The 66,989-nt window shown below is 32.6% G+C and overlaps 1 protein-coding gene and 1 long non-coding RNA gene across 2 annotated transcripts; one reads left to right on the top strand and one right to left on the bottom strand.

Annotated features, from left to right (window-relative positions):
* The first annotated feature begins 7,031 nt into the window (after positions 1–7,031).
* Positions 7,032–35,186, top strand: MRPL39 (mitochondrial ribosomal protein L39). Its single transcript, XM_074300573.1, has 10 exons — positions 7,032–7,169; positions 7,698–7,904; positions 9,941–10,080; positions 13,287–13,386; positions 15,288–15,355; positions 18,933–19,045; positions 23,800–23,865; positions 29,063–29,216; positions 32,978–33,025; positions 35,090–35,186. Exons 1-10 carry the CDS (start codon positions 7,115–7,117, stop codon positions 35,135–35,137), a joined length of 999 nt encoding a protein of 332 aa, XP_074156674.1. The 5' UTR covers positions 7,032–7,114; the 3' UTR covers positions 35,138–35,186.
* A 7,864-nt stretch (positions 35,187–43,050) lies between these two features.
* Positions 43,051–53,179, bottom strand: LOC141561238 (uncharacterized). The gene is made up of 3 exons (XR_012487998.1): positions 53,093–53,179; positions 44,241–44,301; positions 43,051–43,157 (listed from the first exon to the last, which is right to left on the bottom strand). It is a non-coding gene; the product is annotated as an uncharacterized LOC141561238 (long non-coding RNA).
* Between the last annotated feature and the right edge of the window lie 13,810 nt (positions 53,180–66,989).

Here is a 66,989-nt window from a genome sequence, read left to right as displayed (position 1 = left end):
TCAGTTTTTCCCTTTTATTTGTTAATGCATGGCAAAAAAATTAATTAGTTGTTTTAAAAAATTGTGGCTGGGTCAAATAACTGGAAAGATGGAAGATTAGACATATTCTCCAGTTCTCATGACCTATCAAAAATAAAAATTATGCATAAGAGATAAAACAATTTCATCTATCTCCAAGTCTAAGTAATTAAAAACTTAAAAAAGTTATAAACAAATGATTTAATAACAGGAAAAGCTATTCTCCAATTGCCAATGTAATCATTCATCCCAGCAACAATATTCTAGTGGGGGTTCACAAGCCTATCCAAGATTTATGAGCTTTAGAGAGAACCATCTTGCCTTCCAGTTCCATGGAAATTCAAAAACCAGAAGCTTGCTCTGCCCAAGACAACAGCATTGTACATATATTAACAAAGAAGAAAAAGAGAGAACTAATGCATTGGATATTATTTTTTTAAATTAGAAGGCAAACACATATATAAATCTGAAATAAGTATAAAAGAGGAAACATAGATTAGAGGTAAAATAGATTTTTAACTGGAAACAAAAATTGTTGAAATGATCGATAAAATTGAGATCCAGTCCTTTGAAAAAACTAGTAAAATTTATAAATTATTAGTCACCTGATTAAAACAAATTAAAAAAACAAAACAAAAGAAAATGAAGTAGTGAAGTCACAATAAAATCAGAAGAAGCATTATTACTAATATTATCAGAACTACTATGCACAATTACATGCTAACAAAACTGAGAACACAAAGGAAATTTAGTTAAATTAAAAATAGAAGAAAACTTCAAAAATATAAAATATTCAAAATAATAGAAAAGCAAATAGAATTCTAACATGTGAACTCTGGAGTGGGTGGGGGATGGGGAATGGAAATAGCATTAAAGGACCAACAACAACAACAAAATCTGGTCTTGAAGATTTCAGAGAAGAAATCTAATAAATTAAAGAAAAACTATTAGTGGGAATGATCTATTTATAATTTTGTAAATATCAATCAATACCATGTAGATGGGCAATTTTATTGTCATATAACTGCACAAAATAACTCTTGATTACCTTAATTTCATCTTCATTGGTTGTGCAATCCTTTTAATTTTTTTAAAAAACTGGTAATTTGGTTTTCTTTTCTTTTTGAAGTCAAATTAACCACGTCCTTTCCCCCCTCCCCCATAAAAAAGCCACCTCTCATTTTATTTATTACTTTGTTGGATTTTTTAACTTTCAATTTTATTAATTATCTTCTTTGATTTTTAGGATTTCTATTTTGGTATTTAGGGATTTTTCATTTGTTCTACATATACTTATATTTACATGCCCAATTCATTGATTTGCTTTTCCTCCTCTTTATTGATAGATATGTGTTTATGGAGATTTAAATTTTCCCTAACTATTGCTTTGTCTGTATCCCACAAATTTTGGTATGTTATCTCATTACTGTCATTATCTTTAGTAAACTTATTGATTGTTTTTGTGATTTGTTCTTTGGTCTCTTCATTCTTTAGGATTGGATTTTATAGTGTCCAATTAATTTTTAATTTATGTTGTCAAGGATATTTATTGAATGGAATTTTAATACATTATGATCTGAAAATTGTACATTTAGTATTTCTGCTTTGCTGCATTTGTGAAGTTTTTAATGTCCTAATGATTTGGGTCTAGTGATAGAGAATTGAGGTGTGAGAATCCCCTCTGTCGGCATACAAGTCCAACATGAAAGAATTCAAGAAGCCAAAAAATCTGATTGGCAAAAGGGATTTTTATTGGCACTAAGAAGCCAGCTTTGTTAGGAAGACAGACTCCTCAATGGCAAGGTCCTGTCAGAGAAATAACAAAAGGTTATCACTGAGAAGAGGATATCTTCACACTGGTCAGCTGTGCCAAGAAGAAAAGTCCCTTGCAAAGCATAATCCTATTTCAGACTTCTGCAAAAATTTGGGGTTCAGAGTTGTCTTTTTATTAGAAGTTTGGGGCTAGGACTTCCATTGAACGAGATTCCTTTAATGTTGTCAATGTCTCCATGTTAGGATTCTTACAAGGTGCTAAGTCACTGGAATGAATAGAGATAATAATTACCTAATTTAGCATGGTTCAGTATGATTGATCTGATCTTACAAGGAGATGTTATGGGCCAGAACTTGAAACAAGGTACTGAGTGGAATTGAGGAGACAATGGTTAAATCTAATTTAGCATTGATTTAATCCTACAACAAATAATGGTTTCCTAGTGATGTAATGATTGGTGTGTACTCAGTGGGCAGCATATAAGCAAGAAGCTCTCAGGGCTAAAGATGACTTTGGGAGATTCAGAGTCAAGATTCATTCCAACTTCCACCTGTGTGCTGGCTGTAGACATTGAGAGGATGACAGGCTGAAGCTGGCTGGAGATTTGGAGGCAACTCTTGGAACCAAGGAGAGAGATAGGCCTCTATTAAAGCTAACTGGGCCCAGGAAAAGATTCAGGACTTTGAAGGACACAATAAAGGATCTGGACTTTAACTCCTGGCTGCATTTGTGATTATTGAACTGAACTGAAACTAAGGCTGCCTCCCGAAGCTCCACAAGAAATCTGCTCCTGGAGAATGATTACAATTTAGAGAAGAGAACATTATACCACCAGACCTGCATTTTCAGCTGAAAAGAGAGTACTTATCTTGGAGTTTCAAGACACTCAATATGAATATCAGGCTCAGGTCTCCAACTGAATAAAATGAATTTCCTGAAGAGGATTGGGCTACCCCCAAAGATCAATCAATGGAGGGTGATTTGACCAAGATCTCCAATTGAATGAAGCCACTTAACTTGGAAAAGGCTTGTCTGGGAAAGTAGCTTTTTCCCAGACTTTTTGGAGTCTGAGACTCTGAATCTAGTTTCAGGGTTCACTCCTGTCACTAATATATTATCTTTTTTGGGGGGTAAAGGGGAGTACAGCCAAGAATAGGTATGCTCTTTTCTTTTTCCATTCAATATTCCCCAAAAATGTATTTAAATTTTCTAAAAATTCTATATATCTCATTTTCTTTCTTGTTTATTTTGTGGTTAGATTTATCTAGGAATGGGAGGAATAAAATGAGGTCCTCCACTAGTATGATTTTACTGCTCATTTCTTCTGTAGCTCATTTAACTTTTCCTCAAAGTTTTATTGGCTTTTTAAAGTTGTCTTTGTCAATAAAACTGACAACTTAGATGGCATAAAAATAGAATAAGCTCAGATAATAGAACAAGAAATAGGAAATTAAAATTCTACTCTAAGTTGTGAAAATTGAAGAAGTTATAAATGAACTTCCAAGGAAAGAAACTCTAATATTAGGTGGATTTACAATGAATTCCATCAAATATTTTAAAAAGAGTTACTTCTCCATAAACTATTCATAAAAATAGGGAAAGAAGAGATGTTATCAAATTTCTTCTTTGATACAAATATCAACTTTATGCTAATATTATGGAGAATCAAAACAAAAAGAATATATTGACCAATATCCCAATTGAACATTAGTGCAAAAATTTTAAATAAACCATTAGCAAATAGGTTATAGTGATATATCATAAAGATTATACACAAGAACCAATTTGGGCTTTTACTAAGTCAGAATTGATTTAATATTGGGGAGACTATGAAAATAGATCATATTAATTATAAGAACAACAAAAAGCTTATGATTAAACTAATCAATGCAGATAATTTTTTTTACAAATATAACACCCATTTTGTTAAAAATAATGCAAAACACAGGAATAAAGTATCTTAACTTAATAGGGCATTATGTATATATGCCAATGTATATATGTAAAATCGACAGCTTCCATTATATGTAATGAGGACAAACTAGATTCCTTTTCTATTCAGATCAGGAATGAAACAGGGTTATCTATTATCACCACTTCTATTTGAAATGCTGACTATCACAATAAAGAAAATAAGAATAGCAAAGATGCAACAAAATCATTGCTTTTTCCAAATGATAAGATGTTATACATGGAAGACTCTAAAAACTGAAAAATTAATAACAATAACTTCAGCAAATTTGTAGAGCATAAAATAAACTAATAAATCATCATCATTATAAATTATGAGAATTTTTGTATATTACTTATAAAATGTATCAGGAAGAGATAGAAAGAGGATTTACATTTACATTAATTAGAGACAGAATTAAATACTGAATAGCTTACCTACCAAGATGCACAAAGGACCCATATGAATACCAGAAAACACTGTTTACACAAATAAAGATAGAAGAATAATTGAGGAAATGTTCATTGTTTATTGGCAGAATGATTGAACAAGATAAAAATGATAATACTACCTAAATTAATTTATTTTATCAGTGTCATACCAATCCAACTACCAAAAATTACTTTATAGAGTTGAAAAAATAACAAAATTCATTTGGAGGAACAAAAGGTCAACAATATTATGAGAATGAATGAAAAAAGTGAGAAGGAAGGGAGCCTAGTCCTATCAGATCTTAAAACTTTGGTACAAAATGGTAATCATCAAAATGATTAAGAAATAGAAATTTACCAGTGGAACAGATTAGGGACACAATATATGGAAGGAAACACACACAGTAGCTTAAAGGTTGATAAACCTAAAGATCTACCTAATGGGGCAAGAATTCACTATTAGATAGGATTAGATAAAAAATTGTAAAACAGTTTTCCAGGAAATCAGTGTAGAACAATTCTTTAATCTGTATACCAAGATAAGCTCCCAATACGTATATGATTTTGGCATGAAAGGTAACATAATAAACACATTAGAGGAATGAGGAAGAAGATACTTTTCAGATTTATGGATAGATGAACAATTCCTGATCAAAGAGGGGATACAGAAAATAAAATCGACAATTTTGATGAAATAAAATCAAAACCTAATTTTTTCCCCACTTACAAAACCAATTCGTCTAAAATTAGAAGGAAAGCAGGTAAATGGGAACAACTGTATCAAGTTCTTCTTATATGGAGCTCATTTCCAATATATACAGAACTGATTTAAAATTATAAAAATTAGAACCATTTCTCAATTGCTAAAGGACCAATTAATATCAATAGAGAGTTTGCAAGAGAAGAAATTATCTATATCCCATGAAAAAAAATGCTACAAAAGACTAATTAGAAAAATGTAAATCAAGTAACTCTAAGGTTCTATCTCTCACTCATTAAGCTGGCAAAGTTGACCAAAAAATTATTACAAATGTTGGAGGGGCTGGAAAAACAGGCATAGTGATGCACTGTAGATTGAACTGTGAGTTATTACACACATTTTTGGAAGGATCTTGGAAGTATGATTAAAAATGACTAACCTATGAATGCTTTTGGACCCAGAGATAAGACTACCTGGTCTATATTTTGAAGACATCAGTGAAAAGGTTACGGACAAATATATTTATAACAAGGAAATTAAGGGGTACACATAATTTGAGAAGTAACAGAATGAATTTTGTTATATAAATGTAAAGACATATTAAAGTGTTACTAATACTATAGTTTAAAAAAAGTAGAAGAAGAAGGAGAAGGAGGAGAAGGAAGAGGAGGAGGAAGAGGAAGACGAGGAGGAGGAGAAGGAGGAGGAGGAGGAAAAGAAGAAGAAGAAAAAGAAGAAGAAGAAGAAGAAGAAGAAGAAGAATGAGAAGAAGAAGAAGAAGAAGAAGAAGAAGAAGAAGAAGAAGAAGAAGAAGAAGAAGAAGAAGAAGAAGAAGAAGAAGAAGAAGAAGAAGAAGAAAAAGAAGAAGAAGGAGGAGGAGGAGGAGGAGGAGGAGGAGGAGGAGGAGGAGGAGGAGGAGGAGGAGGAAGAGGAGGAGGAGGAGGAGGAGGAGGAGGAGGGAGGAGGAGGAAGAGGAGAAGGAGGAGGAAGAGGAGAAGGAGGAGGAAGAGGAGAAGGAGGAGGAAAAGAAGAAGAGGAAGAAGAAGGAGGAGGAGGAGGAGGAGGAGGAGGAGGAGGAGAAAAGAAGAAGAAAGATATTGTTTCAAAGAAACCTGGGAAGATTTGTATTAATTGATCAAGAATGAACTCAATAGTACCAGAAGGACAATTTATAATATTTCTATGGTCAACAAATATAATACAGTTGGATGTATCCAATAAAGGAATTTATTTTGTTTGGAAATGCTTTTTTAAAAATCTTAATTAATATTTTATTTTGCCCAATTATTTATAAAAACAATTTTAACATTCTTTTAAAATATTTTATTTTTCCAAATATATGCAAAGATGATTTTCAACATTCACCTCTGCAAAATCTTGTATTCCAAATTCTGTTTCCTCTACTCACCCCTCCTTAGACAGCAAACAATCAATAGGCTAAACACATGCAGTTCTTCTAAACACATTTCCTACTGAAAAATTTATAATTTTCGAACTGTCTCCCGCATACATGTAACTTTTGGAAATTCAGCATCTCCCACTTGGATAGAACAAAGCTTCTAAAGTGGGGGCTTTAAGGTTAAAGCCTTATATATATTATATCTAACTTATTATATGTTATATATATCATTATATATTATATACTCATATAATATATATAATGTGTTATATATATTACATATTTGTACATATCATTATATATTACATATTATTATATTAGTTATATATAACTGAATGTAGGTGACGGGGAAAACTTGACAACAATAAGAGATATCAAACTGGTACAGTGGCAAGAATCAATTCTTTACGTAAATCAGTATGCAAATTTACTTTCATCTTATAAAGAGTAAAATTATATGTATATTAAATATTTGTTTTAAAATAAAATTTTTTATGGTTTTTGGTTTGTGATGGTATAAGTACACAATTTTATATACCCACATATCTAGGGTCACGTAAAAATTTCCACAGGTGAAAAGGGGTATCAGTGGAAAAAGTTTAAGAATCCCTGGGATAGAGGGGCTAAGCCCTATTTCTCAGAGTAATTCCAACGCTAAGGGAAATTGACGCCAGAAATCTGGGCGTGGTCTGAGAACGCAAAAGGGAGACGCATGCCCCCTGCTGGCCAAGAAGCGCCAAGCACCGAGGGCCAGAAGCTGGCCGGAACCTAAGTGAGCAGCGCGTGTTTCTGGGGAGGAGTTTGGTGGAGCGGAAGTACACACAAGCCATTTATTTTCTTGATGGCTATGGCGAGTCGCGCGCTGAGGCGCCTGCGTTCACCATGGAGCGGTATGAGTAAGTATCTTCTGCTGATATTTCGGAGTGGAGACAATGAAGGAGATAGAAGGAGACAGGGTTTCTGGCCTACGGGTGGGAGCTGTTGCTTGTGAAAGAGCCTTTGGAAGCTCCATGCATGGGGGTGAGGCTCTCGGGAGCCAGGGGGTCACTTGAACCCGGTCAAGGCGAGGAGACCAGGGGCATCCACGGATATTACTTGGAGTCTGATTTAAAGTTTAGATAATTGTTTATTGAATTGCCTTAAATTTGTAACGTGAGAGCGCTTACCTCAGATGACCTTGGAGGCGTCACCTAAAATCTGACTTTGTTTCCTCTTCCGGAAAATAGGGTCACTAATCCCCTCACGCTCTCCGAAGTTTAGGGAAAATGTGCTTTGTTAATTCTCATTTTAGCGTTCTCTGCAGAATGTACTTGAAGTACCTTGTAGCGTGGCCACTTTGTGGGGATGGTTCTCAAAATCTTGTCGGATGCCCGTCTCCTCTTGCAGAGTAAGTTTTTTTAACTTTGCGTTCTAATTGTTGCCAGAGTTTATAGCCACTGCGCCTTCTTTTCAACTATCCACTACGGAAATAGCCAAGATGCGGAATGAGCTCTTTAACCAAGAGAAAGAGAGACAGCTGTCCCTACATCCTCGGACGGAGAAGATTGAAGTTAAACATGTTGGAAAAACGGACCCCGGTACTATTTTTGTGATGAATAAAAATTTTTCAACGCCTTATAATTGTGCCATGCGTAAGTAAACCTTTTTCTTTCTTTCTTTTTTTTTTCCTGAGGCTGGGGTTAAGTGACTCGCCCAGGGTCACACAGCTAGGAAGTGTTAAGTGTTTGAGACCAGAATTGAACTCGGGTCCTCCTGAATTCAGGGCTGGTGCTCGATCCACTGCGCCACCTAGCTGCCTCAAGTAAACTTTTTTTCAATGAGTAATCTCAGTTGCTCTGTTTATAGGAATTGTACCAGGCATTTCCCTCAACCTTGCTGAAGTTTTTTCTTGTCAGTTTATTAAGGGTTTGATATTCTTCTAATTAATTACCCAACTACAAGAGTATTTTCTGTGTGGAAACAAAGCTCTCTTAGGAAATCAAGTAGCCCAAATAAGCTGACAACTTGACTTCATTGCTTCTGAGGAAGAGCAAAAACTTTACTCTTTTTTTCTGGTCATACTCATGTTTTAGAAACAAAACCAACTTTTAAACAAAAATTTAACGGAGCTTTTCATTTTACTCCCTGAAATTGAACCCTTCCATCTAAAAAGAGAACTGGTTAAGAGAAAACATCTGTTAGTACAAGCATATATAACATCCTGTCCATGTAGTCCACATACGATATTTTAATTAAATTTTATATTTTTTATGAGAAAAATTTGTCAATGAACAGATTTCCTACCCTCTAATTTGAAAAAATAAGGAGAAAAAAATTTTTTTGGTTACATTTGCACAGTAAAGAAAAACATTCTCAAATTTGCTATGTTCAAAAATAAGTTGCAAGCTGCACCCTGTATTCTATCAGGAGGTGCATGCTTTATCCTACAATTAGGATTGGTCATTGTGTTCCTCAAAGAGTTCATAAGGTTTTCAAAATTGTTTTTATATTATTATTCTAGTATAAATTGTTCTCCTTATTCTGTGCACTTCATTCTGCATCAATTTGTACAAGTTTCCCTAGGTTTCACTGAAATTGACCTTTTTATCATTTCTTATGGCACAGTAGTCTATTAATCTTGATGACAATAGTAAGTGGAAATTGAACAATCATGGATTTTATTTTTATTTTTACAGGCAGAGGTAATGAAATATTTAAATATCTAAAACAGAAAAATAGAGCTTAATTTACATTGATTACCTAGTCTTATGGCTATTTTTTCCCCCTTTTCAGAAAACCTAGAGCTCCATTGATAAGATTAATATTTAATAATCTAGTTATCAGTTTATAAGGGAATATATTCTCATATTCTTCTATTGCCTTAATGTTTGAAGCAGTAACATTTATACTTCTATTGCCTTAATATTTGTAGCAGTAGCATTTATACTGTATAATGCTACCAACTAGTATCAACATAGCTCTTGTTTTATTTTTCTAATAGTGGTAATAGACTTGATCCCATCCAGGTTCTATTACCAAGTCTCTTGTGACAAGCTTCTTTCGTGTAAGAAATATGATTGTGAATTTTCTATCTATAAAGACTTGTGTTCTTCCTAACTTTATATGTAGATCTAGCCCTTGGAAAACTTTTAGATAATTTCTTGCTGAATATAGCCAATCATATTATTAATTTAGTTATTTAGGAAGAGAACAGATATTTTCTTTCTTGGCCCAATGCTGTCCTTAGTTTGTCTTTTGTGGATTATTTAGACTACACAAAGTGGGCATGATATCGTAAATGTCCTGTTTAGTTTTGTGTAAGACAAAGAATACTTTAGACCAGTGGTCCTCAAACTTTTTAAGTAGGGGGCCAGTTCACTGTCCCTCAGATTGTGGGAGGGCTGGACTATAATAAAAGCAAAAACTCACACTCTGTCTCCGCCCCTCAGCCCATTTTCCATAACCTGGCGGGCCACATAAATGTCCTTAGTGGGCCACATCTGGCCCGAGGGCTGTAGTTTGAGAACCCCTGCTTTAGATATATTGATTTTAGTAATGAACTGTTATATTTTGGAATATACTAACTTTTAAAAAGATCACTACTATGTCTATTGATGTTACATTTAAAAATGAAATATTTTCTGTAATTTTGATTGGACTTAGGTCTATTGTATATTTAACTCTTTAGATTTAAGTGAATGGTATTGCAAGAAATCCATTTTGGCTCTTGTGGATGGCCAGCCCTGGGACATGAATAAGCCTCTGACCAAGTCATGTGAAATTAAGTTTCTTACTTTTAAAGATGAAGATCCTGAGGAAGTGAATAAGGTAATATTATTTATGAATTAAGTATTTTTTTTTTTTCATTAAGCCTAGTTTAATTTGACTAATAAAAGTAATTCAGCAAGCATTTAATTAGTATCTTACTATATGCAGGTTATTTTGTGTATAAAGATGAAAAATTATGGAATTTGTACTAAAGTAGTTTTTAGTCTTAACTGTGGGGATGTGGCATCTACATAGATTTCTGGGCAATATGAGTTGGTATATGAAAAGGACAAAGGATCAATCTTAGGAAAATTTGAGAAGAAAGAATACATTCAGGTGAAGGGCGTCAGGAGAATTTGTGGATGTGGCACCTGAATTTAATATTTAAAAAATTATTTGGAAAAACAAAGATGAAGGAGTATATTCTAGAAAAAGAAAATGAATTATATTAGTGTTTGGAGAGAGAAAATTGAATTGGAGAGAACAGGTAGTCTATTTGCCATAGAACATAGATTTGTGAAGGGGATTAATGTAGAATAAGTCTGGATAGAGGTGGTTGTAGTCAGTTGTTGAGGACCTTAACTACACTTAGTAAATATTTATTGATTTGTTCACTTGAGTAGATTAAGGAGAAAATGTTATTCTATCCTATAGGCAATAGAAAACCTTTTCAATTTTTTGAGTATAGATGTCACATGGTCAGACTTATTTACTATATGTGGCACCCCATCTTTGACTCAGTATGTCTGTATTCCCTATATCTGAAATACTTTGCCTTTTCACCTCCACCTCTGGGAATCCTTAGCTTTCTTTAGGATATACCTGAAGTTGGAGTTGTGAAAGAATCCAGCCATTCTGGAGAGCAATCTGGAATTATGCCCAAAAAGTTATCAAACTGTGCATATCCTTTGACCCAGCAGCGCTACTACTGGGATTATATCCCAAAGAAATACTAAAGAGCGGAAAGAGACATATATGTGCCAAAATGTTTGTGGCAGCTCTTTTTGTTGTAGCTAGAAACTGGAAGATGAATGGATGTCCATCAGTTGGAGAATGGTTGGGTAAATTGTGGTATATGAAGGTTATGGAATATTATTGCTCGGTAAGAAATGACCAGCAGGAGGAATATAGAGAGGCCTGGAGAGACTTAAATCAACTGATGCTGAGTGAAATGAGCAGAACCAGAAGATCACTGTACACTTCAACAACAATACTGTATGGGGATGTATTCTGATGGAAGTGGAAATCCTCAACATAAAGAAGATCCAACTCACTTCCAGTTGATCAATGATGGACAGGGGTAGCTGCACCCAGAGAAGAAACACTGGGAGGGGAATGAAAATTGTTAGCACTAATATCTGTCTGCCCAGGTTGCATGTACCTTCGGATTCTAATGTTTATTGTGCAACAAGAAAATGATATTCGCACACATGTATTGTACCTAGACTATATTGTAACACATGTAAAATGTATGGTATTGCCTGTCGTCGGGGGGGAGGGAATAGAGGGAGGGGGGGTAAATTGGAAAAATGAATACAAGGGATAATATTATAAAATATATATATATATATATATATATATATAATTTAAAAAAAAAAAAGGATATACCTGAAGTGCTATCTCATAGACAAGGTTGGTTTGGTTTCTTAATCACCCTTATTCCATTTGTTAATACTTTTTGCCTTTTAAAATTACTTTGTAGCATTATATTTTTGTTTTATTTATATATCTTGGTACTAGTTGTTGCTTTTGCTTCCTTCTACATACTGAACTGTTATAAGTTATTTTCTATTCACTTATTGAATCTATTAGCATTTTACTCAAGGGAAGGAAAGCCATAAGTATTTTTATATAGAATTTGATTCCTCATTTGAGCGAATAATCTCACTTGGCATGTAAAGTGTTAATGTCTCTTGCTTTTAATTTCACCATTAAAACCAGTCAGGGAGATCTCCCCTTCTAATAAATGGCTTTATGATAAGTTTCAATCTGGGATCATACTGCTGTAGTATACTTGACATCTTAGAGAAGGCACTCCGTATCCCCTTTGTTAGCCAGCTTTGAGGAAATTGAGAAACACTGTACTCCCATACTCTAATTTTCTTCAGCCAGTTCTTACACTCAGAGATTTCAAGGCATAGATCTAGAAATAGAAATAATACATAATACCTTGCTCCTAAAAGTCACCATTTGGAACCACTGAAAATGAAGGAATACAAATCAAGAGGTGAGATTTTTCCTGTACATAAAGAGAAAACTAGGAAGCTATGTTCAGAGTTCCAAAGTCTTTTAAAAATTTATCTTAACATTATTGTATAAATTGTTATGATTCTGGCCAATTTACTTTGCATCATCATTTCATAAAAATGGAAGCTATTTCTGGAGCTAATGTAATACCTAGTCTTAGGAAATGGTCATACCATTGTCTCAATTTATGTGTAGGTTTGAAGTCCTTACAGTATCCCATCCCATATCCAGTTAACTATAAAGAACATCCTTTTAAAATTTCTAAGAATCTTCATTCCAATTGATATAGTGATTCTAATTTATGTATTTTTTATACTATAGTTGTATAACTGTATTTTTCCTGATTTAATTTAGATGAGACAGTAATTTGAGGAAGCTATTATTACCTGGTAGAAGCTGGCAGATATTTGAGAGATTTTTCCTAAATGAATACTGACCTGGATTTTAAGTGTACAAATTCTTTGACATTGTACAATTCTTCAGTCTTTATATCCTCTCATAGCCTTGCACTTTCCAAGCTTCCCAGTCTTTTTATACTTTTGCGCTCTCGCTCTCTCTCTCTCTCTCTCTCTCTCTCTCTCTCTCTCTCTCTCTCTCTCTCTCTCTCTCTCTTTTTTTGTATTCTGTGTTTCAGCGATGCTTGCTTTCTTGCTGTTCCTTGAATAAGATACTCCATTTTTCAATTGTAAATTTTCTGTGATTGTTTTCCATACTCGGATTTCTCCCTTTTTTTTTGTTTACCCCTTACCTTCAAGAAGCCTTTCCTAATCTCCCTTAATGCTTAATATAGCCCTCTGTTCATTACCTCCAATTTAGCCATAAATTATTTACATAATTGTTTGCATGTTGTCTCTGCTATTGTGCTGTGAACTCTTTGAGAAGAGACTATTTTTTGCCTTTATATCCCTATTTTTTAATACTGTGCCTGGAATACAGTAGATGCTTAATATAAAGACTTGTTGGCTTGATTTGACATTGGACTATTTTATTGTAATATATTTACATTTATTTTATTCTAGGCCTATTGGCGTTCTTGTGCCATGATGATGGGGTGTGTGATAGAAAGGGCATTCAAAGATGATTACACAGTTACTTTAGTCAGAGTTCCAAAAATTCCAGGTAATGTAAACATTCTAATAACTAAATTAGAGTTGAGAAAATTTATGTAATATTGGATGCCTGTTTCCAGAGGTGTGGAGTGTTCAGTTTTTGTGCATGACAGTATTGTATAATAGTGGAAAGAGTTCTGGATAGGGAATCATAGGCCTTAGGCAGAGATCTCACCTTTTACAATAGCTGTGTTACCATGGGCAGATCACTTATCTTCTCAGAGCTTTAGTTTTCTTTTCTTTAAATTGGGATTATGTTAGTAGTTCTTGCTTCACAGAATGGTTGGGAAGATCATCTAGATAAAGTAGGTAAAGTGTTTTTACAAACATTTCTTCTATTAATAAATTTGTGAATAAATTCATCCATATAGGGTATAAAATAAAGAAATCTTCTAAGGTCAGTAATTAAATAATTAATAAAAGAGTAGGTGGAAGATAATGTTTGAAGAGACTGAAATTCATAAGATTTAAAATGGTTTGAAACTGAAAACAGTAGACTTTTTAAATTTTTTTTTTTTTAATTTTCAGGTCCTTATTTTTTCCCTCCCATCTCTCCCTTCCATTGAGAAAAAAAGAAAAACAAAACTTCTGTTACAGACATATGTAGTCAAGCAAAACAGTCCTGCATTGGCCAAGAAGAGTAGATTTATGATATTTTAGTTGGCCATAGGAATGGAGGAAATGAGATCATATGAAGGCATGTAGGGAAGTACAGGGTGTATTTATTGTATTTCTCTACCTATAACTGCCTGAAACTTAAGAGTGTCAGTTTTTCTGTGGAGTCTCAGTGGGAGAACACATTTCCTTTATCTGAAGCTTTGACTAAGTTACTTGGTGGCAAAGATATTTATTCCCCAGAATTTTTGTAAATTAGGATTAGATTTCAAAGTTCTAATGGTCATTGTTTTAAACCATTTCACTACATTAATTACATAAAACTATTTATAATATTGTTTTATATGAGATTATTTTGACACATGACTGATAGCCCTTATTAGTAATATTTTCCTGAGAAGAATCAACCCATTTCTCCCCTCTTTTTTGTTTGCACTTACTATTTTATATATCTAGGAGATAACTATATTAGAAAATCCCCTCATTAATGCAGCTACTTAATTTTAGTTTTATTTTCTTCAAGAATTGCTTAGCACAGTGAGAATTAAGGATTTTAACTTAAGGTCACACTGCAAGAACCTCAGTTCTTTCTGACCTTAAGGTTGTGTGTGTATGTGTGTTTGTGTAATAGATGTAAATGATAATACTACTACTCCAGCACATTATTTATTTTACATGAAAAAAAATCCCATTAAGTGATGCATTTGTAAGTCCTTGCCTTTTTAGATAAAATCAACTTTTGAGTAAAGGGTCATTTCACAATTCCATAGTACTGTAACTTTCTGAATATGTATATGGCATTACTTCAGTTTGTTATTTCAGCTGTGTAGATACTCTCCTTGTTGGTACAGATAATAACTATTATTTGAGAGTTTGGCTAAAAAGTTATTACCTTATGACCAGTTTGGAATTGAGCCTCTTCAGTCCTTAATGTTAGACTGACAGTGCATCACAAAATCGGTGCTTTAATAACCTTTCCAAATCCATAGGATGTTTCAGAGCTTACCTGCTTGTAAGAACTCAAGATCACCTCCACATTATGATGAGTCTTTGAAGCACTATTTTAGGAGTATAAACAAATGTATTGATTTGCAGGGTATAAAAAGGAAATTAATGCGAGATGATTTGGTACATAGTGCTTTCTTTTAAATCAAGAGGGCTGTTGAAATCAAACAACTAAGGTGATAGTGGTGTTTCTTTTGACTTTTAGATTTGGGAGTGATTGCAAATTATATTTTGAGGACTGAAATATGCATCTGATTCAGATATTAACATTAATTTTTCTTGGATTTGTAGTGATTGCTGGAGCCTTCTGCTATGATGTCCTTTTGGATGAAAGACTTGATGAATGGATTCCAACATCTGTAAGTGCCTTTTACTTTGGGAAGAATCGTCTGTGGAGCCATTTTGTTTCCTAGAATGACTTTTTAGAAATTAGTATTGGGGGTGTTGATAGTGTTTTTAGTAAATGTATTCTGAAAAGTCAAGGTATATTTTAAATAAGTGTAGGTGTGGAGAATTTTTAATAGTAAATGTGTAAGAGGGATTGCTGTTCTTCTATGATTAATTCACTTTTCCTTTCTTGATTAATTTCTGTATCACAGAAATGACATTATTGAACTAAAGGACTCTCCCTCTCCTAATTTTATCTTATGATTCTATAATCTTACTTTTTTAGTGACTCTTTACCACAGGAGACTTGTTTCTTTTCCTTAAGTGATCTTTAGCACTAATCTTATCCTAAGTGAAAATAAACTAGTCAGAGGAGTTCCCTTTTAGAGACTAAGTTGGAATTGGAGGACCTGGTCTATTACCAGATTTGCCTATTATCCCAAGCCACTTTCCAGTCTCATAATTGGACACTCATATTATACCCAAGATTTTAGTAATAAGCTGGAAAGGACTTGAGCTACAACTTTTTTAGGTAATCTGAAAGAGAGCTTCTGAAGGAGACATATCCTTAGCCAGTCTAGAATTCACATCAAAAAGTTCAATAGGGTAAAAGAAACAGATTATGAAAGTGGCCAAGGGGTCAGCTTTAAGAAGAGGAGCAAGTATTCATTTTGAAAATTAAAATTTGACCAGTTTTTAAAATATCAGAGTAACTGTCTTTTTTGACTTATAAAATTAAAATTATTTAAAGCTGTATTTTGCAACCATTTTTTATTAATATCTTTTGTATTTTGTAATCACCATAGTTTCTCAGTATTCCTACTTCTTCCTTCTCTAAGAGAGCAATCCCATATAGCAAGTATTATTTTTAAAAGAGGAAAAATGAATACAACTGAGTAATAAAATTAATAATAAAATAAAAAGTCTTAAAATGTATATAGCATATAATATTTGTAGACCTTTCATGTCTGCAGAGTGATAGAAGGTAGGATAGAAGTGTCTATTCATCTCTCTTCTTTTGGGCTATATTTGTTCTTTATAATTTTGTGTCATTCACTTTTGCTATGTTTTTGTGGTTTGTCTGTGTGTGTGTGTGTGTATATATATATATATATATATATATATATACACAAACATGCAAATATTAAAGTATATATTTATATATACATGTATATACATATGCATACATGCTTCTCTGTAGTCCTTACGTGTATCATTTATCATTATTTTACTGTACTATTCTGTTACATCTGTATATCACAGTTTGACATTTCTCAATCAAATGAGCCTCTACTTTGTTTGCAATTCTTTGCTATCATATGAAGTTCTATAAATATTTTGATGTATGTGAGAATTTCCTTCAGTAGCCTTTTTGAGGTATAATGGAATCCTTGGGTCAAAGGGTTTTGGACATTTTAATCACTTTCATTTCATGTACAGAAAAAAAAGTGAACATAGCATGTATTGATTTACATTCAGAATCCTTAGATCTTTTTCTGGATGAGATGGCATTTTCTTTTATTGGGATTGCTTCTGATCATTGAACCGCTGAGAAGAACCAAGCCTTTTATAGTTGATCATCACACATTCTTGGCTCTTAATGTGTACAGTTTCTGCTTGTTTGATTCAATAGCAGTTCATGTACTTTCAGTTTTTCAACAATTTTTATCAAATAGTAAAGCTTTTGCCAAATAATTTTTATTTAACTGGGTTGTTGAGTTCCATTGTTTTTTATTTTTCCTTGGCTTATTTGTTCCAATTATTTACCTTTATGATGTAAAAAGTTAGAGAATCCACCCCAAATATTCAAAGGGACTATTTGTGTCCAACCTTTGACAGAACATTCTGAGGTCATATTGGTTTGATCAGCCACAGTTGGACACACTAACTTGACTCTAATATAGTGATGTCATTTTGATCCTCTTTGAGAATGAAGGATAGTAAAAATATTTTTAATCAATACCACATCTTTGTCCTTTCCTCTTTTCACAATTTTTCTTGACATCTACCTGTTTTTATTTTTCCAAAATAAATTTGTTAGGATTTTATTTCATTCTGTTGAATATGTTTTTTTAAAAAAGAGTTAATATTTTATTTTCCCCCAGTTATATGCAAAATAATTTTTACTTTTTTTTTTTTTTTTTTTTTTTTTTTACATTTTGAGTTAAAAATTCATTTCCACCTCCCATTGAGAGGCAAGTGATATGATAAAGAAGATGCTTGTGCACTCATGCAAAACATTTCTGTTTGTCATGTTGGGGGGGTAAAAAACTCCCAAGAAAAATGAAAACAAAGAAAAAGTATCTTTTAACCTGCATTCAAACTCTTATCAGTTCCTTCTCTAGAGATGGAAAACATTGTATCATGAATCCTTCGGGAATGTCTTGGATCATTCATTGTATTGCTGAGAATAGTTAAATCATTCACAGTTGATCATCATACATTGGTACTGATACTGTGTACAGTGTTCTTGTTCTCTTCATTTCATTTTTCATAATTTCATGTAAGAATGCAGGTTTTTCTGATAGCATCCTACTCATCATTTATTAAATGGTAATAGTATTGTCACAATCATATGCACTAACTTGTTCAGTCATTCTTCAAGTGATGGGCATCCCTTTAATTTCCATTTTTTGCCACCATCTGCTATAAATATTTTTGTATAAGTAGATCCTTTTCCTTTTCTGTTTCCATTTTTTAATCTCTTTGGGATACAGACCTAGTCGTGATAGTGCTGAACAAGTTGGTGTATATGATTGTGACAGAATACTATTGTAATTTAAGAAAACTCTTCTTAGATTTTGCATATTTTTGAAAATAAAACATTTTGATGGAAAAAGTTATTTGGTAAAAGTATATTAAACATGATAGTGTTCTTTCCTTTCCCCTTTATTATTGAATTAAAATATACAAAAAGTTAGTACATGTTTTCATCAGTGGCATGCTCCTTGAAATTTTTACCATTCACTTCCATTTTATAAAATCAACAGAAATGCATTTTTAAAATGGGATTTTTTCAGTAATTTGTGCTGGAACTGAATGGAATTGTATTTTTATCAAATCTTTCTAAATGACCTAAATCCTATGAATAACATTGGAAGAATGATTAAGAGCAGAAATTTTATCTTGTGATTTAGAAGCATTCACTTCTCAAATAGAATAATTACAAATCATTTCCCACTGAGATGAGTTCCTTAAGGATTAGTATGTAATTATTTTGTTACATTTGTATATAAGATCAAATTATATTTATCTGCTTTATAACTATTCTATAATTCTAAGTTTCCAGTATTACAATGGTTTTCTCATCAACTAGTCCAAATAATTTTAATTTTTTACTATGTAAGATTTGTATAGATTAGAAATATAGTACCCCCATAATTTATATAGATATAGGGCATAATATGTTAGAAAAATCAAAAGAGATTTCATGCTAATGATTTTGGACATCTATGTTGAAAGAATATACAGAGATTTTAACTAGGTGCTAATGATTTTGAAATTTTGAGTTGTGAAATATTACTGAATGTTTATGCTTTAATTTTGAAGGAACACCTGCGTTCTTTCACGAAGGATGTTCGTGCCTTAATTAATAGAGATCTTCCATTTGAAACTTTGGATGTTGATGCAAATTGTGCATTAAAAATATTTCAACATAACAAGTAAGTGCTACTTTTTGAAAATTCCAAAATAATCTTAAATGACCCAGGATTATTCTTTAAAACCCTTTTTAAAATATCTGCATGAAAAAGAACTTTTAACCTAAGTACCCTTAAACTTTTTCACTCTTTGTTTTACTTCAGTGAGATAAGCTAGATTTTTTATTTTTCTATTTAATTTTTTGGCACGATCTCTTTCAGAAACTCTGTTCTCTTCTTTTAAATTCTTCCAAGACTCATCTCTCACCCTGTTCCAAAATATAAGAGCAAAAGATAAGGAATGTAAATCACAATTAGTATTACATTCCATATTCCACCTCTGTGCTTTTGATGAGGCTCTTGACAAGTCACAGCAGTACCTGCAATGCAAGCTGTTCTTAACGCCACTTCTTAGGATGTTTAGTCTTTTTCACAACTCAGCTCAAATGCCATATCTTACATGAGTAAGATAACCTTCTAGCTATCAATGTCTTTCCCCTTTTCCCCACTCAAAAATTCTTTCTGTTTACTTTGTATATATTTATTTTTGTATAATTATATATTTACATAGTTTTCTCCTGCTAGAATTGAAGCTCCCTGAGAGCATCAAAACTTTACTTTTCTTTTTGTATGATCAGCATTGCTAGCACAATGCCTGGTACCTAGTATATGTTTTAAATGCTTGTTAATTGATAACATAAAATTTGTTTCTGTGAAAAATTCAATACTTCTCTGTTTATACTTTTGAATTGTAGCCAAATTAGACTTGTGATGTCCTTTGGAATAAATTTAGATGAAGGTAGCTAGGAGAGCAGTACTGGAAACTGTTGTGGTGGGCTGGGGCTTACTCATGTAGTCCCTTAGTAATTCCAACACTGGTGTTGGAATTAAATGAAATACTTACGGAAGCCATTACATAGAAAATATATTATCAGTTCAGATTTACATAGTCTTCCTCCCTATACTATGGACGTGCATCTGGTCAGCATGACAGTAGCTTATTTTGCCTTTAAATGTCCACTAAGTATGAATGTAGGTATTTATGTCTTTAGTGAATAGGAAGCTATGTAAGTGTAGTCTGAGCCCACCAGGGAATTGTAACAATGATAGTTTGAATCTTACTCCTGTGGGCTGATCAAGTCTTAGGAAGGGATTCCTTTTTAGGGGAAAAAAATGAGCTTAATCTAAGTGTCTGAAGACAACAAATAAAACCATGGCTTCCCCACATCAGAAGAATCTTTGCTCATATTTCAGTGATCTGTTCTATTTAGTAGATGATGATTACTACGATATGCAGAATTAACACCAGGAATATCAAGACTGCACAAATGATGGTGCCTGTGGCACATTAATAGTTCTTTAATCATGAGTTAGAGTCATCTCTAGGAAGTAAGAGGTCATTACCTTCTTGCATGCAGCCAGTTCCCAGTCTCGTTGATTTGCCCCATACCACCAAACATCGGTGTTCCCTGGCCTACTAGTCAGAGCATCTTCTTCCCTGAGTGCCTTTTGGGGAAAGAATATCAAGTTTTTCAATAGAGGATTCTGGTTAAGGAACTGTTCATTGTGTCACAGAAGCTGGATAAGGACTTCCCTCACCTTCATCTAAGTACTCAGGATTACAAATAAATAACTGTATCTGGAAGAAAAGGAATCCTTTAGCTAACGTGTTGGTAATCTTGATGATAATAGTTTTACCTTTCATATGCAATCCTTTCCTGGCTTCTAGAAAGTGGGACACTTGAACTTGGTGGTCAGGGTGGTGATAATAAAGCTATTGACTAAAGGGGTTAGTCTTTTCCTGTGAGAAAAGTTAAGAGGGCTGATTTGCCAGTTGGGCACAAGGTTAGGGCCTCAAGGGTTAATTGAGTGATCTGATCGGTAAAAGAAACTCAATTGGACAGTAGTAGCTCTCTTCCTTAGAGGAATCATGGGTCCAATAAATCTTAGATTCTGTCCTTTCTCAGATATGAAATAATTTTTGGTTCTTGGTAAAATACTTAGTTCTCAAAGTTATCTTTTCCCTACGTATAAAATGGGAAATGCAGTATTCATACTGCCTCACTTAATTCTTCTAAGGTAAGCACTTTGTAAACAAAAAATATATAAAGAAATATGTTATTCTTCCTCTACTCATACTTGGCCAGCCTGGATAAGAAGTGACAACTTGGAAATATAGAGATGAGATTTTGGTGGATGGGAGTTCTTATGGCATCTGGACTTTGTTGTGTAGTGAAAATCAGCAAGAGTAGGGAGTTAATAGCAGCTTCTTTGAACAATATTTAAAATGGGGGGGGTGGGAAAGATGTGTTCTAGAGGTTTTAGTTTTTAGGGAAAATGTAGGAAAGTATAGTCAAATGATAGAAACTTTTAAATGGATTGGCTTCTTTGTAGGCTCCTTTGGTGAGAATTTGTACTATTGGAGAATGAAGATGATTTGAGAGGTGATGATGTTGATGAGTGGAGAAATTGTTTCAATCAATTGTCTCAGTCTCAATATAATTGACTCAGTCTTTACTTCAGTTTCATCATCAATAGTATGAGGGAGTTTTATTAGGTTATTTCAGTTCCTTTCCAATTCTAAATATGTGATCTTGTAATTATGCCATTTTTTTTTTTTTACCTTGTACATACATTAACATTGTCATCACTGTATTGAGAGTGCCATTTTTTTTACCTTGTACATTAACATTGTCATCTCTAGATTGAGATACAAGTTTTTCATTAACATATTAAGATACATATGTCTTTGTGCTCATCACTATGTAAAGCCAATTTTTATCTACCAATAGGGAATTCACTTACTGAAGAGAAATTCTCTTAACACAATGACAGAAGGAGGGAACAAGCATTTATTAAATGCCCACTATGTGCCAGGTACTGTGCTAAGTACTTTACAAGTATTATCTTATTTGATCCTTACAACAGTCTTAGGAATTAGCTGCTATTATCATCCCAATTTTACAGTTAAGGAAGGAAACCAAGACAATCAGAGCTTAAGTGATTTACCTAGGGTCACACATCTATTAAGTTCTGAGGTCACATTACACTTCAGATCTTTCAGAATTCAGACCCAATGCAACACTTAATTGCTACTACCAAGCTTTTTCTGTTATGGCTAGAAAAACTCCAATCTTAATTTATTTTTCAGCTGTAGTAATTAGGTTTATATGTGGTACGTAATAGCATCTGTTACTTTTTTCTTTTTAGCAGGTTTTGTTTTGTCTTTTTTATTTATTGTTCTCAATTGTATTTTATTTAATTTTGTAATTCTCAGTTGTATTTTATTTATTTTTGTAATTCATATCAAATTTTTTTTTTGAAGCAGATAGGCTGTATGACTTTAAATAAAGTAAAATGTCAAGTATCATTGTATTATCTTAGCCTATGCTATTCTTTATAATCAACTGGGCTGTTCCCTAGCTTGAAGATTGAAAGTTGATTCTAATATATGAAAAACAGAGATGATTAGAGTAATTATTTCAACTTCATCTTTGCAGAGAAAATTTTAAAATTTTTTTCATTTAAATTTTTTAAGCTGACACAAAAGCATTCTATAAGAAAAGGCAGCAAATACTTGGAAACGTAGTTATTCTATAAACAATATGAAAAAGTATTAAATAATTAGCTAAATGTTGAATTACACATGAATTATTGGTAATATATTTAAAAGATTATATGTATAATCTTTTATTTATTATAATTATATTAATTATATATTATTATATAATATACATATTAATTAATATAATTATAATAAAGAAAATATTGCATATTATATATAATTAATATAATTATAATAAATACAAGATTATATATATAAATAAAAGTTAAAAGGCTATTTGATGCATACTTTTATGAATTTTTAAAAGTAGCTGTAACTTGGTAACCTTTTATTGTTTGATGAAGTTCAGTATCAGGCTATAGTATGCTTATGTGAATATCTAGGTGAATTTTTGCTTAATGCCATTAGTTTATTATATAGGATCCAGAAATGAACTGGAATATATGTGGAATATGTTCCTCCATTTGTTTGGGGAAATTCCCAGAAGATTAAAATAATTCCACAACCATATCAGGAAAATCAAACTCAATTTTCAGGGCTTTCTTAGATTAAATCCAAAACTCTATGGGCTATTGTTCAAATTGACACAATCACCTTGGAATCATTCTGTGATTCTATCTTTCCCAAATTTAAAAATCAAATTGGGACTTTGTCTACTCTAGACCATAACCTAGCGTAAACTCATTTTTTGGTGCAGGCATCATTTACTTATATAAATATCTGATTACATTTTGGTGCTTCACATTATAGTAAAGACTCAAACAGGTTTTTTAAATCAGTTTTAGACATAATTATTAATAGTTATATTTTCACTCTGTTTACTTTCCTTTTCCTGAGAGTTGATCTTTTTGACTGATGATTTGCTATAGTTGTTGAGTCCAAGTTATTAAGAACTAATAGATATTGGTATTCCCACAATATAAATTGATCTTAGTAATGGTCAGGATGTTTCTGCAATTGGAGGTTTACTTTTCCATATTGTATATTTGTTATTTTTTGAATTAAATGCAGTAAACATTAATTAATTAAATGTAATTCAATTAAACATAAACCAAGTGCCCTGAGAGAGGTACAGATTGCTGTGAAGTAACTGGAGTAGGAATTGCACATATCTAGTTATGGGGACAATTTGTAAATTTTTTTTGTGTTATCACTAATGTGAGTGAAAAAATAACATCTCTACAATTTTTTTCTCCCTTTCATTTTTGTTAAGGTATAAAATGGAATTTATAGAAGAGAAAGCATCAGAGAATCCTGAAAGAATAGTAAAATTACACAGGTAACTAAAGTTAAAGTGATCTTTAGGAAAACAAGTTTATTGAATAAACAGCTGAAATAATTAACTATTTTCCTTTTATATTCTTACTACTTTGCTTATGAAGGGGGTACTTCATATGTTGAAAGATTTTCATTGCTTTTTGAATCTGTGTAACTTCATTCTTCACTCAGATGTTTCTTTTTACTTCTCAGTTTCATTAGTGATTTAGAGCACTTTTTTCCCCCCCATATGACTGGATAGTTCTAATTTCTTGTGAAAACTGCTTGTTCATATCCCTTGATTATTTATAAGTTGGGGAATGGCTCTTATTTTTGTAAATTTGATCAGTTCCCTATATATTTGGGAGATGAAGTCTTTGTAAGAAAAACTTGTAAAAATTTTTGATATTACTTCATTTTCTTTTGGCAAAATTTAGTTTCTCCAATTAATCTATTTTGATTAGGTTTGTTTTTGTTTTTATGACATTATGATTGCAGTCTCTTGCATTTTTTACTTCAGCTGAACCATATTAGATTCTGCTTCAGCCCCTTATTATAACCCTGTCTGTGTTGGATATTGTTGGATTCTAGTTTTTTATGAGTGAACTCATCTCATTCATATTCACTGTGAGTGCTGTGTATTTCTCTCCACACCATTTTCTTCTGTTTATCTTCTCTTTCTTTTTATCCTGTCCCTCTTCAAAAGGCTTTTTTGCTTCTGACTGTTACTACCCTTAATCTGTTTTTCCCCCCTTATTCCCCTCCCCTTTTTTCCTTTTGGTTAAGATAGATTATACACAGTTAAATGATTAGATAGCTATATAGGTAGGTAGATGTAGATAAAAATATGTCTATCAGTATTTATTCATTTTCTTCCCTCTTTCAATTAATTCCAATGAGAGTAAGATTCAAGCATTACCCTTCGTGTCTTCCCTTCTTTTCTCTCCATTATAAAAGTTCTTTACATAACTCTTATGTGAGATTTTCCTCATTCTTCTTCTATCTAACCTCTTCTCCCAGGGCATCCTTCTTTCTCACTCCATTTTTTTAGATCATCTCAGCATTGTCAACTCAAACATGAATGTCCTCGACATTTGATGTTCAGTCATTTTAGTTGTGTCTGAGTCTCTGTAACCTTAGTTGGGGTTTTCTTGACAGAGATATTAGAATGATTTGCCATTTCCTGCTGTAGCTCATTTTACAGATAAGAACCTAAGGCAAACTGAGCTATAAAGTTTTGAAGCCAGATTTGAATGCAGGAAGAGAACTCTTCCAACTTCAGGCCTAGTACTCTATCCATTGTGTCTCCTATCTGTCCTCTATATGTAGATTCCTAACTGCCCTAATAAAGTTCTTAAGAGTTATGAGTCATCTTCCCATATAGAAATGAAAACAGTTTAATTTTATTGAGATCCTTTTAAAAGGCCAGTATTTCATTAAATGTCTTTTCCCCTTGAAAAATTATACTCAGTTTTGCTTGTTAGCTTTTTTGACTTCTGGTATATTGTATCCTATGCTCTCTGCTCCTTTAATGTAGAAATTGCTAACTATTGTGTGATCCTGACTGTGATAGATATATGTGAATTGTTTCTTTCTGCTTGCTTGACGTGGTAACTCTCAATTTGGCTATAAAATCCTGGGAAATTTTCATTTCTTTTAGGAAATGATTGGTGGATTCTTTCAGTTTCTGTTTTATACTTAGGATCTAAGATAGTGGATCATTTTTTCTTGATAATTTCTTGAAATGTGATGTCTAGACTCTTTTTACCTGCCCATTAGTTATTTAGATGAGTTGCTTTTCCAATGAAATATTTCACATTTTCTTCTATTTTTTCTTTTTGACTTTGTTTTGTTTCTTGTCTAATGGATAATGTCTAGTAGCCCAATTTTGATTTTTAAGGGATGAATTTTTTCAGTAAGCTTTTGTACCTCTTTTTTCCTAGATAGCTAATTTTCCTTTTTAAGGAGGTCTAGTCATTGAGTTTTGTACATCCTTTTCTATTTGTCCATTTCTGCTTTTTAAGGAGTTCTTCAGTAAATTTGTATGTCTATTATATAATAGGCCAATTCTGTTTTTTAAGGTGTTATTTTCATTATTTTTTCCCTCTGTTTTACCAAGCTGTTAATTCTCTTTTCATAATTTTTGTGCATCTAATTTCATTTCCCAATTTTTCTTCTATTTTTTTCTCTTTCTTTAACTTTTCCAGAAATCCTTGCTGCTTTAAGTCCAATGGCATTTTCCTTTGAGATTTTGCTTATAGATGTTTTCATTGTGCTGCTTTCTTTTAAATTTATGTCTAAGTCTTCCCTGCCACGATAGTAGCTTTTTATGGTCAAGTTATTATTATTATTATTATTTTTTGGTTCATATTTCTAGCTTATTTCTTGATTTTGAACTTTATGTTAAAGTTAAATTCTATCCACCTGGGGGTAAAAGGAGGCCTTGTCCCAAGCTTCAGGCTTCTTTATGCTGCTGTCTTCAGTGCTAATTTTAAGGTTCTGTAAATGTTTGGTGCTTCCAAAATTGTGTGATCCGGGAAGATGTGTAGTCATTACTCTACATCTGGTCTTTATCCAGGAAGGGCTCCTGTTCTCTCTTAATAACAAAAATATAATAAGTGTTAGTGCTTCTTTTTTGACTCTGAAACTGAGACCAGGTTCCTTGTTCTTCTGTGTGCACTAGTGCTCTTCTCTTTCATGAAACTGTGACCAGAGCCCCCTGTTCTCTTACTAACTGCAAATACTCCTCTGTCCTGAAACTCTGACCCAGATCTTCATATGGATAAGAGATTTGCGAGTCAGCTTTAACTATCTAGTATCGGGAAATGGTTCCCTATAATCCGGTCTCTGAGCTAAGAATTCCTCAAGATGCTGCTCTTGTGACATCTCTAAGGCCCACTGCTGTATTTGCTCTAAGCTAGCCCCACCTATAGTGTCCCAGACCTTTCCTACTGACCTACTTGGTTGTCTTAAGCTGGAAAAATGTTTTACCTGACATTTTGTTGATTCCCTCTCCAAAATTTGATTTGAGACATTATTTTAAATTTAGTTGGAAAATTTGCTGGGGTGCTGATTCTACACTGCTTTCTTGGCTCTGCCCTTCACACATATTCTTAAAGGCGTTTTTCATCCTGTTTAATTTTGGGTTGAATGCACTATTCCATTCTTACTTCATTATATATTTAAAATATTGAAATTAGCGGACCAACTTTATGGGTCATCCATTCTGTTACATATTATACTTTTGAAGTAGATCTTCTCCTTTCACTTTGTCTGTCATACTGTTCCTTACCCAAGGTATTTCATTTTTCAGTTTTGTGCATTTTCTTAAGTGTCTTCCTAAGAATCCATCATTTTTTCCTTTCTTTAAAACTTTTAAGGAAAACATATGTAAGCCATTTGTTTTCCTTTATAGACCACCCTCAGTACAGATTTTTTTTTTCCAATTTTTTTTTTTTTTTGGAGGCTGGGGTTAAGTGACTTGCCCAGGGTCACACATCTAGGAAGTGTTAAGTGTCTGAGACCATATTTGAACTCTGGTCCTCCTGAATTCAGGGCTGGTGCTCTATCCACTGCGACACCTAGCTGCCCCCCACCCTCAGTACAGATTGACACATATAGGCAGTAGTATCTTTATGTTGCTTCCCTTCTCTGTTTTACCTTTTCTTGCTCTGTGCAATTTCATCTTCATTGCTGGAGTTCTCTCTCTACTCATCTCTATCTGATTTTCTTTAAGTCTCAACTAAGATTCAGTTTCTTTTTTTTTTTTTACTTGCTACTTTTGCTGTACAACAGAAATCCTTCACCACTTTGAAAAAGCAGCTCAACAAACTAGGGAATATGTTGTTTTCATTCATTTGTTCATTCATCAAGGAGTTATTAACCTATTTTATATAGAGTGCTAAATTTAGTACTAGAGGAGATACAGAGTTTATATAAAAAGAAGTTCCTATCAACCATCATATACTATAGAATACATGAAAATCACCCTAACAATTTACCTATCTTCTTTTTTTTTTTTTTTTAAATATCTTTTTATTTATAAGATATATGTGTGGGTAATTTTACAGCGCTGATAATTGCCAAGCCTTTTGTTCCAACCCCCCCTCCCCCAGATGGCAGGTTGACCAATACATGTTACATATGTTAAAGTATAAATTAAATAAAATATATGTATACATGTCCATACAATTATTTTGCTGTACAAAAAGAATCAGACTTTAAAATAGTGTACAATTAGCCTGTGAAGGAAATAAAAAATGCAGGCAGACAAAAATAGGGGTATTGGGGATTCTATGTAGTGGTTCATAGTCATTTCCCAGATTTCTTTCACTGGGCAGAACTGGTTCAGTTCATTACTGCTCTATTGGAACTGATTTGGTTCATCTCCTTGTTGAATTTGGCCACGTCCCTCAGAATTGATCATCATATAGTATTGTTGTTGAAGTCTATAGTCTCCTGGTCCTGCTCATTTCACTCAGCATAAGATTCAGTTTCTACAGGAACTATTTCTTAGTCCTCCTTAATGTTAATATCTTCCCTCTGTGATTATTTCCAGTTGATCCTGCGTATACCTTCTGTGTACATAGTTTTCATATTATCTTTTCCCCCCATTCTTAAATTGTGAGCTCCTTGAGGAGCTCAGTCCATATCCTGATTTTTGCCTTTTTTTGTATCCTCAAACACTGCTTAACGCAGTGCCTGGCCCATGATAGGTACTTAATAAATGCTGTCTCTGAGCTAAGAACTCCTCAAGATGCTGCTCTTGTGGCATCTCTTAAGGCCCATTGCTGCTGCCCCCGCCACTATATTTGCTCCAAGCTAGCCCCACCTATAGTGTCTCAGATCTTTCCTACTGACCTACTTGCTTGTCTTAAGTGTCTTCCTAAGAATCCATCATTTTTTCCTTTCTTTAAAACTTTTAAGGAAAACATATGTAAGTCATTTGTTTTCCTTTATAGACAACCCTCAGTACAGATTGACACATATAGGCAGTAGTATCTTTATGCTGCTTCCCTTCTCTGTTTTACCTTTTCTTGCTCTGTACAGTTTAAGTGTCTTGGGTTTTCCAGTGGATGTATAGTTCTGGCTCCCACTGAATAGGGATGGATATATGATTGTGGAAAAGAGGCAATAGAATTTTCTGTTAAGTTTTTAAAAATTAATATCAAAAAGTCATTTATAATGTCCTTGATTTTGTTTTTTGTTTTCTTAATAAGATTTGATGACTTTGTGGATGTTAGTGAGGGTCCACTCATTTCAAGGACAAGCATTTGTTTCCAGTATGAAGTTTCAGCAGTTCATAATCTTCAAGATGCCCAGCTAAATCATCTACGAAGATTCCAGGGCCTTTCTTTACCAGTTCACTTAAAAGTAAGTATTTAAAATACAACTTCATTTATAATTAGTTAAGATTACTTTCTGAACTTAATTCTTATTTAATTGAATGGAAATAAAAATTCAGTTTCATTGTATTGTGTAGCCTTAAAGTACTTATAAAGTAACAAGTTTGCTTCCAAGCCTAAATGTTAATGTAAATAAAATTGACCTTTGCCTACTGGCATTTAAAAAAAAAATTATTTTTATTTTTATTGTTTCATATATTGCTATAGTTTGTATTTCCTTTTTCGTCTTCCCAGAGAGTCGTCCCATATGACAAATAGTATCATCTTAGAGAGAAAAAAAAAATTCATATAACTGATTGATAAATTTGAAAAAATCCAAAAAGATGTGTAAATATGTAACACATGGAAATCCCCCACCTCCATAAAGTGGTAGGTTGCAGGAGTAGATGTCCAATTATGTATATGTCTATGTTTCTTCATTCAAATCTAACCTAATCTTTATAATTTTGCTGCACATTAATTTGTTTTTATAATTTAAAAATATTTTAATCCTGTTCAACAAAGTAGATCAATGTTTTCTTTTTATTCTATTCCTCTCCTGCCTCCCTTTTATGTACCTTCTTATCCTATAATTCAGTCCCACCCCTCCCCCCCCAAAAAAAGAATAAAAAGAAAACATTGATTTACTTTGTTGAACAGGTCAGTTTCTGTCCATAATACCTTTTGCCTGCTCTTACTTCTCTTTACTCTTAATTCTACCAGATCTTCCTTTACCCCATTTCCTTGTGTACATTGGAAAATTCTCTTAGTGGTCTCACTCTGTGCTGTTGTTGTCTTTGCCTGCTGCACTTATTTCCTGATTTCTGTTATTTCAGGTGTTTGAGAAACATAATCTCTTCATTTCTTGTTTTCTTTCTAAGAATGTTTTAAACTCTTTATTATTGAAGTCCATTTATTGCTTGGATGGCTCAGATAAAATTTCTAGGCTGGATACACATCCTGAGTATCCTACACTTCATTGTTCTTCTTTTGCAACATATTTCATTCCCCTCACCTTTTTTTAGTGGGTTCAGAATAGTCCTTTCCTTTGTATTTCAAGGTTTTTCTTCTAATGGCTTTGAAGACCTTGTTAAATTGAAAGAAATTGTTAAATTTATTTTCTTTATGCCTTAGAATTTATAGCTTTAAGTTTTTGCTGTTATTTTTTTCTCCCAGAAACCAATCTGAATTCTTTTGATGGGAATTTCATTTTCTATGCAGTTCTATTATTTCCTTCCTTAGCATGTTAAAGTTTTTGTCTTATAATGTTCTTCTGGGAGATGTATGATCCTTAAATTGTTGCTACACATCTTGTCTTTGAGACCAGCATGTTTTTTTTCTGTCATCTTAAGTGGTTTTTTTTTTTTTTTTTTTTTTTTTTTTTAATGTTATTGTTTTCTCCTGTTTTTCTTGTGTTCCTTCATGTCTGTATACTTACATTTCACTCTGTTCTCTCTTTTTGTTTCTTTGGTGAAACTTGCTATTGCAAATTTCAGCTTTTTAATTCTGTTCATGATTTTTCCTATGCAGGATATAAATAATGTTCTTATAATTCTTATTTCTCTTTTAAACTACTGTGTGTGTGTGTGTGTGTGTGTGTGTGTGTGTGTGTGTGTGTGTGTGTGTGTGTGTGAGAGAGAGAGAGAGAGAGAGAGAGAGAGAGAGAGTGTGTATGTATGTGTATAAACTCTGTATGCTTTTTCATTCAAGATCTTCTCACAATTACTTTCTAACTTACTTTCCAAAATTCCTTTCTAACTTCACCTTCCTATCATCCAGTTTTTAAACTTGATGTTCAGGGAAATAGTTACTCAAGTAATTGGTTATTTTGGGGTGCTTTATAAATACATTCACTTTTTGCAGTGAAAATAAAATTCAAATAAAAGTAAACAAAAGTAAGACTACTATGCTGAATTAATTCTGGTTGGTTAGAGTAATAGGTGTTGAGGGTTGGCAGAAGGGGAGCTTACTCTTGTGGACAGTAGAAACTAGTTTGTATATACATATGAAAATGATGGTTCTCTTAAGTTTTTTCTTTTCTTGAGCCCTGAATACTCACCCTCTTCTTGGTGGTAGGCCCACACATAGCAGGGGGAAGATCTAGACATTTGTTATCAATATGGCATAGATGGGGGTGGAGCCCCTATACCTATGCTTACTGATAGAATTCATTCTCCTTTGTGATTAGGTCCAGCGGTACAGTAGTGCAGGAGTACTAGTGATGTTCTTTTGTACTCTTGTTTCAAGTCTCCCTTCTCCTTCTCTTCCCAGGTGAAGCAGTTCACAGAACTGAGCAAGATAGTACAGACTATCTGAAGCCCATCTCAATCACTGATTAGGGTTGGGATATAAAGTTCATACCTTTTTCCTATCTTTGATCTCAGGCTGTATTGTGCTATTCTGTTTTCTTCTTTGTCTTTGGGAAGTAGAGTGTGGTACAGTAGAAAAAATGTTAGATTTGGAATCAGAGTCCTTGTTTTGAGATTTGGCACTGCCACTTACTATGAAGTATGACTTTGGATGAGAACCATTTTACTTTTCTAAAGATTAAAAGGTTAGGCATTATTTTCTTTTTTTATTTTATGTTTAAGATTTATGCTATAACATTTTTAGTAGATTATTTTTATTTGAATAGAATTCAAGCTAAGAAAATTAGATATATAAACTGCTTAATGAAAGCTGGAAAGAACCTGATAATTTTGAGGCAAAAATGGGGAGATAAGCTTTAGCCTACTCTAGTCTCAGCCTCCCTTCTGAATTCATGCCTATAATGGAGTCTCTCCATCCTTCAAATAAGATATTATTTCATGTATGAGTACTTTAGTGATTTCTTTCTTTCTTCCCAGTTCCAGCTGAAAGGAATCTTTTACATATCATAATAATACTTGTACAATTTAATATTCAATTGTGAGCATCTGGTGAGGAAATATATATAAAATACTTAGTAAATGTTTAAGTAGTAAATAAATATTATTGTTATTGTTATTCTTCAATTTAACAAGATCTTTGAGAGTGCTTGTGGTCCATAGCTTAACCTTGTGGCTGATCTCATGCGCCTCTTCATTCTTAGGCAGGCTTCCTCAGACATCAGATCATCCTACTTGGTATATCCTATCAAAGTTTCTTTTCTATTGGCATAGTTTTTGAAAAATTAGGTTCCCCTTTTCAGGCTTTGATGAGGATTTAATTGGCCTTTTTGGAGGATTATTGTTATGTTATTTGTTATATATTATGCTCATATTATGTCATATATTATGCATTATATATATATATATATATATATATATATATATATATAATCATAGTATTAGGGAAATAGAGCTAGAAGGAATCTTAGCCATTGATCTTAGTCATTGAATACATCTCCCTCATTTCTCAGAAGAGAAAACCTAAGTCTCAAGTTAAATGGCTTGCCCAGAATCATATTCTAAGTGTCTGAATGACAGTTTTGAACTCAGGTCTTCCTGATTTCAAATCCATCACTCTGCTATGTCATACCATCTTTTAGAGAAGAAGGTCTGAGTTTAAGTTCTGACTTAGACCCTGGACAAGGCACTTAACTTTTCTGAATCTCAGTTTTCTCATTTGTAAAACATGGATAATAAAGTCTACCTCACAGGGTTATAGTAAGGTTCAAATGAAACACATGTAAAGTTCTTTGGAAACTTTGAAGTGCATTATAAATGCTATTATTATCATCTTCATTTTTATTCTTATGATTAAAATTCATTGAATATTTTTCTTTTCTAGGCACATCATACTATATGGCACAAGCTATTGCAAAGGTCTCAGAAAATAGTAAGTAATAAATAGTATATGTTGCAATTAACTAGATGTCTTCCAGAATAGAAATTGGTTAAAATTTTAAAGGCACATCAGTGAAAATGCTGATGATTGTCCTGATATCTAAAAATGTTGTATTTTATTGCATATTCAGGAGCTTTCTGGCAGAAGACAAGTTTGGGGAGTCTTTATTATTTTATTTTGGTAGTGTTTATTATTTCATGGACAAGATAGAGAATTTAAGAAAATACTTCTGGTTAAAAGAGATACTTTTGGTTAAACTATTTCATAATTTGTGATGTTTTTCATGGTTTTCTTTGTAAACTTAAGCAATGAATATTCAAGGTATTAAATTTTTTTAGATACTTCCACAACTGGGAAAATAAGACACTGATGTGTTGTATATAGTATATGTGTATATATAGTCTAAGCAATCTAATTTGGGCTAATATCCATAAATTGCTTGCAGTCATTAAATTCATTAATAAGGGTACATTATAGTGTCAACTGTAATCATTTGTGTACATTGAAATATTCTTAGTTTATCACATTTTGCGTTTTATTACATTTTGCACATATGTATTAATTATACATTTTTAGTTCTAAGGGACGACTGACACTAATACTTTCAATTTTCTCACCATGACAAAATATTTTTTAAAAAGTAAATAGTATTTAATTTTTTTCAGATTACATGTAAGGATAATTTTTAGCTTTTTTTTTTTTTTTTTTTCAGATTTTTAGTACCAAATTTTTCCTCCCTCCCTTTCATTTCCTCTTCTTACTTTGTTAAGTAACTTGATATAGATTATACATGTGCAATCATGTTAAACATGCTTCCACATTAATCATGTTGTAAAAGAAGAAATAGAATAAAAAGGAAAAATGGCAAAAGTTTGTACATGAGAAAACTATGGACTTAGACCTCCATACTTTGGCCTTACTGTGTTTTTCCTACTAGATCTTCCTGATGCTTCCGAAAGGTCTTTTACTTTAAATCCCATATCAATACCACTTTGGTTTCCACCTTCATAACTTTTATTCATGCTTTTTCTTTCTTGAGTTCCCTTTCCCTTCCTCTTTGCATATTCATTAAAATCCCTCACTTTGGTGTTTGATTATATTTTTAATTCAATTGCTTTTAGAGACTATGTATTTTATTCCTCTTATTTACCTTGTACTTGACACATAGAAGATAAATACATAGTAGTTAAATGCAGTATATAAATATATATTTGAGATTTTTGTTGTTTTTAAAATATGCTATTTGTGGTTTTTTTGTTTGTTGGTTTTTTTGGCAAAAATAGTGGAGTAGTTTATCATTTCCTTTTTCAGTTCATTTTATAGATGAGGAATAGGGTTAAGTGACTTGCCCAGCATTACATAGCTAGAAAGTACCTGAGGCCAGATTTAAATTCAGTAGAATGAATTTTCCTGACCTTAAGCCTGGCACTTTATCCTACTACACCATTTAGTTGCCTTAACACTTAATGAAATTACTAATAGGTATTCCCAGTTTTGGAAAATTAGCCCAAATTCATTATTATCCATAACATTTATACTTGCTAATATGTAATAATAATATAAGATAATTATTCTCTTGCATCCATGGAAAGGATGGCTTGCTTACTATTATGCTTTTTAAACATGTATCAGTGGTAATTTTAGATGAAGAAAATAAAAGGAATAAATCAAGAAAAATATTTCTGATTATTAAGTTATAGAACTTTATATATATATGTATACATATACATATATATACACACATATGGAGATAGATACAGAGAGAATAGAGTAGAAGGTTAAATAAAGAATGGCTGTGAATCTAGTAAATAAAGAGTAGAAATCATTGTTTTGTAATATTTTACAGACCTTAGCCTTTTTACCTTAGTAATTGATATCTTAAATATACTTGACAAATGACTAAATTTTATTAGGATCAGTACTGACCACTTTGCTTATTTTTGTAAAGCAACGATTGACTTGCTATTTATTTCAAGTAAATATAGTGTATTTTGAAAATGATTTAGATTATAAACCTGTAAGCTTCTGTAAAGTAATTGCCTTAATATTTTACAGGTAACAGAAGATGAAAATAAAGAAACAATAGGAAATGCAGCTGTTTGAGCATACCTGGATTTTAAAAATATGGAAAATAAATTAAAATTTAAAAATATTTTTATATTTGTTTGTATGTGTTTACAAAGATGCTTAAACTGAATTGTATAGTGGAGAGAGCTGAATTTGGTGTCAGACCCTGCTACTTAAAGTCTATAGCCTTGACTACGTGACTTATATGAAGCTCAATTTTCTCATTTGTATAGTCAATGGGTTGCACTTTTCTTTGGTGCTCTTAAATTGGGCCCATGAACTTGTTCCTGAAAAAATATTTTAATAACTCTTTCAATTAATTGAAACCTCAAGCATAAACATTATTATGAGAAAGGATCAAGAGCCTTCACACACTGACAGATATGTTTCTGATACAAAAGGTTAAGACTGCATTAAATGACTTTTAGGGTCTTTTTTGATTCTAAATCTGTGATTCTGTTGCAGAAAGCTTTATGTTTCAGCTATCAAAAAAATAAATGAATATTCTTTCTTTGAGAAATATATTTTATTAATTGATTTATTAAACATATGCAAATAATGAAATAATATGAATAAAATTTTATAAATACATTTTATTAATATTTAAATTAAGTAAGTTGAGCAGTTTTTATCAGCTGAGTTAAAACCAGATCAAATCAGGGTTCTGATGTTATAGTTAAATAATTATTTAAATGTGGGTTAATTTTTTTCTGCTACTTTTTATATTCCTTCCTAGATTAGAATTTACTCTTAAAGATGTTGTCATTTTCATTAACTTTTTAATGTTTTTTCTTTGTATTAGTCATATTGTGAAAAATGTCTTGTTTTTCAAATGTATATTTTCTAAGTTGAATTAAGAATTTTTTGAAAAAAAGTGGAATAGCTTAATTCATAATAGTGATGATGGTTAGTTAATGAAAAGTTGAACTATATGGCATCTATAACATATTCAATTCATTTGGAAGTTCATCTTAAAATTCGATTTCATTTTATGGATGTATAGGTTTCATCAATGTAGGTATCCCCTTCACACATGACAATTCCTGAGAGTTTTTATGGTAAAAAACAATTCATCAAGCTTCAAAGCATCAGAGTTGTTGTTTCTTGAAGAAGATAAAGTTGAATTCTGTTGCTGGGCCCATATTCAGTCTTAAATAATTAGTATTAAATTTAATCTTAGATTTTGAAGGTAAAGTTTTACTAATTAACTTTTTAACATGCTTGTTTTTCGTCTAAAAACATCTAAATAAATTTACTTTTAGTGGATTTTAGTGATTGATGACTTAGTCATGAGATGATAATGAACAAAGTAATTAGCTGACAAGGAGTCCTGATTTTTTAATATCAGTGGAACAGCTGCATATATATGTTGTATAAATACACATATTCACATACATGCAAACACATACACACATGCATATATATATATATATATATATATATATATATATATATATATATATATATATACACATATACATCATACAGAAGAGACAGAGAGAGAGCGCTAGCTAACTGTTAACAATATAAGAGTAGGAAGAGAACTGAGAGGCCATCTGTTACAAACCAGACAAACAAGTTGTCCAGTCCCTAGAAAACCTCCAATGAGGGAAGTACCTATATCCTTTTGGGGCTGTCTATTCTGCTTTTGAATAATTCTAATTGTTAGGAAGTTTTTTGTAAAGAGCCAGAACTCTGGAGAAGTATATTTGAAAGAAGTATACTTGAAACAAGGTGTTAACTAAGAGGAATTGATGAGACAATGGTTATCTAATTTACATATATACTTAGTACTTATCATGGGGATATAATGGTTCTCATAAGTTCACACATGCATGGTGTGCTGTAATGATGTAATTGTAATCGAATATATAAAGGCTAAGAAGGACTGGAAGGGAGACATTCCATCTCCCACCATCCTGGTGGCTCTCCTGCCTCCTGCTTTTCTCCACTGAGAACAAAGCCCATCTGAAGGTCCCCCAGAAAACTAACCAGGCCCCAGATAATAAAGACTTCGGATTTTATTCCTGACTATTCTTGTGATTATTCTGCTGAAACCAAGGCCCATTCAGAGGACTTCCAGAAAGCTAGGTGGAACATTTTTTTTCTTATATCAAATATAAATATGCCCCTTGCAACTTCCAACTTATTGATCTAGGGTTTGCCCTCCAGGACAAGGAGAATTAAATTTAATCTATGCCCTTAAAATAATTGAAGAAGTCTAACATGGCTTCCTTAGGTTGTCTTCAGGGTAATAAACATCTTCAGTTACTTACAGTTATGTTTATTTTCTAGTTCTCTCACTTTCTTGATCATTCTTCTTGTCCCTATCTTCTTAAGAATGTGACATATTATTGCAGATGGAACCTAATCATAAAGTTTTTTGTGTTGTCTTTTTAGCCTTCTGCACTCCCATATAACATTGCTTATTCATATTGAGTTCGCAGGTTCACTAACCCCATCACAAAGCTTTTTTTGGAACATCAAATAAACAAAATACCCCAAACTGCTGTGTAAGTAGGCAGTTGTGAACTTATTTAGCTTATCTTTCCCCTATTATATTTCACCCTACTTAAATCTTGTAAATTAATTTATTATTGACTGTCTTTTGGGATCTGAGCTCTGTCATTTGAGCTTTGTGGTATTTTCAAATTGATGAAAATATCTGACTTCACCAAGGTTGTTGCTAAACATATTCATCACAAGATGCCTATCTCCAAGTTTGCTGTAATATGGTCATTCTTTAATTCCAGTCATTGTACCAATTCCATTTTTACCTATTATCTCTTAGCTCACTAAGCTTAGCCAATTAGGCCACAGTTATAGAAGTCTTTATTATGCTGATAATACGCAGTTTTATTACCATGCTTAATAGGGGAAAAAAGGAAATAAGTTAATCTACATGAGCTGTTCTTGATCAAGCTGTAGTGGCTTTTAATAAGCCTTGTTTCCTTTCTGTGCTTACAAATTATTTTCTTAATATATTCTAAAAATTTTCCAGAAATAGGTTTTTATAGATTTATTATATATTTAATATTATTATATATAATATATAAATACATATTACATGTAATATATATAAATATATTACATATATATCATATGTATATACATACATAACACACACATATATTTTAGACCCCACTATCAATAATGACAAATTGCTGTTGTAAAATACTGAGACTCAAGATATAAACATGAGATGCTTCTGTCTGACTTTTATCTTGCTGAATTCCAGGAACTTTGATTCAATTTGCTTTATGCTAGGCTCTTTCAGCACATTTAGGGGATAAGGTTTTATTTAGCCAACAGAAGCAGACAAGAGAAGATAGTTAACCCACACAGTTTCTCCTTGCCCTCCGAAGTGTTGGCGTTTTTTTTTTAGTAGCCAGAGGCAGACATTCATTCCTCCTCCTGCCCCACACATACACAAGATATAATTGCTAAAGATAAAATCTAGTTATGTAATGAGGTCTACATTCTTTCATCTTACTATTTATTACTTTTCAGGATCTTCCAAATTTCCTGGAGGCCCTGTAGTTGACTCATAGGTTATTGTCTTTTTAGAATTGATATTCTTTACATTTTAGTCTATGGTATTTAGGATAGGAAAATACTTTTGGTAACCTCTACATGAAATTTAGGGGCAGCTATGTGTCTCAGTGGACACAGAGCTGAACCTGAAGTCAGGAAGTCTCATCTTCCTGAGTGCAAATCTGGCCTCAGTTGCTTACCCATTGGTGTGCTCCTAGGCAAGTCAATTAACTCTGCTTCAGTTCCTCATCCTTAAAATTGAACTGGAGAAGAAAATAGTGAGCCACTCCAGTGTCTTTGCCAAGAAAACCGCAAATGAGATCTTGGAATCAGACACAACTAAAGTGAACAAGAAAATTTGAAATTTAGCTTTTTTTTTCAATGAGGAAAAAGCAGCATTCTGAGGAGGGGTCCATAAGTTTCATGAAATTATCAAAGGGGGCTTTGACAAAAATGGAGTTAAGAGGAAGAAAAAGCATCTATGGGAGCTGATGAGATAGCTAAATCAAATAGTACAGAAAAAGAAGGGATGAAAGCCCAAGACAGGGCCTTTGCAAACTAGAGAGCATGATTTGAATGAGGATCCAGCAAAGTCTGAGACAGAGAAAGAGATGTTAAAAAGGTAGGAAGAGAACAGGAGAAAGTGGTCTAAAAATAGATTATCATGGAAGAGAGAGTGATAAAAGTGTCAAAGGCTAAAGAGTTAAAGAGAACAAGGACTGGGAAAAAGGCAACTAAGATCATTAGTGACTTTCGAGAGAGCAGTTAAGGTGGGAATAGTACTTATAGTAAAGATTGAGCCAATATAATAATAATGCTACTTAGATGAATTTTTTCAATGCCATACCAAACTACCAAAGAAAGATATCAAATCAGGAACAAATAGATTATAAGCACAATATACAAACGAAAATGGAAATAGTTGTGTTGGTAAAGTAGATCTTAGCTACTGGAGTAAATTCAACAACAATAAAAATCATAACGCAACAAATCTGAAGGCATTTTCACAGAAATTAAGTATAGACTAACGTCAAATCATTAAACACAATTAACTTCAAATGATTTAGGTATAAAGAGTGATTTTATAAACAAATTAGAAGATCAAGGAGTAACTACATTTCAGACTTAGGAAGATTTGTCAGCTCTATGTCAAAAAGAAAAAAAAAAAAAGACTACATATTGAGAAAAGGGACAGTATGTGCCAAGGTAAGTCAAATCACTACCACCATGTGGACTACTATCTTCTATCTTCTGATAGAAATAGCTCAGGACCTTGAGCCTAAAAGCTTTGGGAATTGTAGTGTGCTCCAAATCATCAGACCTAATTCTACAACTCACCTCCTACAAGAAGGAGATATTGTAGAGAGGCACCTTACTAGGAATATGTTAAAGTCAATTTATGCCAGTTCCTGGAATATCCAGGCATTCCTGATGAAAAGACCAAAGCTGAGTAAAAAATTTGACATACAAGAATAGGAGTCTAAGAGGGATAAAAAGGTAAACATATGCAAGCAATAAATAATAGAAGCAATTGATAATTTCATTAAATATGATTATGACAATGATAAAACAGTAAAATTTGTGGGTAGCAGCCACAGTAGTACTTAGGAGAAATTTCATATCTCTAAACTTTTTTTTTTTTTTTTTAAATAAGAGAAAGCTGATGAATGCATTGGACATGCAACTAAAAAAAATCTTAGAAAACAAACAAATTAAAACCCTCCAATTAAACATCAAATTAAAAATCCTGCAACACTAAGGAAAGATGAACAAAATTGAAAATAAAAATCTCATTGAATTAGTAAAACTAGAAACTAGAATTTTTTTTCTCTTCAAAGATAAGTTATTAGCTAATTTGATTTTTTAAAAAATCAAATTACTAGTATAAAAAAACAAAAAAGATGAATTTCCAACTAATGAAGTTGAAATAAGAGAAAATTTTAGGAGCTATTTTTAAAAATTGTATACGCCAACAAAACTGACAATCTAAACAAAGTAGATGAATGAAAATAATATTCATAAAAAATATGAATTTCCCCAATTAACAGAACAGAAAATAGGGTGCAAAAATATCCCTGGTTTAGAAAAGGCAATGAACTCCTAAAGAGCAAACCTTGGTAATAGAATGATTTATAAATGAGTTCTAATAAACATTTTAGAAAACAATTTCAAAATAAATTGTTGGAAAAAATTAGAAAAGGAGTCCATTAATTTTCTTCTCTGATACAAATATGGTCTTGATACCAAAATCAGAGAGTCAAAACAGAAAGAAAACCATAGAACAATATCCCTAATGAAAATTGATGCAAAAATTTTATTTTATTTTATTTTTAATAGCTTTTTATTTACAACATATATGCATGGGTAATTTTTCATCATTGACAATTGCAAAATCTTCTGTTCCAATTTTTCCCATCCTTCCCCCCACCCCTTCCCCCTGATGGCAGATTGACCAATACATGTTAAATATGTTAAAGTATAAGTTGAATACAATATATTTATACATGTCCATATGTTTATTTTGCTGTACAAAAAGAATCGGACTTTGAAATAGTGTACAATTAGCCTATGAAGGAAATCAGAAATGCAGGTGGACAAAAATAGAGGGATTGGGAATTCTATGTAGTGGTTCATAGTCATCTCCCAGTATTCTTTCACTGGGTGTAGCTGGTTCAGTTCTTCACTGCTCTATTGGAGATGCAAAAATTTTAAATGAAATAAATATTAGCAAGATGACTATAGCAACATATATACCATAGGCATACAGGACTACTTCAATATTAGAAAAAATATAAACATAATTGACCATATTAGTAACAAGAACAACAAAAACTATGTTACTATATCAAGAGACTCGGAAAAAGCTTTTGATGAAATTGAACATTTATTTCTATTAAAAACATTAGAAAATAATAGTAATTTTGTGTGTGTATGTGTGTATACATTTGAAGTCAATATAAAGGTTTCCTGAGTAAAATAATATAAATAAGAAAACATATACATAAACAAATAAGCAAGAAAGTTGTTAAAATGTTTGACAAGGTATTTATCTTGTTCTAGTAACAGTTATTAAAACATGTCTCTAAGTATGACAAGTCATTACTTTTTCATTACTCATGTTTTAGTTTATTTTAGCTTAATAGAAAACAAAGAGAAATCTCTTCAACAAAGCAAATCATGTATGCATAGGGATTTACAGGTTGTTTTTTTTTTTTTTTCCTTTGCTGCAGATAAGAGGGGGGAAGCTATGATTTTCTTTTGTACTAACACATTAAGAAAAAAAAAGGCATCTCTTAACCTGTGAATAACATGTATGATAGTATTTATTCCTCAAAGTTAATGTAGCTCAAGTATATATTTTAGTAACTATTGCTGTTCGAGTTCTTATTGAGGAAGAATAATTTCAAATTTCCAAATGAAAAGTAGCCCGCTTTCTAACAGTTAACAGTATGTAGAGACCTCTCATAACCAGTTTTTAGTGATCTGGAAGGGTATTGTTAATCACTCTCCTAGGTGGTTATCTTAAGTAACTAAATATTAAATATGAAAAAGAAAGGAAAGAAATCCTTTTTTTTTTTTTAAAGACATTTTCAAAGAAAGGTCAGGTGCAGCAAAAGTATTATGGTGAGACCAGATCTATTGTCCTATGACTAGAAGATGTTTAATCTGGAAAACTTTTCTTTGCTCATTACTTTAATTCATTACCTAATGCTTTTATTAATTACCTATAAATTTGTTTTTGTGCCTTTAAAGGTAAATCTTATTTATACTGAAATAATTATACTAAATATTTAACTTTAGCATTATTCACCCTTCTAAATCTGTTGAATAATTGAAAGTTGTTGCTTTGCATTTTAAAAAATAAAATAGAAAGTTAGGAAATTAAAGGGGAAAATAAAATTTTGACCTTTTAAAAAATGCTGATGGAAAAATCATAAAACATAGTTAGAACCAGGTATTTATCCATTCTTGACCTGAAGGCAATTAGGGCTTCTAATTCGTTAAGTGAAAATTAAATTACTAAAATGTTTTACAGTGTTTTAATCATATACTAGCTAAATTGTGATAGTATCCACTAAAATTGTTATGCTATTATATTGTTACAAAAAAACCTCCCAAGAAAATAGATTTAGAAACATTGATTTGTATTATATTTTTCTTGCTAATGAAAATATAATGTTTTGACTTTAAAAATAACAATTTTGTAATTTCAGACTGGTGTATCTCAATGAACAAGCTATGGTTAAAAATACAAATAAAAATACATTAGTTATGTTTTTCCAGTAGGGTGACTCACATTCTTCTATCATCCTTCCACAGCAGGAACTTGTTTCATGTGAATGCTGATAATGGGCCATATACTGTTAATGCTAACATGTAGGAGTCAGTCAGAAGTAAAAGAGAAAAACCCCTATCACGATTAGCATTAACAACATATAAACCTGTAGCTACTTTTCAGTATTCAGAGCATAAAGAATGAGATTCAAATCACAAGTTTTTTCTTTCTTGATATTTGTGTTTCCTGCAAAATAGAAAACAAAAAGATTATATATAAATATGTGACTATGCAGATGGAAGAATTTAATTTAATGAAGGTCTTAATGCAAATTTTTATTTTTAAGAAAGGAACATATTTTCTAGTTAACGGGTTGCTTAAAAGCTAGGTAAATTATAATGTAAAAGATAGTTTGAACATTTTTATAATCTGGAGTTGTCTATAGACTAATATAATACTTTAAATTTATTTGATCATTTATGGTATTTAGTGATTTATATAGATTTATTTTGTTGAAAGTCATTAGTGAAGTACTCTAAATAGCAAAATTGTAAGAATGTTTGCATTGGTGTTCTTTCTTTCTTTCTTTCTTTCTTTCTTTCTTTCTTTCTTTCTTTCTTTCTTTCTTTCTCTCTCTCTCTCTCTCTCTCTCTCTCTCTCTCTCTCTCTCTCTCTCTCTCTCTCCCTCCCTCCCTCCCTCCCTCCCTCCCTCCCTCTTTCTTTCTTTCTTTCTTTCTTTCTTTCTTTCTTTCTTTCTTTCTTTCTTTCTTTCTTTCTTTCTTTCTTTCTTTCTTTCTTTCTTTCTTTCTTTCTTTCTTTCTTTCTTTCTTTCTTTCTTTCTTTCTTTCTTTCTTTCTTTCTTTCTTTCCTATAACTATTATCTCTATATACACATGTACACATACATACATATGTACATACACATACACATATATTTTTCTTTAGTCCAGTTTAGTAATTGGCAAATTAAATTTTTTTTTTAAGCTAAAAACTTTGAATTAATACATTTTGCAAAAGTAAAATTCTGGTCAGATTTCATTTCTATAGTAAATTTAATTTACTTTCACTCTCACACTTCCCTGGAAATACTATTTTGTAAATGGGGGTACTTATCGAACCTTTTTGAGAGCATCCATTCTTCTTCAATGATGTTCATCTACATAAAGAAAATCTAAATATGGTATAGGTGCTTATTAAGTTTTTTTTTTTAATTTATTGAATTGAATCTTGTCTCATAGTTTCTTTTGTTTTATAAACTACTGTCTTTCTGAAGGAATTCTTTTTTAAAAGATAAAGTTTGATACTTCCTGTAAAGGAGTCAGATGATACCCTTTTATGCTGAGTGCATGGCTCTCACAAGCTTCAGGTTTCGGTAATGCTTTAGCAGAACCTAGAAGTTAAAATGTCATCTTAGTATGTGACTCATTTAGCAAAAAGAGGGAAATTTTCTTTCTTTCATTTCATAATGAAACTAGCTATGTGATTCAGTACTAAATAGAATTTATTGGGGGAATTTTTATACTTTATATATTTTGACAGGGCAGAAACTATCTTGGTTTGGAAATTTCCAAACGAAGAGAAATATATCATTTTCAATGGTACTTTTTAGTCTTTGGGCTATCTGAGATGCATTTATTAAAGTGCTTAGAATAAAAAAAAAAAAGTAGTTTAAATGATTAACTCATTTTCTCAAAATTTTATTACATATATGTGTGTGTGTATATATATATATATGGGAAGGCTGTTTACATTTTTGTATGTTTATATTTGACATTTGTAAACTCAATTATTTTTATTAGTATTCATTACTTTTTAGTTCAAATACTAACACTCTTTTAGAACCAAAAATTTTCATGAGTGCCTTTTGCTAATGTTTATTCAACTGCTTCTCAGATATCTCAAAGTGTATGTGTAGTAGACACCTGAAAATCCAGAAGTACAAAACTCAACTCATTTTTTCCTCTAAATCCTCTCCAGCTCCTACCTTCTCTATTACTGTAGAGAACAACAAAATTCTTCTAGTCCCTCAGTCTCACAATTTAAAGTCATTCTAAATTCTCTCCCCTCCCTTGCCTCTTAATATCCAAGCCTTTGCCAAGCATCTCTTTTATATAATTTTTTTTTCTCTGATGCTATAACTGCTCAAGTGTAGTTCCTTATAGCTTCATAGCTAGATTATTGCAATAACCACTGGTGAGTCTGTCTGCTTCCTCTCTCCCCACCCCTATCCATACTCCATTTAGCCAAAAAGTGATTTTCCTAAAACATAGATCTGATCATGTTATCCTCTCACCCCTCTTTCTCCAGTTACTCCAGGAGTAAATATGAAATGTTCTGTTTGACATTCAAAGCTTTTTATAACATAGTTCCTTTCTCTTTTTCTTCCGTACCACATTTACAGTCATGTCACACCTAATTCTTAATATACATTCTTCAATCCAATGACAACAACTTCCTGGCTATTTCGCGAATAAGAAAATCTTTCAGCTCTGAATCTTTTCTTTGTTTCCCATGCCGGGAATGCTCTCCTTTCTCTGCTCTTGACTACTTTGACTTCCCTGGCTTCCTTTCTATCCTAACTAAAATCCTACTTTCTGCAAGAAGCCGTCCCTATTCTCTTTTAATTTTAGTGCTTTCCATCCATTATCTCCTGTTTATCCTGTATTTAGTTTGTTATATATTTATTTGCATGTTGTCTCTCCCATTAGTTTGTAAGGTCCTTGAGGACAGGGACTACCTTTTACCTCTTTTTGTATCCCCAAGACTTAATCAGTGCCTATTCATTGATTGACTATGTAAGGATTTATTGACTATGTCAGAAAATTTTCTTAGACATCTTGAATTCTTAAAACAGTAGGAAATTAATAATTTTTTCAAATTTTTTCTATAGCACAAAATTAGGAAAAAGCTAGTCTTCATGATAAATGATAAACATTTATGCCTAAATTGTGGAAAATGCTAATTAATTTCCAGGATAGTATTTTTAAACTATATTAAAATCCTAACCTTTAACTTGTGATTTGTTGCTGGTCCTGAATTTCAAAAAAGTGATGGCATTGAAACACAAGCTTGAGTATAGATGAAGTGATGTGTGTATTTTTTGTCCAAAAGCCAACCAAGTTAAGTTCAGAAACTTATAACCAAATTGCACTCAGTGTGATGAATTTTTTGGTCACAGCTCATCAGAATTCAATTATTAAATTGATCAATATGTCATGTCCCAATATCTGATCAGTTTTGCATCACTAATTGCCTATTGGATATTTCAAAGTAGATTTCTCTGAATTTCAGACTTCTATTTCAAACATAACATGGCCAAAACAGAACTCATATTTTCCACCAAACTTTCCTGTTTTCTAAGCTTTCCTATTTCTGTGGAAGGCACCACATCATTGACATCATTCTTAACTCCTCCATCTCTCTCATCCCACACATGCAAACAGTTGCTAGAGCTTACTGTTTCTACAGTCTCTTGTATCTCCCTCATTTCTATTCAGAAGTACGCCTCCTGGTTCAGATCACCCTCATCTTTTAATTCAGTTATTTCAAGACTCAAGTTTTATACCTGCTTTATGTCTCTTTTTATTATAATTCATTTCCCACATAAATGCCAAATTGATTTTCCTTAAGCATATCTGACCATGTGATTCTCTGATTCAATCAATGCTCATGATCCCCTATTTCCATTAGACTAAAATACAAAATCCTCTGTTTAGCTTTTAAAGTTCTTTGTAACCTTGCCCAAATCTGTCTTTCCTGTTTTGTTACACATGACCTCCTCTCTTCCACTATGTGTTCCAGGCAAACTAACTTTCTCACTTCCTTTGTCTCTGTGCTTTGTACTGATTATCTCTCATGTGTGCAATGTATTTTCTTCTCATTTCTCTTGCACAGAATATCCCTTTCCTGTAAATAATAGCTCAAGTTTTTATGTGAAGCTTTTCTTTATTCTTTCCTATCTCATCTGCTACTGTCCTCCTTCCTTATTTATTTTGGATTTATTTACTTTAATTATTATTTTTATACTTAAACTACATCAAGTATATACTTTCTTCTCCCATTAGAATGCAGGCTTCTAAAGAAGGCTTCTTTAGACTAGGGATTGTTTCATTCTTTATATTTTCAATATCTTGTATAGTGCCTGGCATATAATGCTTTTTTTTTTTTTTCCCTGAGGCTGTGGTTAAGTGACTTGCCCAGGGTCACACAGCTAGGAAGTGTTAAGTGTCTGAGACCAGATTTGAACTCTGGTCCTCCTGAATTCAAGGCTGGTGCTCTATCCACTGCGCCACCTAGCTGCCCTCTGGCATATAATGCTTACTAAGTCTTGATTATAGAAGAATTGTCTTAAGTGCTTAAGTGCTATATCAGTGGTGGTGATAGTAATTGCAAGGATATAATTACTTAATGTGAACTAGTGAAGAAGTATTTTAAAGTAGATCAAGTGGAATTTTGTATGTTTAAAAGTCATTACTATTATCTACATATTATATGTGCTCACTTTTTATTTAGTGTTTTTTTATAGTATATGCAAAAGACTACTTATGAGAAAGTAACAAAGATATTCATAGACAACATGGGCAGAAGAAATGATAAAATGCCAATTGTGTAGTAGTACATTACTGGACATTTAAGAAATGATGGAAATGGAAGCAATGAACAAATAATATCACCATGCAGCAATAGAAGATGGAATGTCTATTTCTTGAGTTGAGGAAGTCATACCTGATGAAGCTAAAAGAGGTAATATTATAGAGAAGCAATTGGAGGCCTTGCAAACAAGAGCTTTTGATTTTATCTTATAATCTCATGACCTAACATAGCGCCTTATATATTGCAGGCACTTAATACTTGTTTGTATTGAATTATCAAATGAAATAAATATACCTAGAACAAACAAAACAACTAGAAAAATGTAATAATATAAAGTTTCTAACATGTCCAGTCCTTTGAAAACTTTTGTAGGTCTATAATGTGAAATACTATTTATTAAAATGTCAAATTGTATCTTCCCTCTGTTACATTTGTGTAACAGCTAATCTAGTTTCTCAATAAAAATAAATTATTCTATTGAGTAATGGGTCATTGAATACATATTCAATTTTTTTATCCTCTTATTTCCATCATTAAATTGAAATGTGGTATAATGGATAGAAGTTATACATAAGGCCTAAAATCAGGGAGCGTTTGGCCTTTAAAGTATACTTGTGGAGCTGTGGGCAAATAGCTGAGCTTCTCAGGCATCTCTTTTAAGAGTAAAATTGCAAATGAATTACTGATCTGCTTATTGCTTATTTCCCAGGATTGTTACTATATACTTCTTTTAATGTGATGATTTGGCTGCTTGTAGTTTTCCACTCTTTTACATCTCTCTGATGTATATAGAACTTGCTCATTCTATATTTGAAAACTGAAGAAATTATAAAAAGTAAAATTGTCTTAAAAAGTTTCCTTTCCTCCCTTCCTCCCTCCCTTCTTCCCTACCTTTCTCCTCCCTCTTTCTCCCCCTTTCTCCCTCTCTCCATCCCTCCCTTTCTTCCTCCCTTCCTCCCTCCCTCCCTCCTTTCCTTTCTCCCTTCCTCCCTCCCTCCCTCCTTCTCTTCTTCTTCCTCTTCCCTTCTCTTCCTCTTCCCTTCTCTTCCTCTTCCCTTCTCTTCCTCTTCCCTTCTCTTCCTCTTCCCTTCTCTTCCTTTCCTTTCCTTTCCTTTCCTTTCCTTTCCTTTCCTTTCCTTTCCTTTCCTTTCCTTTCCTTTCCTTTCCTTTCCTTTCCTTTCCTTTCCTTTCCTTTCCTTTCCTTTCCTTTCCTTTCCTTTCCTTTCCTTTCCTTTCCTTTCCTTTCCTTTCCTTTCCTTTCCTTTTCCTTTCCTTTCCTTCCCTTTCCTTTCCTTTCCTTTCCTTTCCTTTTCCTTTCCTTTCCTTCCCTCTTTCCTTCTTTTTTTCCTCCCTCCCTTCCTCCCTCCCTTCCTCCTTCCTTTCCTCCCTTCCTTCTTTCCTCCCTTTTTCCTCAAATTATGTGCTTTGCATTGTATTAAACACCAGAGTCAAAAAAGTTTACGTAAGACTTCATATCCTATTGAACCTCATATTTAAAATTGTTTTTTTAAAAAGATGTTCAGGAAATATACACTTAAAACATTTAACATGCTAAAAATTAGTCAATTTTGGGGCAGCTAGGTGGCGCAGTGGATAGAGCACCAGCCTTGAATTCAGGAGGACCGGAGTTCAAATATGATCTCAGACACTTAACACTTCCTAGCTGTGCGACCCTAGGCAAGTCACTTAACCTTAACCCCAGCCTGGGGGGGCGGCAATTAGTAAATTTCTCTTGAGAAAAAGTTAAGATGTAAGATTTTAAAATTTCACTAAATTTTAGAAATTAGAACAAATTTAAAAACAGTAAGTTTAAATGAAATAAAATGAAATCTATCTAGAATGAATTTTCTCAATCTTCATCCTTTCTTTCCAAGCCACTTCCCTTACCCCTTCCTCCAACATATCAGATGGTTTATTGTATTAATTATTTACATCTGTACTAACACTAACAGTAAATCTGTTGGGAATTTGAAGACCAAAAAAAAAAAAAAAAAAAAAAGAAAAGAAAAAGAAAGAATTCCACCCTGTAACTTTTGAAAAGTTAAAATATTATATTCTTTGTGCACCAGTGATTGAATTATAACAGAAAGAGCCCTGACTTGGGAATCAGAAGATTGAGATCCTAGTCCTGATCTTTCCATTAATTTGACATTTGTGATCTGGGGCAAGTCACTTTATTTTCAGGACCTTTACGTCCTTTTTTGCAAAATTTTGGTTTGGGATTATAGATATTTTTGTTCTATTATTTTCTTTTTAGGATATTGATTTGTTAGAATAAAGAAAACAGTCATGAGAGTACTTTTAACCTTTTTTATATTTGTATGTGGAAAGTAAAATTGTGAAAATTATAATACATTCTAATTGCTACAATATATTATAACAATTAGAATTGTATACCTTAAACTATGGCTTTCTATGCAATTCAATTCAAATGAACAAACTAGACACCAGAGGTTCAAAGACAAAATGCCAGTCCCATCCCTTTTACTAGAACGGACACAATATATATATTATATATACATACATATACATATGTACATTAAAATGTAGAGATACTTATATATGTGAACAAAAAACCCACAAAATTTTTCTTATAATCCTTTCATTCTTTTAAGCTACCATCATGTATCTCCTCTTCTTTTCATAGCCATACTCCTAGGAAAGGTTATCTATATTGCCCAACTTTTCAACTTCTATTCACTTTTTCATTTTTCATAATGACAACACCACTTGACTAAAACTTCTGTCTCCAACATTACTAATGCTTTTTTACTTGCTAAATCCAATGACATTTTCTCAGTCTTCATCCTTTCTTTCCAAGCCACTTCCCTTACCCCTTCCTCCAACATATCAGATAGTTTATTGTATTATTTGACATCTTCCCCTACCCCCACTTCAGATAGTTTACTTTATATAAAGGTAAATTTGTACTTCACATAAATAAGTTCTTTGATTATTAAAAGTTCTGATGTCTTATAGTTATGTAATATTTAACTAGTGTTTAAAGCCCTTCACATCTTAACTTTATCCTATTTTCTAGTCTTATTATACATTATTTCTCTCTAGCCAAACTCTCCTTCCTACTATTTATTCCTCACACATAACTTTTTCTCATCTTTTATACTAGGTATTTCCCATGTATGAAATATACTCCTATCTTAATTCCTCCTCTTAGAATATAAGTGACATCAAAGTTCAGCTTAAACATTACCTTCTATATGAAAAAAATTTTTTTTAATCCTCTCCCTCAGTTGTTCATACCTTACTCCTAAATTACTTAGTATCTATCTATATGGATATGCTATCTTCTCTTAGTAGACTGTAAGCTCAAGAATAGGAACTTTTTGTCATTTGTTCTTTAGTTCCTGTCACATACTAGGAGTTTTTAAAAAATGCTTGTTCATTGATCAAATGGTTTGTTATAGTTAAAGGGATTTGTGAGCTTGGATCTGTGCAAAGGCAAAGTGGTGTGATGCAAAAAACATTGATTGGAGCAGAATACTTAAGTTCAAGTTGTAGCTTCTGACATTAGTTGTATAAGTTTCCTGACTCCCCCTACTTCTGTCTCTTCTTTTGAAATATTTATGTTACCTTTCTTACAGAATTCTTATAAAGGGTGTACTTTGTAAATATTAAATTGCTATATAACTGTATGCTATTGGTATTGATTTTTAAATACATATCTAACATCAATTTAAAAGTATATCCACCCTACAAATATTAATCTGATACTAGACAATAATTATATAATTTCTTGAGTAATTTTTTTTTACCAAATTATTATCATTATTAATGTTAAAATATTTCAAAGAGGACTAGATTTAAAATTAAATTCTAGTGGGCCTGTCATCAACCTACTATGTGATATTGGAGAAATTATTTCCCATTTTGGACCTCTGCAAAATAAGACTTTCCTCCATTAGCTCTAATATATAAGTTAAAGTCTATTTTTGGTAATCCTGGGATATATAAATTGCTGGATTTGAATATCTTACATTTGTATTTAACAGTTTTCAAAGAGTTTTCATATGCATTCTCATTTTTTTTTTTTAAACATAAGCATGGTAAGTATGTTCTGCTTTTTAAGATGACAAAAAAGAGGTTCAGGGAGTTTTTAAGTGATTTTCTCAAGGTCAAAGGCCTGTGGATATTTATTGGTGTCTGAAGTTAAACTTAAAGTACTCTTTTCACTGTATTATGTTTACATGAAGTATCAATACATAGCAAACATTGATTTTGATGCTCAAATGCATATGTTTATATTTTATATCTTCTGTGCTTCAGGCTCTCTTTATTGGTTAAATGGGGAAAAGGGCTCACACTACATGTCTTTAAGGTTTTTTTCTAGCTGTTAGTCTAAAACTTTTAAAGTTCTTTCAAATCATTCAGTTGATAAGTTATTAAAGAGATCAAAAGAAACTGAGACCCAGTCACAAATATAGTGAGTGAATAGCAAAATCACAGATGTGAGTGAATAGCAAACTGATTTTTGAACTGGTCATCTGGAATCAAATTCAGTATTCTTTCTAGAGTGTCACAATGCTTTATTTTTAAGGACTCTCCATTGAAGCCGCTTGTCTCCAAACTTTATTTGTATGATTTCACTGGTATAGCTAAATCCCATTGAAGAAATCTCTACCAATGCATATCAGTCATAGAGTTGTTTGGGGTATTAATTAAGAAATTAATAACTTGCTCAGGCTTATATAGCCAGTATGTGTCAGACATTCTTTGAACCTGGGATTTTCTGGCTCTGAGAACAGCCCCTCTGTTCACTAAAGCTGTGCAGTTTCACTGTCCATAAAAGTTAAAAAAGCAGTGTTTGGTAATAGTTTTGCTTGTTCATAAATGTTTGTATATGATCTATCTTCAATAAGGTAATATAAATTCAGCTAAGGCAAATCCCCTTAATCTTCAGTCTCATCAACTATGCCTTGAAAATTATTAAACCTTCCAAAAATTTTTTATACAATTTTGTCATTCTTAAATTACTGTTTTCTTATTTATCAGTTTTCTTTATGATTTTTATTATATTCCTATCATTTCCAGAGAGCTAATCTATATAACAAATTTTAAAAAGGAAAGAAAAATTAGGTTGGTAAAATTAATCAATTCATAGGGAAAAAAATCTAATAATATTTGTAGTGTTTCATACTTTCACTAAAGGAAAAGACAGCAGCTCCACCTGGAGAAAAGAGATAGATAACTTAACAGTTTTAACACTTATACTGCAGGTTTAGGCTGTCAATTCTACTTTGAGTTTGCCTGACATTGCAAGTAGAGGAACCTGTAATTAGAAGAGGAGGGATTAGCCCTAGGAGAGGGGCTTAGGTGCAAGAGTCCCGTCTCTTTGAGACCACCTGACTGCATTCATAAAGAGTCAGCCACTTGAATGGTAGTTGGGGAGATATCACATCTCTACATTTCAGGGGTGTTAAATTCCTATTTGGAGTTAAACTCATGTCCAACCAATCCCCTCTTCCTAAGTCTGACTCTGTCTTTTCTATTTTGCTTATTTTCACCAACAGAAAGGAGGAAAAAGAAAAAAAGAAAAGAAGGAAAGAGGGAAAGAAAGATTAATAACCTACCTGTTTCACCAAGCAAGGTTTCTTTCTTCCCAACGAGTCAGGCAAAAACCTAGTGCTTCTTAGAGAGGCCACAGACTTCCTCCATTTGGCTGGCATGTGTAGTGTGTGTGTGTGTGTGTGTGTGTGTGTGTGTGTGTACGTGCACATGCCCACATGTGCTGAAGACAAGAAGATATCTAAAATCAAAGGGACAGCAATCATCAGTCATCTGCAGGCAGATCAATCTCTTTAGATAGCAGCATGGCAGCCCACGCCAGGCTCAAGAAGCCAGTTCCAACTAATTTAAGACCCTTTTTATAAGCCAGCTGAAGGTGACTCATAACCAACGGTTTGCCTTTTCTGTGAACCCCACTGCTTTTCCCCCTTCCTGTCTGTTTTTCTCGTAATTTAAAGGTTGGGGGAGAGGAGGAAATATTTTTAAAGGAAATGTAGAAAAAGGCCAGGGTCCTTGGGGCTGGTGTTTCCCCCTCGTTCCAAATGCATTTTTTTCTCTTTTCTTTAATGAATACTATGTACTTTCCTGCTCCATGTGGGCAAGAGGCCTCCTTTCTCACTTTTGTCTTTTAATTAAAAGGAAATACTGGCAAACTCAGACAAGTCAGCGGAGTGTTCCACTCAACTGCAGGGGAAGTGAGCTTTGTTGGGAGCTGAGAAGGCAGTCACTCTTACTGAGAAATTCCACTGTAGAACACCTAGGCTACAGGTACTGGCCTCCTTTCTGGAATGGAGATATTTAGCAAACAAGGTGGCTGTAGATGATATTAATATATATGAATAGAGAAGAGAAATAACTTCAGAATTACTGAACAGAATGGTGGTAGCTGAAAGAATCACCTCCTAACTAAAGTGCACAAAGAACATGTACAAAGAGATAGTCAGGAGATTACCTTGCACAGTAATATTGCACTTTCTCTCTAGCCTTAAATTCTCTCTTGATGATTGAGAGAGTTAAACTAAATGATATGTAAGGCAACTTTTTGCATGGAAATTCCATGATTTTAGATAACAAAAAAGCTTCCCTCCCTCTACTGTACTATAAGAATAAGAATAGGGAGGGGCAAATGAGCCATTAAAACTGGAACATCTTATGTACAAGCCTTAAATAAGAATTTTATACCAGAAATAGTCATGGGGAACATTAAAATGTATTGGGGAGAAGAGAAGGAAACTTCTCGTTGTGAATCCAAATGAGGTGTACTAGTGTGATTATAATTTTGGATTTATAGCTGAATCTTGAATTCAGTCCTGGGTTGATTAACTGATTTACTTATTGATTGATAGATTGATAGAAAAAGACTGATGATTTCCTTGAGATAGGTAATACCCAGTCAGAAAAATCATTGGGAAAACCTCAGCAAATATAATCTAATTCAGGTATCCTTGCTCTCCAAAAAACAAAACCTAGTGAAAAATATCATGGAGATGGTTGTTATTGTTTGGATACTTTTGAAGAGGACCTATGACACCACAGAAGATTGTATGTGAATTGAATTTAAGTGGAGATGCAGGTGTGGAAAAAGAAATATCAAGACTAGACATACAAATTTAAGAGTCATCCATAATAAGGTAATAGTTGAGGCTTTGGAAGTAAATGAGATTGTCAAGAGAAAGAATAATATTAACTCACATTCATATAGACAATTAAGTTTACAAAATGCTTTCTTTATAACAATCCTGTAAGGTAAGTAGAATATTGTACATGTGAGGAAACTGAGATTTAAAGAAATTAAGTGATGTGTCTATTATTATGTAGTTAGTGTCTAAACAAGTTATGTTATATGATCATGATGGGATACTACTATTATAAGAAACGATGAGTTCATTGATTTTAGAAAAGAACATGGACAGATGTGCATGAAATAATGAAGAACAAAATGAGCCAAGAGAATGGTTTACAGAGCTGCAACAATATTTTTTTTTTTTAAGAAAAACTTTAAGTGACCAAACCATTTTGATTATTTATTATAAATACTCAAATGAACTACAAGGACCTATGAAAGAAGATACTATCTATATCCAGAGAAAGGACTGACAAGTAGAAGTATGTATGGAATGATTTTATATTCTTTATATAATGTACATATATATGTATACATATATACATAAAGATATATGTACGTATATTAAAAATATACGTACATATATCTTTGTTTCTAATGGTAGCCATTTCTAGGGAAGAAGGGAGAAAAAAAGTTACTTAATTATTATATATTTGAATGGAATAGAAAGTTGTATATAATTAGATTGCAGTTTTATGTGCAATCATTTTTCTACCAGGCTATAGAAATGCTTGTTTTATTTCACAAATTAAAAATAAGACAAAAAAGATTTGAATCAAGTTTCCCTAACTTCAGGTCACAGGCTCTATTTTACCACTGTCTCTTAAAAAACAGCTAAGAGTAAAACCTTGCAGAATATCTATTTTAAGTCACTAAGAAAAGAGAAAGCAATTTAAGAATGAGGACAGTGCAATGATTAAGATTAGGAAAGAGATAGTATCAAAAAGAGTATACAGTAACAAATACTGTAAAGATTAAAGTCAATCCAGTCTCCTCTCATTGCTTTGATACTGACTAAAATAAAGGTACCATGACTGATATCCTATGAGAGCCTCCTGTCTTATTTCTGTTTCAAATACAACTTGCCTTTGATTAGGAAAGTGCTATTTAAATATCTTATGTTCAGAGAAGTTTTATAGAACTCAAGAAACCAATGAATATTGGTTAGCATCAGTGAAGGGCTATCCTATAAAGGTTTTCCTTAGACCTCTGAAAATTCAGAATAAAAGATGGATACATTTCTAAGATGTAATACTTTCTAGATCAAGATAAGAAATATAAAATACTTAATATACATTATGTCATTTCATCCTCAACAACTCATGGTGGTAGTTACTACAGTTCTTATCACCTTTATTTTATAGATGTTGAAACTAAAGTTTAGTGAGGTTATGACAACTGAACATTTATCCAGCTAGCATATGCCAAAGGCAGGATTTAAACCCCAACCACTTCTTGTCTCTGACTCCAGTGAGTTTTCTATTATACTATTCTTTAGATAGTAATTGCAAGATCAATGAGAGTTTTGATGAAAAGCAGCAAACTCACAGAAGAATAGCAGTTGACACAACTTTATTTCTACATGAAAGAGAAGAACAGAAGCAATAGGGAACACTCAGGATCAAGGTCTGTTTGCCTCCTGAAGGTAGGAGATAGCTGGTGGTTTCCAGACAGGGAACTGTGCAATGACTTTTGTAGTGTGGATGAAAGATCAGACAAAGAGCCAGCTGGTACTAATAGAAGGATACCCAGAGATCAGTAAAATGAGGATATTTTCTAAATTGTAAAACAAGGAGTGAGGAGTAAATGGTAGGAATAAAGACCAATTCAACAAGAAGTTGAAGGGAGAATAATAATTCTCAGTCCCTGAGTTTATTAGCCTTGGCATAGCCCTGTGGGGCCAGGATTGTACCAATCCTGCTGAACAACCCACTGCTGAAGTCTCAGCATCTGCTATTCACATCCAAAGAAATCTGGTCCATATATAAGATGGATAATGAAGGCATTAAGGATTTGGCACTAAATCCATTGCATTACATAGCAGATTTTTATCAGGATAATTATTATCCCACAGAGGTTCAGAATTTCAAAGGCCTGTTAGGTCCATTCTTCAGGTATTATTGATCCAGGTGACAGAGCCATCTGCTGTTGAAGTTAGCTGCTGCTGCTGCTTCTATTGCTAGAGTCAAACACAGGAAGGACTTTAGTGTGGTTGCTGCTAAAGGAAAAACACAAAAACAAGAGCCCCATAAAATACAGCTGTATATTCATGGTGTCACCTGAGTCTAGTTGCTTTTACTATATAGCTCATGGCTAGGTCGAGGATCAAACAGGAAATAAATAAGTCAGTATGAATAATGTCTCCATCAGTTCTCATGCAATATCACTCAATAAAAATATATTAAGCCCTTGCTATTTATTAAGCACTAGGCACTGATAAATTCTGGGAATACAAAGAAAAGTTATTAAACAATTTCTGCCCATAAGAATTTCATACTCTTATCTAATGAACACATAAAAAGAAGCTGAAGAGCATGGGAAGTAGGAGAGGTTATAGCAAAGGGACCATACAGTTGGGGTTGAAAATGATGATCAAATCCCCCCTGGGTATCACCCAGAAATAGAGGAAGAGTGGAGTAGAGCTCCCCATCATCCACTTCTCACTCTCTCCAACCAGAGTGAGGGAAGGAAGGACTTCAGGGACAGGAGGTGCTTAGGAAATGTGAGTTTATGAATTAATTTCATCTTGCAAAATAATGTCTCTGGAAATGATGAAAGTCCAGAGAAGTAGTCAAATGGGAAATGATAAAAATCACTGGGTGTTGTCTTTAGATAGTGAAGGGTCTGGGAGGGGCTCTCTAATATTCATTCTTCTCTCTCTTTAATTCTCCAATCAGAGGAAAAGAGGAGCTTCAGGGGTAGGAGATGTTGAGGATATCTGGTGTTAGTTATGAAAATAAATCAGGCATGAGGGGCAGCTAGGTGGTGCAGTAGATAGAATATCAGCCCTGAAGTCAGGAGGACCTGAGTTCAAATTTGGTCTCAGACACTTAACACTTTTTAGCTGTGTGACCCTGGGTAAGTCACTTTAACTCCAGTTGCCTCGGCAAAGAAGAAATAAATAAATAAAGGATTCAGGCCAATGTCCAGGGTTTTTCTTCCTACTATCCTTTTTTTTTTTTTTTTTTTTTAGGTCTGGCTATTTTCTTACAAGCTTATGGGTATTCTATTTGGTGGGCAGAATTCAGAATATTCCTACAATTCCTCAGATCACTGTCTTAGTTGAGACTTATTTATTACCACCAGCTGACTTCCACCAGATTGCCCCTCACACTTTTCCTCCCCTTCTTTTGTGACTGTAAGAGATTTATAAAATCCACTTGTCAAGATCTAGCCAATCATAACTGTCTCCTTTCCGGAAAATCTTCCCCATTGGTCACTTTCCTACATGGATTGAAGTTAGCAGAAAATATTGCAACCCTCATTTCCTTGATTCCTTTTTGGTTAAAAAAAGCATCCTCTTTGGTAGGCTCAGTCTGGAATTCATTTCCATGATTGGTATAGTCATAGATCCAATGTAGTACTGAGGGGATTTGTTGGGTTCAGTCTTTATCAGCTATACCATTCCATTTGGATTCTTCAGGGAAGGATAACTTTCTAGGAACAGTTATAAACGTCATGTATAGACAAAAGCATGCTGGTAAATGCTTAACAACTGGCTGTTCCTCCTCACCCCAAAAGTACATATGACACACTTCTAAGTTTTATCTGCATTGTTAACATTTTCTCCAATACTTTCTTAAACCTGGGCAATCAATAAAAACAAATTAAACCTTATTTGTAGCATTTGCCTATTTTCAAGGTGAATACAATCATACAGAAAACTTAATAATCAGTTTTCCTAAGCTGATACAAGCTGGCTCCATCCACATCATTATATTGTACTGTCATAGTTTGGATGTTATGTGGATCTATGGGGTATCTCCATCCGGATTTGGACTTATTTTGATACTCTTTAGTGGGAGTTTTTATTAAAGTGTATTTGATAATTTGAAACATTACTCCTACAATTCTGACAGTCAATTTGTGTGCCCCACAAGGTGAGAGCTGAATTGAAGCTTCCAAGGGGAATTCCCTTGCTTCTAGCATGTGGGCATCCTGGTATTACAGTCATTTTGGCTTCACAATCAAGGAAACTAAAAAAAAAAAGAAGCCTAGTTCCCTTATTTGTCTATTAGTCACTATGGCATATAGCCAACTTAGGGGTCACACCCCTCCCCCTTTCTTTTTTGTTTGATTTTAAAGAAATGAAGTCAATTTAAACAGTGGATTTGTGGAGTATCTTCTTTTACCTTGGAAGAATGAGGTGATGACAAAGTTGGGGGCTGGAAGTTTGTTTAAAAATAAATTTAGCAAAACACAGTCCTAAGCTAGCTTCTCTTCCTCCTTAGAAATATTTGGGGGTTCTACTTCAGTCTGTTCTAAAGGTGATTCACTTTCCTTCCTTGGATTCTTTTCATCAATGTTTTCTAATTTGTCCCATTACTTTTGCCTGTTTCTAGACTGCAAACCAAGGATGAATTGGGGGAAGGGAGTAGCAAATGAATCCTTTTCTTTTTTCTGATTTCCCAACTACTAGCTATTAGTTCTTCTCCTTAATGAGAAACCAAAGGATAGAATCCTCAACACCCAACCTATTATTAGAAATTCTGAGTGTTCCTGAGACTTCCTTGACCACTGATTCCCTTATAATTTGTTTACTGCCCTCTGCCCCCATTCATGCATAGCTCTGTATTGCAGTAGATAGAATGCTGGATTTGTAGTCAGTAATACTCTCCATCCTGAGTTTAAATCTGTCCTCTAGCTGTATGAGTCTGTAGAGGTTATTTAACTATGTTTGCCTCAATTTTTTCATCTGTAAAATTAGCTGAAGAAGAAAATGGCAAACCACTCAAGCAATTTTAGTAAGGAAACCCCAAATGGGGTCATGAAGACTTGGGCATGACTGAACAGCAATAGTCACTGAAACCACAGGGAAAAATTCCCAGCCCTAAAAGAGTTTATTTTTTTTATTTTTAAACAACTGATCACTCAAATTACTCACAAGACACATTCTTAACTTCTCATCAACTAGCTACCTCACTCCTTGAAGATTCCCAACTCTACTTTTCCTATTTTCTTAAGAATTCCAGAAAGCTATCTGGCTTATTGTATTTTTCATTTAACTTCTGGGAGCAGGATGTGAAGCAGAAGAGTTTAAGTGAAAAGAAACTGAGCTACATGAGGGTAGTAATTAATAAAATTTTATTTCTACTCAAAAGGAAGAAAGATATAGTCTCAGTATTTAAGTTTCCATTGCCTCTGGCCAAGGGCAGTGCACAGTAGGAGTAGCTTCTGGACAATGAACCTGGCAGTGATTTTCAAACTCTGGTCCAAGGCCTAGAGACCCTTAGGGTTCAAACTTAAATGGAGTTTTAGACAAAGAGCTGGTTAACCTAATAGGTAAATTCCATAGAGGATTTCCCCAGAGGGAAAAATAATAGTATGGGATAGGAAAATTCTCCATAGAGGAAAATAGTATATTTGGTATCAAGTAAAATGAAGATATTTTTAATATTACCTAATAAGAAGTGAGGATTGAGAACCAGGGATGTAGAGAATTGTCCTCTGTGCCAATCCAGCAAAAAATGTACAGTTTTTGAGTTTATTACTATAGGAATTGGGTATCCAAGGTAGGTGGTGGGGTGGGACTATACTACCAAATCAAACCAGTTTACTCCAGTTCACATCAGGATTGGCTGGTTTAATTAATATAAGAACTAGAACTGTAATTTTGTGGAATTTCTAGATGAGGAAGGTTCTTACTAATTAGTATCAAGTTGCTTTAGCATATTGAGAGTTTGCCTCACAACCAACATGTGTTTAAAGCAACATTTGAAGCCAGGATTTTCTGGCTTCACTGCTGGGCTTCCACTTATTGCAGTCTCTCAATTAATATAATGGAAGGCATATTAAATATTGTTTAGTTAGCTTTATACATAGAACCACCAGGAAACTCAGAGTTGGAAAGAACCTCAGAACTTAGTTAGCCCAAACAATTACTGAACAAGAATCTGATCTGCAGCATTTCCAAAAAGGTATCCAGCTATTACTTGAAAACCAAGAAATAACTCATTACTAGAATAGCAATCTATTCTACTTTGAGATAACTCTATTTGTTAGCAAGTTTTTTCTTGATACATTTGTCTTTTTTGAAACATCTGCTCATTGGTCTAAGTCCTATTTTCTTGGGTTATATATAGAATGTCTAATCCCACTATAATTCAAGTGGGCTATTATGTCTCACCTTTCATTCTCCATGAAAAACAGCCACAATTTCTTAATTTGTTCTTCATTTATTGTGATGTGAAGGCCATGAATTTTTGGTTTGTCAAAATCTTTTTTGAAATGTAGTCCTTCATATTGATCAAAGTACTTTCAATAACTTTGGGAATAATAACTCCTTAAACCAAGATTTTTATTATTTTGTAGGAAGAAGAGTGTTGAAAACACTTTTTTTCTGGACTTCATTAAAGTTGCTATAAAATTGGTTCCTAGAGCTCACTGTTGTCTCCAAAGAATTTTCAGGTATTAAACATTATTCAAAGCATTTTTAAAAAGAAAACATTAAAGGGTTTTTCTCCCCCAGTTTACTTTTTCTTTCTTTCAGTGATTGTCATATTTTGGAAACTTGAGTTTGAAATGCACATTTTTACACTTGCACTCTCTCTATAATGATATAATAAAATTTGTGATAAGGTTATGCTATTTAACATCTTTTGACTGCGGAAATGAGGGAGAATTTATTTTTTCTTTGTTCTTTCCCAACAGATAACCTTTCTTAATATCATTTACCAATATTGTAATATTATTATAATATAGATAATTTGAAAAGAATTACTTTTTAAATTTTGTCCTTTATTTTATCTCTCTCTCTAGAAGAATGAAATAGATTACTTATTGTGATTTTTATCAAGTTATTGATGTTGAATTACTATTTTCAGACATTGATCAACTCTGATTTTTACTGCTCATGTTCTTTTACCTCTGAAATTTCTCTTCAAGAATCCTTTTATATCCCTAAACCCCAGAGGCCATTTACCTAAATTCTTTTTGCTCCTATTTTTTCTTCCAGTCTTATTTCTCCAGCCAATAGAGAAAAACTGATTTGCAATTTAATTTTATATACTCTTACTCCCTTCGTAAAGAAAAAGGATAGTTCATCACCATTCTCTGTTAAATGATAGCATGTACTTGAGAATCAAACACTAAATATTTTATATTGTATTAAACATTATTAAAACTTTCTGGGCCATCACATATCCACATCCTGTGGATTCAATTCAATTTTCACTAACTAGCACAAAAGAAAACAGAAATTCCCCCCCATCATAGATTCCATTTCTGATGACCACCCATGCTGTTCCTAATACCAATTAGATGGACACATAGCCTCATATTCTTAAATTACAGTTAGATTTCTATCTCTGAAGTTACTAGATTAAGAGCTACAGGACATTTTAGAAATCACTGGATCCAATTTCTTCATATTACAAGCAAAAACCTAAGGCCCAGAGTGGTTAAGTGAAATCTAATATCACACAAAACTCGAGTTCTTCAATTCCAGATCTAATATTTTCTTCACTGTACTATTATTTCATTTTTCTTGATATGAATTGGACAACCTCATTTAGATACCAGCATTCTTTGTATCATCCAGAAGAGTCTCATTTTCCAGTAAATGATTGATCATAGTTTCATTCAGGATACAATTATCATTCAGAGTATTGTAATTGATTGGATACTATAATTTTGAAAACCACTGTCTTTTTTGTTTTGTTTATTTATTTTATTTTATTTATTTAATATTTGTCCCAGTTACATTCAAAATCTTAAAAAAATTTTTTTGTTTTTAAGTTTTTTGAGTTCTAGGTTCCTTATTCCTATGTACAATTAAGAAATCACATGTGAGGTTATGCACATTTCCATAAAAGTCAAATTGTGAAAGAAAGCATAGATCTCCCACCCTAATGAAAATAAAAACCCTCAAGAAAAATTAAGTTGAAAATAAAAAGAGAGAGAGAATGGGGAAGAGAGAGAGAGAGAGAGAGAGAGAGAGAGAGAGAGAGAGAGAGAGAGAGAGAGAGAGAATAAAAGAGAGAGAGAGAGAGAGAAAACTAGAGAATGCTTCAATCTGTATTCAGACACAATCAGTTCCTTTTCTGGGTATGGATAGGATTTTTTATCTTATAATGAAAAAGTAGTTGTGGATGATTGTACTACTGAAAATAACAGTCATTTATAGTACATTGCAATTACTTTGTATGTGGTATATTTCACTTTGTTCATGAAAGACTTTCCAGATGTTTTTCCTGAGAGCATTTTGCTCATTTCCCAGAGAGCAATAATATTCCATCAGAGAAACTTGTTTTGAAATTTTTTTTGCAATTACTATTGCTAATTGTATTTCCTTCCATTTATTCTCACAATCAGTACATCTTTATCTTATGTTGAGAAGATGCTTTAACCATTTGGCAATTGATTAATCCATTAAAATTTTCAGTCTTCACTTATCTAATAATATCAATAATTTTGTTTTGGAATTATTTTTTAATTCTTTGCTTCATGATACAATAGTATTGTGTCCTACTTACTTTAGCCAATAAAACTATCTTCCATTCTCTGATTTCATCCCAAAATCTCTTGCCTCCAAACCTTTGTGCATGCTGCTCCTCATGTTTTTATCAGATTATATTCCATATGTTTAGGGCATCATTATCCTTGCAGGTTTTCAACCCCAGGCATCCTTGACTTTTTTACACTCCCTTACTGTCCATATTAAATCAGCTATCAAGTCCTCTCAATTCTACCCCTACAATATATTTCTCATACTTTCTCTTTTCTAGGCTTACATGGCCACTATTCTACTTCAAATCTCCATTATCCTATATGGACTGTTGTAATAGCCTTCTCATCATTTACTTTCATTTTAGCTAATCTGAGGAAAATAAAATGATATATTAAGTTTGTTTTAATTTTCATCTGTAATTATTAGTTATTTAGAGAATTTTTAAAATATGGCTACAGATAGTTTTAGATTTCTTTTGTTGAAGATGAACTTTCCACATCTTTTGACTAGGAAATGGGGAATTGCTCTTTTTCTTGTCAATTTGACTCACTGGACCTTCCTCTAAAGATTCTCCCCTAGTTTACTGCTTTTCTTCCAGTTTTAGAGGGACTGATTTGATTTGTACAAAAACTTTAAAATTTGATGTAATTTTTACCTCCTGTGAACCTCTCTATCACTTATTTGGTCAAGAAACCCTTACCTGACAGATAATTTCTTTCATACTCCTCTAATTTACTTATGATATTATCCTTTATGTTTAAATCATGTATCCATTTTAAGCTCATCTTGGTATACTGTAATGTTCTGTTGTCTCCAGAAACTTCGGATAGCTCTCTGGGAAGAGATCTGCTGTCTCAACTCAATCCCAGACTAGACCCTTCTTCCTCCAGAGTGCCGCCCCAACTCTGGCCTAGAGTAGACTAACTCCTTGCTCAATGCTGTCTTCTTTTATCCTCCCAGAGAATGGGTGTATGAGAACTCAAGAGCTTGTGGGAAAATTACTTCAACCAATGAACTTGCTCCTTTTAGAGGTTGTGTAAACTCCTTGTCATATGTAAACTCTTCCTCGGAAGTTCAAAGGGATAAACTCCCCTTAAAGGCCAGAACCAAAGGTGTGAACTAGAGAATTGTTAAGTACCAACTTAGCACTTAGTAAGAACCTAACATCATATGAAATGAAATGTTGGTCTATATTTAGTCTCTGCCAGATTACTTTGGATCTTTGGATTTATCAACACTAGATTAATATGTTCATTTACATGTGCTATTATATACCTAATCTGCTCCACTGATGAACACTTTCTTATCCAGTATCAAATTGATGATAAAAGCTTTTTAGTATAGTTTGAGATCTGTTCTTGCTAGGCCCCCTTCTCTCCTCACCTTTTTTTATTGATTGAAATAATTGCCTTTTTCTTTCTCCAGATAAATGTTGTTATTTTTCTCTAACTTTTTGGTAGTGCAATTTTTATTATATTGGCTCTGCCTACCCAGGAGTAATTATTAGATAATAATTTAGATCTGTCTTTATTTTGTAAATATTGTGTTTATATAGTTTCTATGAGTGTCTTCACAGGTAGACACCTGTAGTTATTTTAAATAGGATTTCTCTTTCTATTTTTTCCTTCTGGATTTTATTGGCAATACATAGAAATTCTAATGATTTGTGTGGATTTATTTTATATCCTGCTACTCTACAGTTATTGTTGATTGTTTCCACTAGGTTTTTTAGTTGACCCTCTTGGGTTTTCTAAGCAAACCCTTAATTTTACTGGAAAGGCTTCTAGTTTGTCTCTATCACAGATAATACTTATTCCTGGTTTTAGATAAAACTTAACATTTTAAGAAAAACTCCATTTATTCCTATGCTTTCTAGTGTCTTTTAAAAAATTGGAATGGATGTTGTGTTTTCTCAAAACTTTTCTTTGCATCTATTGAAATAACCATATGAGTTTAATTACTTTTGTTATTGATGTGGTCAATAATGCTTGTGGTTTTCCTAATATTGCATTCTTTCATTTTTGGCATAAATCCAGCATGTCATAATACATGAGTTTTGTATTATGTTGTAATCTCTTTAATATGTTATTTAGTTTTTTGCATTATTACTAATAAAGAAAATGGTCTATAGTTATCTTTTTCCACTTAAGCTTTCCTTTGGGTATCAAGACCAATTTTGCATCATAGAAGAAATTTGGCAATATTGCTTTTTTATCCATTGGCTTCCCCTCTTTTATTCTTCTCCCCTCAGTTTATATAGTATTGGGATTAATTGTTCTTTAAATGTCTAGTAGAGTTCAACTTGTAAATTAATCTGGCCTTGGTTTTTTCTTTTTTCCCTTAAGAATATTATTTAGACTTTGTCCAATTTCTTCTTTCTAAGGCAGGGTTATTTAAATATTTTATCTTTTGTTCTTTTAATCTGGGTAATTTATAACAAATATTTTTCTAAATATTTATCCATTTTGCTTAGATGACTGATTTTATTGTTATATAATTGGACAAATTGCTTCTAAAAATTACTTCTATTTTATCTCCATTGGTTGTAAATTCAACCTTTTTATTTTTGTTACTATAATTTGTTTTTTTCCTTTCTTTTTTGAAAATCAAATTAGTCAATGATTTATCTATTTTATTGATTTTTAAAAAATAATGCATACTTTTATTTATCAAATTATTTTACTTTCAATTTTATTAAATTTTTCTTTGATTTTTAGATTTCAATTTTGGTTTTAATTGGAGTTTTTAATTAGTTATTTTTCTAGTTATTTTTTTTTTTTAGTGGTCTATCCAATTCCATTGACCTGCTGTTTCTTATTTATTGTAAGCATGAGAGACATGCATTTTCTTTTAAGTATTGCTTTGGCTATATCCCACAAATTTTGTATGTTGTCTCATTGTTTCCATAATCTTTAATGAAATTATTGATTGTTTCTATGACTTGTTCTTTTCCTTATTCATTGTTTATAACTAGTTTATTTTTGTTTTCAAATAATTTTTAATCCATGCTCACAAAGGCTTTTATCAAATGTAATTTTTGTTACATTGTAGTCATAAAAAATGCATCTAACATTTCTTTGATTTTGCATTTATTTGTGAGTTTTTATGCCTTTATATATAGTCAATTTTTGTGAAACTGCCACATGCAGGTCAGAATACATATATTCCTTTCTATTCACCTTCAGTATTCTCTAGACATCTATCACATCTAACTTTTCTAAAATTCTGTTTATTTCCTTATGTCTTATTTATTTTGTGGTTAGATCTAGGTCTGAGAAGCATAAATTGAGGTCCCCTATTATTATAGTTCTATTTGTTCTTTCCTCCTATAATTCATTTAACTTTTTCATCAAAGATTTGTATGCCATACTGTTTATTGCATTTATGTTCAGTACTGAAATGAATTTATTATTATTACTTAGCAGTTTTTATCTATTTTTTTCTCTGAGTTTACAATTGCTACTCCTGCCTTTTTATTCTTCATCTGAGGCATAACTGATTCTGTTTCAGAACTGTGTTTTAATTCTGTGTGTATCTTTTCATTTCAAGTGTATCTTGCAGAGAACATTATAGGATTCCAGTTTCTAATGCATTCTGCTATTTTCTTTCATTTTGTGAATCAGGTCTCATTAAAATAACTTAGGTGAAGATCTAGAAAGCAACTGCTTTT

This window comes from Sminthopsis crassicaudata, chromosome 3 (assembly GCF_048593235.1).
Source record: "Sminthopsis crassicaudata isolate SCR6 chromosome 3, ASM4859323v1, whole genome shotgun sequence".
In the NCBI taxonomy this organism is placed as follows: domain Eukaryota; kingdom Metazoa; phylum Chordata; class Mammalia; order Dasyuromorphia; family Dasyuridae; genus Sminthopsis; species Sminthopsis crassicaudata.
Note: the sequence above shows the minus strand (reverse complement) of the source record. Positions and strands in the feature narration are given on the sequence as shown.

Excerpts from the sequence above, each read along its gene's own strand:
- MRPL39 (XM_074300573.1), top strand. The coding sequence starts at position 7,115 with ATGGCTATGGCGAGTCGCGCGCTGAGGCGCCTGCGTTCACCATGGAGC. Across the intron at positions 7,170-7,697 it reads TTCACCATGGAGCGGTATGA|AGTTTATAGCCACTGCGCCT; the intron begins GTAAGTATCTTC and ends AATTGTTGCCAG. Across the intron at positions 7,905-9,940 it reads GCCTTATAATTGTGCCATGC|ATTTAAGTGAATGGTATTGC; the intron begins GTAAGTAAACCT and ends TTAACTCTTTAG.